Source organism: Desmodus rotundus, chromosome 8 (genome assembly GCF_022682495.2).
Source record: "Desmodus rotundus isolate HL8 chromosome 8, HLdesRot8A.1, whole genome shotgun sequence".
Taxonomy (NCBI): Eukaryota; Metazoa; Chordata; class Mammalia; order Chiroptera; family Phyllostomidae; genus Desmodus; species Desmodus rotundus.
This window is the reverse complement of record NC_071394.1, coordinates 1,140,845-1,194,600: the sequence shown is the minus strand read 5'-3', so window position 1 is coordinate 1,194,600 and position 53,756 is coordinate 1,140,845. Positions and strand designations below refer to the sequence as shown.

The window sequence follows — 53,756 nt, the reverse complement described above, 5'->3', positions numbered from 1 at the left end:
CTGCTTCCCGGCCCCGTCCTTGTGGAGGAAAAGCCAGGGCAGCTGGGTGCAGGGCAGGGGTGCCTGCCTCCCACTCTCCCCTGCCCCTCCCCGCCCAGTCTTGGCTTGTGGTCCAGGTGCCCACCCTTCAAGGAACCGCTGCTCAGCCTGCCACCCTGTGGGGCCATCCGAGTCACATGGCCTTATTCCACTCCGACCACGGACCAGGCTGGCCCTGTGCCCGCCACAGGGAGCCCACAGCAGGCCCAGCTCCTGGACCAGCCCTTCCTGGAGGAAGGCCTCTCCCCACCACGGGCCGCTCCTCCCACTGCCGCCACACAGAGGCCCAGGCATTTGCGGGCTCACAGCCAAGGGCTGCAGCCTGCACAGGCCTGTCCCAGAGCAGGCCTTCGGTGGGTCACGAACAGAGGGAGGCCCGGCCCCTCTACATCTGTCTGCTTCTGGTCGGAGACGTTGGGCTCACCCCAGCCTCAATCTCCCCAGAAGACGGGGTGACGGCTGGCGTCCCTGAGGCCAAGGGCCCCTTCTCTTGCCGCCCTCCCCCGCCCCGTTCCCAGCCCAAGCCTCCTGACACAACGTCACTCCTGGGACATGGCAGGTGGACCTGGTGGGCCCCTGCCTGTGGCCTCTCCGCTGCTGCCCCCCTGCTGTCTGTCTCCAAGGCAGTGCTGGGGCGGCAGTGTGGGTGAGCAGCTGGCAGAGGGCCTGCCGACTGAGCCAGGCAGCTGGGAGGGCACCTGCTGGCCCTGCCCCAGTCAGCATGCCCCTCCCCCCCAGGGACACCGTGGCTCAGAGCTGAGACTGGGGGTTGGGGTGGTGAGGACCAAGGAGGAAAGATGGGCTGAGGTGGGGAAGATGGAGGCACAGAGATGCTAGCAAAGGGAGATAAGGATGCGGGGAGTGTGCTGTCCTGTCATTTCTCACGGAGACATCCGCCCCCCGCCCCCTGCCCCCATCATCACAGAGGTTCAGTGAGTGGCAGTGGTGGGGGCCCCGGGCCACCCCAGACTGGTGTCCCCTCTGCAGCAGGGCAGCTTGGGGCAGGATGGGGCAGGGGTCTCAGAGGCCCCTCGGTGCAGGGCACATGCTGACTGGGGGCCAAGGGGCCTGAGACAGGAGGGGACAAGGGCAGGGGCTGGGCGTGGCCCGGGGCTTGGGGAGGCGTCAGGGAGCCGGGGAACATTTTCTTTCCGATCCCCTTCTCCCGTTTGGCAGGGTGCGCGCCGCGTCCTGTCCCCGGAACAGGCCGCCTGTTCCTTCCCAGCCCAGCACAGCAGAGCCCCGCCTCCCTCCTTCCTGCCTCAGCACCTTCCGGCCCAGCCTCCTAGGAAAGTTTGGTATTTTTCCGATGATCCTGGCACAGCGGTGCCTGAGCCAGGTTCTCCTTGTGCCCAGCAGGTGTCCCCTGAACCCAGGACCAGGAGGCTGAGTCCAGGAGCCTGGAGGGGTGGGTCCCCCAGCCTCATCACCTCCCAGCCATTATGGTGGAGGAAACAGGCTGAGAGAGGGCCAGGGACTCATCCAGGCCTTGCCTCAAGGAAGCCAGAGCCAGGGTGGGAGGGTGAGGGGCATGGGGAGAGGCCCGCCAGCTCCCCCGAGCGAGCAGCCTTGCCCTGTCCCATCCTCAGCTTCCTCACGGGTACAGGCCCATGACCATCTGTGCCCTGCTCGGCCGTGCGGTGGGTCAGTTATTCAATTAACAAACAGCTCCCGAGCCCGACTTGGCTGGCACTGCTCCAGGCAGGGTGCAGGGAGGTGCAGATCGCCCCATAAAACGGGCACCAGCACCACCCCACAGGCCCTGGAGGGCGCGGGCAGTGCGGCAGCAGCGGGTCCAGCCCCTGCGCAGAGCCTGGAGCTCGGCACAGCGCCACCCGCAGCTTCCGGGAATCAGTCTGGTCCCACTGGCCCAAGTCCAAGCTGGGTCCCAGGCAGGGAAGAGACCACTGCCACTTTGTGGTGGGGGCCCCACCCAGGTGTGGGCGGGGGATGGGGGGACACAAGACAGGGGTTGGGGGGGCGCCGAGCGCAGCTCCACAGGGGTCTGGGTCTAAAGTGTGCCCTTGGGTCTGCAGCTGCCTCAGGCTGGGTCTGAGGGTCCGCAGGCCACGGAACAGGAGCCGGGCGCCTGCCTTCCCTTCCGCTTCTCCTCGAGGTGCGGTGTGACCGCCCGCAGGTCGCCTCCTGTCGTTGCCCACGTGCAGGGGCAGGCTGCACTAAGGGGGGCTGAGGTCCTTCTCAGCCCAGGTGGCTTGGGGGCCGACAGCGTTGGCGCGTGGTGCGGAGTGGGCTGCATCTGTGGACGTCCCGATCCTCCCCCAGAAATGCCCCGTCCACACCCTCACCTGCCACCCTCACCTGCCCCATTTTAAAACCCAAGCGTGACACCGCAAGTGGCTTTAAGTGCCATTCAAAGCTGGGTCCAGCGTCACTGCCTCCAGGAGGCCTCCCCAGCCTCCCAGGGCAGGGTGAGCAGTCTTCTGGGCGCCTCGTTCTCCCTGAATGTGCCTGCTCCTGGGTGCTCATGTGTATGAGTGTGTGAGTGTGAGTGCGTGTGAGTGTGCACGGTATCTTCCTGAACTCTGTCCAGCTGAGGTGTGCCAGGCCCCGAGCTGGGCAAGACCCACCTGGGTCCTGCCCCAAGGAGACTCCTTCCGTTCAGAAATGCCCCACTCCCCACAGAGTGCTGGGGCCAGCAGCCCAGGGGGCCCTGATGGGCGGGGGCAGCTGGAGGGCGAGCAGGGGTGAGCTGGGTGCAGGGGTGCAGCAGGGCAGGGATGGGGGTGGCTGGGCTCTGTCTGTCTCCAGGGGCAGAGCCTGGAGGGGAGGGGACAGTGGGAAGGGGTCCAGAGATCCCCCTCACAGCAGCTGGGACACTGGCATCCAGCACAGGGCCTGTGGCCTGGAGGGAGGACAGCGGGCTGCAGGTGTGGGCAGGTGGGGTGGTGCTTAGGCCACTGCCCTCCCTGGAGGGCCTGGTGCAGCAGGCGGGGGAAGGGCCCAGCTGAGGGCTATTCAGGGTTCAGGATTGAGGGCATCTCACAGAGGCCCTTGCAGTCAGGCCAGGGAGGAGGTGAGGACCCCCCCCCAGCAGCCGCCGGGAGCCCCCTGGGGGCTTGGAGCCTCAGATACCCCCTCCACTCTACCCCACTGGGCCCCACCCAGGCCGGGTGGCCGGCCCCTCGGCCCGGGTGGGGCTTGCTGCCAGCTGGCCCTGGCCGGACACCCCGGAACTGGGGGTTTGGGACACAGCGCCAGGGAGGAGGCGGCATCTTCCTGCTGTCCCTGCACCTCCGGTGAAATCTCTCCGCAGCGCAGCAGCTGCTTCCGGAGCCATAAATGGAGAGAGGCTGAGAATAGCTCGATGTGACGCGCCAGGAGCTTCCCCACGTCGGCAGCTCTGCGCCCGGGAGGGACCCGCCCAGAGGGACCCTGCCCAGCACCCTCCTGCCAGAAATGGTGGTGACCAGCTTGGCCAGAGGCCCTGGTCCCCCTGCCACGGCTGCTAGCCTACAGCCTGACCTTGGCACAGTGCCACCCTCCCTGTCCTCCGCTCCCAGAGCACTGCGCCCAGAGGGTCCGCTGTGCCGCCTGGGGACGGCCCTCCCAGAGTCAAGCAGCCCTGCCCAGCAGCCCCAGGCTGGTGACCTCCCGCCCAGCCTCCTGGTCGCCTGGGTCTCAGCGCAGGTCTCCACAGCCGGACAGCGGAGCCTCTGTCCCCAGGCTACCAGCACGTCTCCCAGGAACTGGCCAGCGGGAGGGTGGCTGAGCCATGGTTTGCATCCTGACCCCTGGCCCCAAGGCCGTCCTGGTCCTACTGCCCACGGCCGCCGCTGTTGGCAGGCCCAACCCAGCTGCTCCAGACCCTGAGTCTCGGCTTCTTCAGCTGCCGGGGGCCGCTCCTTGGAGGCTCGGGGTGGCTGACCGGCCCCAGGGTGGGCTGTGCTGGCAGGACAGGTGAGTGGCATGTCTGTTCCCAAACCACATCCCTTCTGCGTTCTCAGTCCAAGATCCTTGTCTGGGGTAGGTACCCCCCCCCCCCCCGAGAGGAGCTGGGGGCTGGCGGCAACCCCTGGAAGCGACCGCTGGGGTGGGGGCCCCGCAGGAGCGCAGAGGTGAGGCCCTGGCCTCTCCGACATTCGCCTGCTCTGCTGCGTGCTGGCCCTGTGCCTCCTCTTGGGTTGGGGACACCTGTCTGTCCTCAATAAGCCAGCATGGACTGTGGGGTCTGGGTGGTGGGACAGCTCAGGCCAGTGGGCTTCTCCCACCATCCCTGCACGTGTCCTGGCCTTCCTCTGTCCCTTCCTCCCTCTCCCTGGCCAAGTGTCCAGGGGGCTGTTGGCCCCTGGACTGCAGAGGAGACCCTGACCCTGAGATCAGGGTCCCTCCCGGGCGCAGAGCTGCCGACGTGGGATCAGAGAGGAACCCAGGCCATGATGGGTGTCAGGGGTCTCCACCCATGGGTTCTTCTAGATGGGAGTTTGCTCGTCCCAGGCCAAGCAGACTGGAGATCCGGCCAAGGGGTGCCTCTAAGGGAGGTGGGCATGCAGGCAGGGGTCTGGGGGTTCAGGCTGGGTCAGGACCCAGAGACAGGAGGGGCGGAGGCCGGTGCTGCCCAATGGCTCTGGGAGGTGGGCCAAGCGGACCCTCCGGCCAAAGTTGGCAAACCCCAGCCTATGACTGTCCTGTAGACAGGGGTCCCCGGAGGTGAGGATGCTCTGGGACCCCTTAGGTCTTGGGTGAATGTAGAGGTGGGCCCCACAGCCACCCCTGCCCTCTGTTCTCCCTCCGGCCTCGGTCGGTCCATGACCACCCAGGAGCCTCCAAGGCCCCAGCAACACCTGCCAGCCACGTGCCCACACCTGCCCCCTGCCCTGCCCCGCCCCCCAGGTGTCTCTCTGCCTTCTGTCTCTGCCCTGCCCAAGCTCTCTGTTTCTTGGCCTGATGCCCACAGGTCTGACCCCTCCTCCCGCCCCCTCCCTCCCACCACAGATGGTGCTCGCTGGTGCTGCCGTCCTCACCACCCCCAGGAAGCTGGGGAGGCCAGGCTGTGCTGGGGTGCGTCTGGGGCTGGGGTCAGGGTAAGGGTGCAGGGACCTGCGGGCCACCCAGTCCCACAAACATACCCCGTCTGAGCTGAGAAACAGGACCCCCAGACCTACTCTGATAAGGGCCAGCCCCCTGCCTGGATGCTCTTCCCCCTTCCTCCCCCAAACCTCCGGGACTGAAGCCCCGCAGCCCTCACGCCTGGTCCCTATGCCCCTGGGGGTAGGGGGCACTGGGGTCCAGAGAGGCAGGAACCAGACCCCCCTCCACTGGGGGCGCCCCCACCCTTTGCACTGATGGTACACCTCTCAGCCATCTCAGAATCCTCAGGCTGTGCCCAGGGCCCCCTGTGTGGGGCTTAGGGTCTTAGCTCCCTCAGACAGGAGACGCCCCACGATGGGGTCTAGGCAGGCCCATGGATCCAGGGGGCCTCAGGGAGGAGGCCAGGCACCCGCAACACTGGCCGTGGCCGTGGGGCCTCAGGTCCCCCCGCCCAAGACCAAGAGACCGAAACCTGCCCTGGGAGCTGGGCTGGGGACAGTTCCGCTGCCACCCGCCCACCCAGGACCTGTGGAGGGGCCCCCGCAGGTGGCTGAGGTGGGTGTGTCACCAGAGCACCTTCATCACCTGAGTGACCTGCAGCGGCAGCAGCAGCTTAGAGAGCCATCCACCCTGTGGACAATACCTCAGCCCCGGCCAGGGAGCCAAGCAGAGACGGGCCCTCGGTCCACAACCCACCCTGCCACACAGTGCAGCCACATCCCCTGGTCCCCGCAGAGTGGCCTCATTCTCAACACAAAGGAAAGGCCACGTCAGGAGTCCACAGGAGCCCAATGTCTCCACTGATGATGGGGCCAGGAGCTGGGGGATGCAGGAGGCGGGCCTACAGCTCCCCTGCTCCTACCCCCACCCCCACCCATGCGGGAGCCGAGGGTCCCTAACCCATCGCACGCCCAGCAGGAGGCACTGACACGAGACTTTCGGTCCACGGTTCTGACTCTGACCTGAATTCCAAGTGTCCCTCGGGCAAGCTGGGACTGCGGCAGGCTGGGACCCCCACTCCTGACCAGAGAAGACCTGGCAGCTTTGAAGGCATCACACCGCCACCTGGCCCTCCGGGGACAGAGTCCGCCCAGGTGGTCCCGTCCCCACGCTCAGCCCTTCGGGGGAGCTCTAAGGAGTGTGAGCCTCATGGGTGACAGCCTGGCTGACCCAGTGGGCAGGACAACCCCCTGTCCTTCAGTCTCTAGAAGATTCCACTTCATTGGAACCATCAGACACCACCGCAGCCGGTGAGCAGCTTGTAGACCCCAAGGCTGGGTGGGGGTGGGGGGGTGCCATGTCACTGGGTAGGAGCCTGGCTTCCTGCCAAGACATTTCTGTCACTAAAAAGGAAGTTTCTGTTCCTGGGAGGACCGGTGGTGGGGGGCTGATGAAATTGGAGGCACTTGCTGAAGGGCCCGTTTTGTGCTCCGACGCCCTGCCTTCCGCCCTCTCAGTGTGACGCCACCGAGCAGCGGCCGTGGAGTGGCCTCAATGACAGTGGCGCCGGCCTGATAGGTGGCAGCAGGGGCTGTACCCACAGACCCGGCATGAGGGTGCTTGAGAAGCAGCTGCTCTGACAGATTATCACAGGTGGGTGCGCTGGCCCGGGACTGGGGCCCCTGTGGAGAACGGGCAGGCTGGCAAAGGGCGAAGGGCACTGGGGGACAATTAGGGACGCTGTGGACCACACCTACCCCCAAGCCACTCCCACCACTTCCTGCCCACCCAGGGTGGCCCCAGTCCCAGGACACCGTCCGACTCCAAGAGATGCCCCCTCCCCTGGGCTCGCTGGGATGCCCATCATGCCAGGTGTTCTTGTCTGTCCTCGAAGCTGCTCCCATCTGGCTGCCCCGGGGGCAGAGACCCTGGGCGGAGCCTCCTGGAGAACATGGAAGTAGCCACCACAGTCCCCTCCCCAGGCGGTATGGGGTCATGTGGCCCCACCTCTGTCCAGGTGTAGCAGCAGCTGGCCCCCCACCCCAGCTGCCCTGACCACCTCATGCCAGCAGTGTCTCCGGGGGACCCAGGACAGCTGGCCTGAGCCACGGCACTGAAGTTGCCCACACCCCCTGGCAGGACCCCCTCCAGGGTGGTAGACGGCAGCCACCCAGGGCTGGCACACTCCACCTGTGGGCTTTCCCAGGACATGGGGCTCTTCTCCTAATCACAGAGAACAGTCTCTGGTCTGAGGGCCCTGCCTCTCCCCCCACGCCATTCACACAGTCACCAGCCCCAGAGCTCGGCAGGCCACAGACCTCCGCAGTGTGGCTCAGGGACCTGAGGACCTGAGGTTGGTCCTGGGGACCTTGCCCAGCTCTCCCCTCACGCCCCCTCTCCTCTGACTCCCCCTCTCCCCCTCAGAACGGGCTGCCCAGAGTGGCAGAGGTGACCACCTGCGCAGTTACCCATCACACTGCTCATTACTGCTGCTCACCGTTCACTTGCCACTTGCTGGGGGCCTCTGACTCACCTCCCAGGTACCCGCCAAGCCTCCTCCGCAGCGGAAAGAGGCCTTTGTGTCTCTGCGAGAAGCACGTCACTGCTGGCACCGCAGCCCTGACGCACCTGCCCAGCGGCAGCCAGGGGTGCAGCCCCCACTCCAAGCTCTGGGACAAGCATCTCGCGGTGGGAACTTGGAACACACACAAGGAGGGGAAGGGCCCCCGCTGTTCCCGGCAGCCCCTCCCCCCGGAACAATGAACACCAGCCCCGCACAGGCGTCTGTCACCTGGACAGATGGGTGGCCCGTCTGTGAGTCAGAGGCTTTGGAAAATGGGACCACACACCCTCCTCACTCCAGCAGCATCTTCGCGATGTCCCTGATGGGAGCCACGGCCCAACCGGGTTCCGTCTTCCCAAGTGACTAGAAACCATCCTTGTACCCTCGTGGGGGTGTGTGTGTTTTAGCCATTTGTTTTTTCAAATCAAGGGTGAACGAGGCCCCCACTGCCTGGCTGATCCCAGCAGGCCGGCCCCGGAGGCCCTTGGTGCCGGCAGCACTCAGTGACACAGGACACCTGTCACCAGCAGGTGGCCGTGAGCACACTGGAGTCAACAAGCCGCTGGCCTGGGGTGCGACAGCCCTGGACCTCCACGGTGAGGTGGCCAAGGAGGCGCCTGAGGAGGGGCCTCAATACATGTGGCAAGAGGGACAAGGAGGGAGGGTGGTGGGGTCTGAGGTGGACCCAGCCTGGATGGCTTCCCCGAACCTGGGGGGCTGCATGCCAGGCTCCCCGCCCACCCCCCACCCCCCCCCCCGCCGGCAGAGGCCTGGGCCAGCTTCATCGGGATCTGACCAGCCTGAGTGTGCCGTGGCCTGGGCAGGGGGTCCAGAGATGCCTGGCCCCAGCAGGCGCTCAGGAAAATCTGCCCAGTGGCGGAGCTGAGCCCTTGCCCCCTCCCCGCCCTGCTGGCCCTTCCTCCTTGAATTTCCCAGGCAGCTGGGTCTGCCGGGGCCAATGTCGGGGGGTGGGGAGGTGGGTGCACACAGGCCAGCGTGACATTGCCCCTTCTGTTCCTCCTGCTGGAGCTGGTCTCCAGGGAGCCCCACTGTCCTCTGAGGCTCTGCTGTCCTCAGCCCTGTCCCCACGTCCCGATCATCCAGCCCTGGGGGTTTGTGTGGGCAGTAAATCGCCCGTAACATAAAACTCACCATGTCCTCCACCTCGTGTGGACAGCTCAGTGGCACTGAGCACATGCACAGTGTCACCGTCACCCGATTCCAGAACTTGTCTTCACTCCAGACAGGGCTCTGAGTCAGCGCCCCACCCCCAGCCCTGCAGCGAAGCCCAGATCAGCCTTGGGCAGGGCCACAGTGCCCCCATCACACACCTGCCCCCCGCACAGGCACAGAACCCCAGCTCAGCACCTGCAGGCAGCCCTGTCCTAGGCTCTGTCCCTGACAGGGACACAGGCCGTGAACGGGCTGCAGGGGCCACAGTGCCGCCATGCCTGGCAGGCGCAGGTTGGAGGTAGCAACTCTGCTAACTCTGGGTTCCGTCACCAGACAGACGGCTGTTGTGTTGACTCGGCTGTTCAGCTGCAGGACGGTGTACGGTGTTGATTTCGAACTTCTGTCCTTTAAGGGAGGGGTCCACAGCATCCCCCCCTGTGGCAAGACCCTCAGTGAGTGGGCAGCTTTGTAGCAGTGCCAGTGGCCACAGATGGATAGGACACCTGGGAGCGTGCTTCGGAGACTCCCTGGGTGAGGAAGGGGTGCAGGGGTCTCTTCCTTCTCAGGAGTAAAACGAGCCAAGGCTGGTGCCCGAGGCGGGGTGGGCTGAGCAGTGTGAGGCCCCGCCCAGGGTCGGCAGTGGGGGCGGGGCCCAGTATGTCCCCCCTCTCCCCATTGCAGGGGACAGGCCACAGCCTCCCAGTCCCTGCCCCTCCGTCCACAAGCAGCCACAGCCCTGACCTGGAGCCCTGCCGGGACCCCCCACCCGCACTGTTTTAAGTGGCTGTTTAGTGAGATGATAAGGTGCAATGAGCGCCAGCGGCCTGCTTTTAGAGCCACAAAGGAGAGGTTTTCAGGGTCCTCACTAGAGCAGCTGGCAACAGCTGGCTATTACTACAATTTACCGCCCCTAACACGGGCGGGATGACTGACTCAGAGGGGAGAACGGAGTGCAGCCTGGCAGGGGGCCCGGCCTGGTCCTGCCACAGGCTCAGGCTGAGACCCCGGAGGGGCAGCCACAGAGGGGGGAGGGAGGGAGGGGCCCGTGGGAACAGTCAGGAAGGGCCCCCTCCTCCGGGAGAAGCCCCCCGGGGTGGCGCCCACTGGCCGCACCAGATGCTGTGGTCTGCTGACCTCCGTCCTCCTTCACGCTGTGACCATCTGGGCTACTGAGAGGTTGTGTGAGTGGGGGCGGCCCCTCCATGCTGGCCAGTCCCAGTCCAGACACCCTCAGACCCAGGAGGGTGCCTGATGGAGCTCTCTTCCTTGGGGTGCCAGCAGACACTGCTCCCCAACCAGCACGGGCTCCAGCAGCCCCTCCCAGGTCTCGTCACCATCTGGCTGGCAGGGTGACCAGGGGGCCCAGACCCACACCTCTTGGTGTCAGGTCCGGTCCAGTGGGCCTGACCTGAGACTGCTGGGGAAAAGAGTCTGAGGCTGCAACACCCCTGAGACACCCCCAAGACACGGGCAGCAGTGGGCAGAGCCCGGGGGATGGACACCCAGAGGCTGCAGTGCTCTCCAGAAGAAGTTCCGGGAGGCCAGCCACTCGGGGGGGAGGCACGCCCCAGGGCTCACGGGACGGCCTTGCCAGGCCAGCCCGCTGGCGCCTACACCCCAAGAACCTCCCTCCACCTGGGAGCTCCAGTGGTGAGCCCTTCACCCTGAAGCACCCCAGCAGCAGCAGCCAGGTTCGAGCCAGAGCCACGCACTGCAGCCGGTCCTGGAAGCAGCCCCAAGGACAGACCCTGCTCAGCCGGTCCATAGACAGCATTTATTGGTCGGCCACCACACGCCAGGATGGGGGCAGTTCGTGAGGGCATGATGCATGCCCTCGGCCTGGGGTCCAGGCTGGGCCCCCCCCCCACTGCCTGCCTCGCCCAGAGAGAGAAGAGCCACTGGGCGTATCCGTCAGCCTCCCTGCAGCCACCACCACCGGCACGGGCAGCTTGCCCGACCCCACTTCTAACTTCCCGTCACATCGCAAACTGCGATTCAGTGGGACAGGGGCACAAGTCTGGAAGTGACACAGGATGACACAGAAGTGTGGGGGGGGCATGGCACCCGGCACACGAAGGAAGCGCCGACAGCAGGTAGCGGCGAGGACACTCAGGCCGTGCTCCAGTCCCGTGCAGGCCGCACGGCCACGGCCACACAGCCCCGTGCCCGCATCTGGAAAGCTGTGAAATGCTGGTGTTCCCTCGGGTCTCACAGAACCACTGTGTCCCAGAGGGACGGACAGCAAACAATGACAACGGAGGGTCCCTTCAGCTGCCACAGCACAACTTCAAGGAGGGGGTGGAGTTCCAGGGCTGAGCCTCGAAGAGGCACAGAACAGCAGCGCCACATGCGAGGAGCCGTTTGGCCAGGACATGCAGGAGGAGCCGCCTCACTGGCAGCCAGGATGCCAACTGCCCCCCAAGTCTTCTGGGCGTGAGCGGCCCAAACAGAAGCTCAGTTGCTGCCAGAGTTCAGAGCAGTATGTCTCCCTGTCTCTGACGTGGGCGCAAGCCTCGGACCCATTTCTGAAGGCCTCGTCAGGTTCTTCATGTGAAGGCCGTGCAATGTGGAATTCCGGGCAACACAGGGATTTGGGCTCCGGACCCGGAGCCGAGACGCTGGGGACGGCACAGGGCCCGAGGTCCTCTGTTGGCGACCCGCAGGCTGGCCCCACGCTCTAGGGGAAGCAGCTCAACCAGGTCACCAGCGTGTCGCCCACATCCTGGTCTGAACCCAAGGGTAGGTGGGGCGCTGGAAACACGGAGGCGCTTTCAGGAAAATCTCATGCCGCTAAGAGATCACACCAAAAGTGGGGACATGTAAACAGGCTGGTGACAAGTTGCCTACACAGACACAAGCAGGGACTCTGCTGACTCGAGATCACCCACCGAGTCCCCTGGGACCTGCCCTTGGGGCCCACCTGACACAGGCAGAGCCACCAGACCAGGAGCCCGAACCCCGTGTGGTGGGAGAGGGGGGCTTGGGCCAGCCAGCCGATCAAGTGGCAGCAGCTATGCCATTGGCTGGCTGGAGTGCTGGCTTTTGTCCTCGGGACAGAGAGACACCTGTGTGCTCGGTCAGGGCAGGGTTCGGCCAGCAACCACCAGACCACCATCTGCCCGCCAGTCCCAGGCTCCGGCTGGGAGGCTCTGGGATGTTTTCGGCTGGGCAGCCCTTCCAGAGCATCCCCCACATTCACATGACAGGAAAGGTAACACAGGTCAACCGGTGCTGGGTGCACATCTCCCCGGGGCAGCTCCCACCAGCCGGCACCACCCGGCCACCCTGCTGCGTGCCATCAGTCCTCGCCCACGGTGGCACAGCCCCCCCCACGCTCCTGGGGGGCTTCGAGCTTGACCGCGGCCCTCAGGGCAGGCCGCTGCTGCCGCCCCTGCCACTGCTGCACAAACACAGCACGCAGCGCGCGCAGCTGCCCCAGCTCCTGTGCCGTGAAGCACGGCTGTCCCTCGGCAAAGCAGAGCACCGTGTGGAAGGCCACGGCCGCCTGCTCCCAGGCCACCTCCTCACCCTCCCTGGTGGCTTTGGCCTGGCCGCTCTTCTCAGCCTGCTCCAGCTGGCCCTGGGCCAGGCACACCCCTCCGGTCCCCTGCCCCGGCCCAGCCCGCTCGACGGCCACGCTCCCGTGGAGCCTGCTGCTGGGCCGGGACCGGGCCTCTCTTCCAAGCTCCAGGACGTGCGCAAAGGTCTGGTCATGTGGCCTGGCTCCCAGGCGCTCGGGCTCCTCCTCAGAAGATGAGCCTTCGGCCAGCATGGCCTCGGGCCACAGCTTCCTCCAGGCCCGGCTGAAGACGGCACTGGACACGGCGTCCCAGGCACAGGCCACACTGCAGAGGGCGTCGTTCACAGTGTGGCGTGGGTGGGAGCCCTGCAGCGCAGCGGGGGAGCTGATGAAATTCCTCATGAAGTCCCGGCGAATGCCCTGGTCCATGGGCTGGATTAAGGAGGCAGCGCTGGCAGGCAGAAAGATGGTGCAGATATTCTCAGAGACCAGCTCGGACTCCTGCGGGTGGGCCCGGGAGCTGTCCAGCAGGAGGACGGCTTTGCTGCCTTCGGGCAGACCCAGGGCTTGGAAGTGCTCCCTCACCGAGGGGGCGAAGACGTGATGGAACCAGTCAGAGAACACCGCCCTGTCGGCCCACGCGTTCCCGTGAGCCCGGTAGGCCACGGGCAAGTGCTGGATGCCTTTGGATGCCCGGGGGCCGCCACATTTCCCGATCACCAAGGGCTTGATTCTGTGGGAGCCTGTGGCGTTGGCACACATGAGGACGGTCAGTCTGTCCCTGCTCTGCCTGCCCCCGGGCACCGGCCCGCCCTTGGGGCCGGGCCAGCGCTGCCAGGAGAGGCCGGTCTCGTCGGCGTTATACACCTGCTCCGGCGTCAGGCCGTGCTCCGCAGTCAGACTCCGGAAAAACCCACAGAACTGCTCGGCCGCTTGGTGGTCGGCCGCCTGCTTTTCGCTGGATGCGTCCAGCTTCTTAATGCCGTGTCTGGCCTTGAAGCGCCACAGCCACCCGCCAGAAAACACGCAGGGCTCGGTGAGCTGCATCTGCTCGTAGAAGTCCTTGGCCTTCTCGATGAGCATGGGGCCCGAGACGGGCACGCCCTCGGCGCGCCTGCCCAGGAACCACTCGTACAGCACCCGGTCCAGGTGCTCCAGCTTGGGCGTGTGCAGGGTGCGCCGCCGCTCCAGGGCCTTGTTGGAGTCGGAGCTGGCGAAGAAGCGCAGCAGCTGGGCCTTGTGGGCCTTGATGTCGTACAGCGTGGACATGCCCACGTTGTACTCCTGCGTGAGCGCCTTCCTGCTCTCGCCCTTCTCCAGGCGGGCGCAGATGTCCATCTTCTCCTTCAGCGTGAGCACCACCCTCTTGCGCTTCGCTCCCGGGCCCCGCCCGGCAGCCTGCTTGGAGGCCATGTGGAAGGCAGCTTGACCCGCACAGGCAGGCGGGCGGACAGCGGACACACACCTGCTCTGGGAGCCTCCTGCCTCCCTTTCCCCTCCTCCCGCCCCCCCTTTCCCGTGTCTCCCCTCGGCTTGCTGCTAATCCTTCTCTGTGCCTCTCTCCAGGCCCAGCAACCTCTCGCCTCAGCTGTGTCTTGTCTTCCACTCCTGGCAACGTGGCCAGCTCCTGGACCTCTCTCGAGTCACACCGCCCCCTACACTTCTCCACGCCGTTGAGACCTATGGCCTTCTCTGTGGGATGGGGGCAGCTTCTCCCCTAAACCAGAGATCAGAGTGGCAGGGCCCCGGGAGCTGGTCCAGCTAGCCGGCTGCACTGTCAGAGCCAGGGTGCTGCTCTCCAGGGCTCGAAGCGCTGCTTCACACGCATCCTGAGTAGCAACTGGAAAGCAGAGGGGACAAAGAACAATGTCACAGAGCATGGCCTGGGCCACCCATGAGCTCGTCCTCGTACCTGCACATGCTGGGGAGCTGTAGCTAAAACAAGTGATGGGAAATGACCTGCACACGAGCTGCCCAGCAGGACTGCCTACCTCTCTGCCTGGCCCCGGGCATGCTGGCCCCGCTGGCTCTTTCCAGCTTTTACCAAGCCACCTGAGCCATCATGGCCCCTTCCAGCTGGACAATTCTATCCTACAACAAGAATCCCCAAACCTCCCACAGCCCTCCCTGCCTGCACCACTGAGAAGGCCACAGGGCGTAGCAGACACATCCTTGCTGGCCCAGGGCAGCCTGACAGTCAGGGCCCCAAAGGCGCCAACACCCTCCAGCCACTGAGGGCTGAAGAGCTGTGGCCCCGACACTGACCATCCAGCTGGGGTGCTCAGGGCAGGGTGCCTGCTGGGACAGTCTTGCCCCTCCTTCCCTCCTTAGCTTGGCCTCGGGCCCTCAATTCTCTCATTAGGAGGGAATCAGCCACCCAGCAGCCTTCCAGCCACCCATCACCACGCCCCCACAGTGAAAGGCGGGCAGGGCTCACAAACGTACTTCTAGCCCAGCTCCCACCCCACCTCCCTTCCAAACCCTCGTTTTGGCTGCTACTTCCAACTTCGAGAAGCTGGTGAGGCCACAGGACAAGTCACATGTGGAGCATGAAAATGGGGGCCCTTTGAGACCACAGCTCAAGAGAAATGAAAAGTTTCTTCAAATGTAGCAGGAGCCCCAAACACAAATCTGGGCCTGTCACCAGCTGGCTCTGAGCATTCACGGGCACCCTTCCGAACCATCTCCGGTCTGCGTGGGGGGGAGGGTGCTGCAGAGGGACGCTGCTTAGCCCCTATCTACCGGGGGTGGCAGTGTGATGCTGTGCCAGGTGGCCCTGTGGGGAACATGGGGAAGTAAAGGTATAATCCACTTTTAGGGAAGTGTTTAATATGAAACTGGCTTAGAAACCAGGGGGACACGGGACCCCAGAAGAAGGGCTGGGACGTCGGGAAGAGGTGTCCTGCAGGCTCAGCACCAGGACTCACGACAGACATTGCCTCACAGTGGACATGCAGGCGTGTGTGGGGCGACACAGGAGAGCCGAAAAAACGGTGATCTGGGTCGTGAGGCAAAGACCTCCTCTAAAGATGAAATTCAGATGTTACTTCTGAAGCCATTTCTTCCGCCTAAAGGCACAACACAGCAAGAGAAACCACGGAGGGCCCAGCCTTGCCGATTTGGGGGAGAGGCACTGACACCCAGGCGGGTGGATACAGCCAGCCATAAACATGTTACCCTCTTGTGCCCAAAGAAGACAAAAAAAACGGAGGAAGGACAAAAGGGGAGAGAGTTGGGGCAGGAGAGGGGGAGGGAGCCCATCCTGCACAGGTAGACCTAGCCAGTCCTTAGAAGAGCCCGCGGGCGTTAGGGGAGGAGCGGTGGTCTGTAGGGGCAGAGGGAACTGCCAGCGAGAAACACTCAAGAAATGTTTTCTGGAGATCGAGGAAGAGATGGTCTTGGGGGCAAGAAGGATGGGGGAGAGGGGCGGTAAGATACCGAGACAATGGGTGCGCATCCTGCAGGGAGGGCGCCTGGAGCTGGGAAGCGACCTCGAGGGGCGGGTGAGTACAAACCCGGGGCCCGTCTCCGCGGAGCAAGGGCGGGGGGTCCCGGGCAGGGCGCGCGCGCGCGGCGGGAGGCTGCTCTGGAAAGCGTTTCTATTCCGGGGCCAGGTCTGGGGCAAGGGCAAACCAATAAGGGAAAACAGAAAGTCAAGTCTGCGGTGTTTTCTCCCCGGGAAGGGTGGTGCCTCGGTGGCTGGTGGCTTCGGCAGGCGGGACCCCGGGTCGGGACCGGGCGCCCGGCTCGGAGCGAGGGCTGCAGGGAAGGCTCCGAGCTGGCGGCTCGGCCCGAGTCCCTGCGGGGCGGTAGGCGGAGAGCTCGGCCCTGCTCCCGGAGTGCGGCTCCCGGCAGCACTGCCCGCCCGAAGGGACCGAAGACCGTCTGACTCTCGCGCGTTCCCCAGGCCCGGCCCCCACTCACCTGCGGGCCCGGAGCCACCACCGCCACCGGAAGTCCCAGCGCCCAGCCCTCCGCCGGGCCACGCCCCTCCAGCATCCCATCACTTCCGGGACGCTCTAGGCATCCCGGAGCTCTCTCTTCTCGGTGACATATCAGGAGGCAGCGGGGATGCGGGTTGGAGAAAGCGGCGCGGCCAGGCGTGGGTCCCGACTGTCTTGGCCCCGTGTGCCTCGACTTGTCTGTCTGTAGCATGGGCGCGGGTGGCTGGCATCTCGGCTTTTGTGATGGGGGCGCCCCGTGTCGAAGCAGTTGGGACCCTGGCAGTCCCGGGCAGGGGGCTGCAGGAGGACGGCCTTGGCTGTGGAATCTCCGAGCCCCCGCCCGCCCGTAGGGACATCCAGCATCCGCACTGTTGTCGTCTCATCCAGCCCCCTCCTTAGCAGGAGCCTCGCCCGCACCTAATTTTGGCTATTTCCGTGATGAGATTTGATAAGTCTGAGCTTCTGAGACTGGGAAGAGATTTGGACTTGAGTTGATGCTGTAATGAGTTGAGACCTTGGGCGACCTCTAATTGGGGTGAATCTTTGGCACGTGGGACAAATGGGAAGGTGGGAACGAGAGGAGACGGCAGTGGGCTGAATAATGCCCCCACCCCCCACTGTCCTGCGGCCTAATCCCCAGACGCTGTGAATGTGTCACCTCATGTGGCAACCGGAACTTTGCACATACTATTAAGTTAAGGCTCTGGATGGGGGACAGTACCCTGATAATCAGGGAAGGCCCCAGGTCGCCCCAGGGCCCTATAAGAGGAAGGACAGACGGCGAGTCAGACAACACGATGGGACAGCAGAAGCTGAGGGAGGGAAGCAGATGGGACAGCAGCCTAGCAGTGCAGCGGGCGCTTCGTGGTGGAGGGCGCGGCCACGAGCCAAGGCTGGAAAATGCAAAATGCAGGGAGCAGAGTTGCCCTGGAGCCTCCAGGAGGAATGAGCCCAGCTGACACCTTGGTTTTAGCTTATCTCAGACTGCGAGCCCCCGGAACTGCAAGTCCATAAATGTCTCTTGTTTGAACCCACCAAGTTCATGGTCATTTGTCACAGCAGCAGCAGCAGGGAACTAAGACGGCTTCCATCCCTCCCTCCTCCTTCGTTTCCTCCCCTGGCCCCCACCCCCTGGTCCTCCGTCCTCACTCTCTCCTGCTGATTCCTGACTGGCCGGGTTCAGGCCTTGGCTCTTTCCTGTGTGTCTACACCCACTCCCTGGGCGGCCCTCCACTCTCCTCCTGGCTTTACACACCAGCGAGGGCTGACTGCTCCGGGATTCATGTCTCCTGCCAGCGCCTCTGCCACGAACTCTGACCCCTAGGTTTCATGCCCACCTCCAGGGAGCTTTCGAAAGACACGGCACGGCATTTCTAAGCCTGAGCACTCATACTGCCGCCCAGGCTTTCCACTCACTCAGAGGTGTCAAAACCTCACAGGGAGGTTTCCACACAGGGAGGTGGTAAAAGCTCTGAGTCACCCTTGTCCTCTGTGTCCCTTACCCCCCACCAGGAACTGGGCTGGGCTCTGCCCTCCACAGCTGTGCAATGGCCGTCCTGTCCTCACTCCTGTTCCCGCTCCATCTCACAGTTGCCTCGTCCCTGATCTTTGCTTCTGCCTCAAGCCCCCCTATCAGCCAGGGTCGCTGTGTGCCAACGCACTCCAAAACTTAGTGGCTTGGAACAGCACCCACCTGGCTGCTCACGCTTCCATGTGTCCGGGTCCAGGTATGCTACAGTTAGACGTGCTTGGCAGACAGGAAACAGGCACGTGAGCGGGACTGGAGCCCAGGACCATTCCTCAGCGGGTCTCCTGGGACAGTCAGTCTGCTGGTGCCCCATGAACATGGGACCACATGCACTGACCCCCAAGATGCATGGGGCACCCCCAGAATCCCCCACCAACCTCTGGGACCCTCTGGCCTTGCCTAAAGGACTGGGTCCACTTAGGCAGAGAGGGAGGGGTCAGAAAGAGAGGAGGACAAGGAAGAGCACCCACTGGTGTCCTCTGGAGCCGGGCACTGTTGTCCCTTGCCTGCAGCCCTTGGCCTGGAGGCGGCGCTGGACCTAGCCAAGCGCCTCCCCCAGGCTCTGGAGGCCTAGGGTGGGGACACCTCACCAGCTAGGCCCTGCAGGGGAGGGCCTTTGGATTATGAGTTTCTCACATCAAAGAAGGGGCTCAGGCTGAGAGAGCTCGGGAAGCCCACACCCAGCTGGCAGAGCGGGACATCGTTCAAGTGTGGGACCGTGTGGCAGCCCCTGGATGCTGCAGTTCTCTGATGGCCAGGGCCTCCTGGGGGTGTGCGGGGCCCCCCGCAGAGCCCGCGCCCCAGGGCCTGGCCCCTCTGCTGGAAGGAGCAGGGAAGCCAGAGCTCTGTGAGCTTCCCTGGCCAGCTCCCCAGCTGGTTTGGACCCCAGGGGACTGGCAGGCAGGTGGAGGGCCAAGAGAGACCAGGAAAACCTGGAGTCCCAGGAGGTGACCGTGGAACAGCGGGAAGGAGGGGTTCAGAGTGAGTTGCACTGAAGCCTGAGCCACATACCATCTCTGTGAGATGTGGGCAGACTCCTGCCTTAGGCTGGCTCACCGCCGGCCATGAGCCTGGTGCCTAGGAAGCCTGTGAGTTTACTTGAGCCAAACTGACTGCCGGGAAGCAAAATCTCAATAGATTGAGAAAATGCTCTGGAGAATGGCAGTTTTGCAGCTTATTTTCTACATTAGAATCAAAGGAGGAGACATGAGTGGGGGTCACATTTAATCCATGGGTGACAGATTAGGGGGGCGGGAGAAAGCAAAGTGCGAAACCCTGGGATTGGATGAAGACTCAAGCGGAGAGCCGAGTGCTCCCACTCCATTGGTGGGGCAGGACAGCCAACGTCTAACAGCAACAGCTCACAGAGAGGCGGTATGCAGAGAACCAGAAGAGGGAGGGGCACCGAGGTCTCCCGCTCCAGGTGGTGGCTGTGTCCTGGCCTTTGCCAACTGCCCGCCAGGCTCCACTCTGAGTGAGGACGGTGTGTGTTCAGCCGTCCCGCTGGGGCTGCCTCAGGCTCCAAGTGTGTAGGGCCCACCACGCTGGCCTCCCCTGGGCCTGCCAGGGTCAGTCTGTGGCCCCTTGTTCGCCCACTCTGTGAGAGCAGACAAGCTATGAGCTTCCAAATACAGAGGGGTACGGTCACCCCCATGCCACAAGGGAGACATTGGAAGAAGGAAGGGGTGGCGGGTCCCAAGGCCAGCAGGCAGCATTCACCCAGTGCTCAGGCTCCAGAGGCAGCCTGTTGGGCTTCATGCTCTGCCCTCCACGCCCACCAACCACAGCCGTGTCCTCCCATGGCTCCCGCCCTGCAGTTCGGCCTGACCCTGGGGTGGATGATCCCCTGTCGTTGGGCATCCTGGGCACTGCAGGATGGTAAGCAGCATTCAATTGCACCTCCTGGAAGCCAATAGCGCCCCCAGTGGGGACAACTGAAAATGTCTCCAAGCATTGTCAAACAGCCGCTGGGGCTCAGGCGCACCCCGTTTAAGAACCGCTGCTTAGCGTTCCCACTTCACAGCAAGGTAGCGGGACAGACACACGCCCCTCAGCAGTGAGGGGGACGTCCCAGGCCTGGGGCTGCGCCTAGTAAAGCTCCGGGGGAGGCAGCATCTCTGACCTTCTTGCCCCTCCTCCTTGACTCACCCCTGAAAACAGGCCTGGGGCGTGGTGGGGGCCACGAGGAGGTTGCTGGAAGGCTGAGCCCTGGGCAGTGTGGGGAGGCCAAGGGGCAGGCGGGTCCCTCCTGGTTCGGGGCAGCTCCCACCCTCTCACCTTGAACCCTGGATCAAGGTGACACAGAGCTGTGGGTTGGCAGTGCGGGCTGGGTGAGCTGAGCGCCCCCACCTGCAGCACCCTCTCTGCAGGCCACACCTCAGTTCATGCTGATACGTCTGTGAGGAGACCGACCACCCTGCCACAGACCATGAACCCCAGGAGGGCAGGGCTGCTCCTGCCCAAGGGGGGCTTCCCGTCCCCCTTAACTGCAAGACTCAAGGGGTGGCTGGGTCTCAACATAGTGGTCTCCCCTCCCTGGCCGCTCTGAATGGCTGAAGGTGGAGCTGGGACCCATCCTGGGGTGGCTGACAAGTGGCTGAGGGTGGGGGGAGTGGCCCTTGCCTAGGCTGGCCCTGCCTTCAGGAAGTGGAAAGAAGGACAAAGGAAGTGGAGGGCACAGCCTGGCGGGCCGCTGGAGGTTGGGACCTTCCTGGCCCTCTGGCACCTGCTGGCTGTGGAACTGACCAAGTTGGCCGTGGAGCCTCCCTCTTGCCAGGTGAAGCCTTGGAAAGCTGCCCAGAGGCCTCCTGCACCGCTGCCCACCTGTGACCATGAAGCTTGTCTTCCTCGCCCCGCTGCCCACTGGCTTGGCCCTGAAGCCAGGTGAGACCCCAGCGGGCCACAGGGCAGGGCTGGGGGAGCAAGAATGGGGACGAGGCACTGGAGGGAGGCCAATGTGGGGCTGTGGAGTGGGGCTGCCCAGGAAAGCTGCCCCTTCGAGATGGAGGCTAAGACCCTGCCACCCAAGCACAGGCTGCTGGATGCCTTCTCAGAGCCACGGGCCGCACGGCAGCACCCAGGAACTCCTTAATAACCGCCCCTCCCCACTCCAGGACTTCAGCACCCTGCCAGGCCACTGGCAGACACTGTGGCTTGAGAGCCCTGGGGAGCCAGCCAGCTGGCCTGCCCTGCTCTGGGCTTTCCCTGCTCCCCTTGCAGAGAAGAGGGACAGGCCCGGGAGCATGTTCCACAATCCACTGGGCTGAGTCCCAAGTGCAAGACACCTGTGAGTCCATTGCTGAGTCATTTCCATTCGCTGCCTCCCCTCCCCCCACCCCAGACGTTGCTTGCTGCTGTTTGTAAAGGGGCAAAGGGTGGGAGTGCTCGGGAATAAGCTCGGGATGGTCAGGGTCTTCAGAGGGTGGGGATGGATGTGGGAGGGGAGGAGTAATGGGGCTACAGGCTGGGACTGAAAAGGTGATTGGGGTCAGACTGTGAGGCGCCCTAAATCCGCCGCATACACTTTAAGGGTGTCACCATGCGGAAGTGCAGAGCCCTGGGAGGTTCTGGAGCAGAGGAAGGGTCAGCTTCCAATAGAGTCTCCAATTAGCCTCCCTGGAGACTGGCTGTGATCATTTCTCTTGCAAAGTCCGGCAGACAGGACTGGATGAGTGCTGGGTCCTTTGACTCTGCTCGGATTAGGGGTCGAATCTCTGGGGCCAGTCGTAGTCTCCAAGGGCCCTGAGAGACTCCCAGGCTTGCACTGCTGGCGCGGTAGAGACCCCGCGGCGACCTCGGGCGCTACGGCGCCTGCTACGCGGAGCGCGACCGCCAGATGCCGCTGTGGCGCCCCGCGCGCGGCCCTGCGCTCCGCCCGCCTCTGGAAGGCGCCCGCGGCGGGGCGGATTCGACCACCGAGGCCACGGGGGAGCCTGCGGCGGGAGGGGCGGGGATGAGGCTTGCAATATTGGCGGCCTCAGGCGCGTTCTCCCCTCAGTCGGCTGCGTGAGGTGGTTCGGTCCGGCCGTGCCGCGCTCGCCGGTTCCGGGGCTGGCGGGCTCGGGCAGCTGCGGAGCACTTACGGTTGAGCACCGGCATCGCGGGCTCCGTCGCGATGCTGGGACTGCTCGTGCCGTTGCTGGGCCTGGCGCTCGCCTACTTCGCGCTGCTGGACGGGTGGTACCTGGTGCGTCTGCCGTGCGCTGTGCTATATGCTCGTCTGCTGCAGCCGCGCGTCCGCGACCTGCTGGCGGAGCAGCGCTATGCGGGCCGAGTTCTGCCGTCCGACTTGGACCTGCTGCTGCACATGAACAACGCGCGCTACCTGCGGGAGGCTGATGTGGCGCGTACTGTGCACCTAGTCCGCTGCGGCGTACTCGAGGCGCTGCGTGCACTCGGGGGGCACACCGTGCTGGCTGCTTCGTGCGCGCGCTACCGCCGCTCGCTGCGCTTGCTGGAGCCCTTCGAGGTGCGCACCCGCCTGCTGGGCTGGGACGACCGCGCCTTCTACCTGGAGGCACGCTTCATCAGCCTGCGCGACGGCTTCCTGTGCGCGCTGCTGCGCTCCCGCCAGCACGTGCTGGGCACCTCTCCGGAGCGTATCGTACAGCACCTGTGCAAGCGCAAGGTGAGATACCTCACACTCCGTGCACAACCCTGTGGGGCCCTGAGGGCTCCTAGTCTTTGCCCCTTCCCCTGGTGAAGGCCCAATTCCATGGGGTGCCCCTGCCTTTCTGCATACTGTTCCGGCTCTGGGCTCAGAGCCTCCTTCATGGATGCCGTTGCTCCTGGGGGCTCCCAGGGTCCCCAAATCAACTATTTGTAACTGATCTGTGCTTGCTCCCCTCCTGCCACTTCTTAACTCAGTCCCTCAAGGCTCCATGCCCATTCGCCACCTTTCCCAGACCAGGGAAGCACAGAACAGCCCTCTCCCAGCAGAGTGAGTGCTGTGTGTCTTGGACTGTAGAACCACCTGCTCTGGTCCTTGGTTCTAAGCACAGTGTGTGTGGGGGGGGGGGTTGCCAGTGAGAGGAAGTTGCTGGGAGTTCTCAAGGGAATGAGGCCCCCTTTCACACAGCTTAGAGCTGAGAGGCTGGGTCACTGTCACCTGGACTTGGCATTGGGGGTGGGGAGACTGAGCCCTGAAGAGCTGCAGGCCCTTCTGCTCTTTCCAGTTGCAGATAGAAGCTGAAGAGCTGCCTGGGGCTCAAGGCCCCTCCCCAGGGCCTGCTCCTCCCAGCACAGCACAGTGGCTGCTGCAGCATGGAGCCAGGCCCTGGGGACAGCCCAGTGCCACCGAAGTGGTGATGGTAAGGGCAGGCTCCTGCTGCAGGCGCTTCCTGAAAACTGGCATGGAGCCTCTGTGTCCAGGCCAGGGCCGTCCTGACTGCTGGGTGCCCTCGGGCAGGACGCTGCCCTCTCTGGGAAGAGGAAGGACACAGAACCCCTCATCTGGGGGAGGCCCACCCTTCCCACATCAGAGGAGTGGACAGGCTCAGAGAGGGATGGGGCCGCTCGAGGCCACACATGGGCTGCCACGCAGCTCCTGGGTGTTTGGTTTCTGCTGAGCCTAGGACGCACCCAAAGGGGACAGAGATGTTCTGTGTGTCCCTCTCTATGTGCCAGGAGGCTGGGAGGGAGTGGCCATCGAGGCTGTAAGTCGATGGGCTGAGAGCTGCGAGGAGAGGCGGCTTTCCTGCACAGGGGGCTGCGGTGCAGTCAGGCGGGGCTGCAGGGTCCCTTGGGCTGATGGGTGAGGTCCATGTGAGTGAGTGGTGAGGGGCTGAAAGCACAGCAGGGCAGGGACACTGCGGACACCCAGCCAGGGACAGGAGGGCCAAGGGGTACGCAGGAGTTGCCTGGTTTCCATCCAGAGCCCTGGGGAGTCCCATATGGAGTCTCAGGCTTAGTGTCGGGCAGGCTCAGCCCAGTGCCCAGGGTTCCTGCATGCTGAAAGGCTGGCGTGGCCTTTGGGGGGACAGCTGGGCTGGGAGGGGAGTGCTCCCAAGAGCCAGGCTGGGACCTGGAGCAGAGCCCCAGCCAAGACTTGCCCTGTCTGCAGGGGAGGCAGGGGCAGCATCTCCGAGCCCCTCCGCCCAGCCTCCTGGATGCACTGAGATGGGCAGGCATTGGCCTGGGGGGCTGTCGCCTTATTCCTGACACCACCCCCTTGACCTGGCCCAGCACCTCACCTGACACCCCATCACACAATGGTGGCCAAGCCCTCCCCCACTCCCCATTCCCTCTCTGTCTGACTCCGAAGCCTCTGGCTCCTCTTCGCTTCCTGGCTCCTGTCACCCTCTCTAGCCAGTGGGCCTCAGAGGGTTCTCTCTGAGTTCTGGGGACACATGGGGGCTCCAGCATGGATCTGGGAGAGATATGGGCCTGATAAAGGAAAGCTAGGATGAGGGCAGTTCAAACACTGAAGGCCCGGGAGGATAGGGGTGCCTGGGAGGGGGGAGGCTGGGTACAGAGGCACAGAGGTTCGAAGGCAGCAGCCTGGCCTCGCCCCTGCTCGTTGCCACGGCAGCCAGCAGGCGCCTCACTCTCCTTCCTGCCGAAGGTGGAGCCTCCTGAGCTGCCAGAAGACCTGCGGCACTGGATCGCCTACAACCAGGCCAGCAGCCAGCAGCTCCGGGCCGAGAGCGGGCTCAGCGATGTTGTCAAGGACCAGTGACTGCCACTCCTCACCGCCCCCACCCCGCCCCGTCCCCCACCAGCCTCTGCCTGGGGCAGGTGCCCGCTCATCCCCGCCTGCCAGGGGGCAGAGAGTGCAGGGTGGGCTGGCCAGGATGGGCTCTCTCTCTGAGCTGGGGTAGCCTTGCGACCAACCCAGGTCCCCTGCCCCTCCCCCATTAGTGACCCCCTCTGTGACCCACCCTGTGCTGAGCGTGGGATGGGGTGACTTAAATGCCCTGACCCATCTCTGCCCTCTGGGTGGAGACGAGGTGGAAGGCCTGAGGCCCTTGGCAGGCAGGCTTTCAGGGGCCCAAGTCCAGAGACTACTTGGAGCACAGGGACCATCCACAGCTGCCTTGAGCACCTGCATCTCAGGGCGCTCCTTCTGGCCGCACGTGGGGGTGGGGCGGAGCCCACAGGACAGGTCAGAGGCCAGGGAGGCTGACTGAAGGGTGCTTGGCGGGGGAGGGCCAGAGGGCACTAGGCTCTGTGGGAGTGGTGAGCCTCCTGTAGCTGCAGGGTGACCCAGTTGGGACCTGCTGCCCAGGAGAGAACAAAGCAGGGTGTGGGGTTCTGCCTGGGTGCCCTTGGCACCCTGCCCTCCTCTGTCTGCATACCCACGGGGGTGTGCTGTGTGACCCCTGGTGGGCCCGGCCCTCTCTGGCCCCCCCGCTGGGCTGCGCTTGCCTCACATCCTGTCCTGCTGCTGATTTGGGGGGGGTCTTCTTGGCCTTGTTCCAGCGGCCCATCCTGGCAGCTGCTCTCAGGGCTGGGACACTGGCCAAGGCCACCCACTCCAGCCTGGCACCTCACCTGTCAGCCGGGAACAAGGAGGCCTGGAAAGAGGCAGGAACTGAGAGCCTAAGCGGCACCGAGCAGGGAAGCCCTAGCTCGGGCTCTGCCTCACAGCTGCAGCTCCCTGGGTGGCCGGCTGGCAACATGGGTCAGGGCCCTGGGTGTGCGACTGCTGCTCCCAGAACTGCCTCCGTGCCGCCTCGTCCAGGAAGCCCTCTGCTAGCTAGAGCCAGGAGCACAGCGACACCTGACTCCTCACCTGCCCCCACGCTGCCTGCCTTACAGCCGCCACCCGAAAGCTGCACTGTCTGTTTTATTTACAGAAAGCCCACGATTAAAGGGCCTGAACTGTGAGCGTGCTGGGGGGTCCTCATTCGGAAGCCCTGACCCCCAGTGATGCAGGAGACGCTCACTGGGGTGTGTTCTGCTGTGGAGTGCTATCCAGGCTTGGGGGCTCCTGTGAACCCAGGGGCCACTGGCAAGTCAGGGCTTGTCCCCATCGCCCAGAACATGAGACCAAGGCCAGGAAGGCATTGCCCCAGCCCCCAGCCAGCTGCTGGCCTTTGTGTCCCCAACCCTGGGGCCTTGTGGTCCCATCTGGGGATGCCTGGGCCAGGTTTCCAGTGTGTTCCCAGGGTCAAGTCCCAGGGGGCTTGGGAGGTCATCCCCCAGACCTGGCCTGCGGTCCCAGGCTCCTGGTGGGGGCGGGGGGCCGTAATGAGGAGGAGGGCTGCTCTGCAGGCCCCTGGGAGAGGGCAGGGAAGTGGGACCCCCAGGGTGTGAAGCAGGTGAGTGGTGGGGGTGTGGGTGGCATCCCTGCTCCAACCACCTCCCCAGGCTCCACGGACCGGGGCAGGACAGGCACCTGGGGACGGTCAGACTGGCAACAGGCATTCAGCAGCGGGGGGGCGGGCCAGTGGCGGTTTGCGGCCTGGCCTTGTGGGCTGGGGCCGGCTGTGTGGGGCCGAGGGAGGGTTAGAGGAGACCAGAGGGAGGTGGTGTTTGCAAGGGGAGAGACGGGGCAGGCAGCCAGGAGTGGGGTGCACCTCTGTGTGTGTGCGAGTGCCAAGTCTCCATCCAGACTCAGGGCCAGACTGCCCTCTGGGGGCAAGGGGCCTGTCAGGCAGGGGGGATGGTCTGGAGGGTCTGTGCTGGCCCAAGTCAGGGTGGATTGAGGGTCCCTGCACTCTGGAGCTTGGGTTTCCCCAGACATCTAGGGAGTGGGGCGCAGGTGGTGGGTGCTCAGGGACTCCCCCGCCAGCCACCTTCTCTCTGCACCCTCTGTTACATGATGCAGGGGACCTGGCACCACAGGCCGCACTGCGGCCGGAGGGGCAGGCAGTGGGGTGCTCTGCGGAGCTGCCCGTGGAGACCCACTACCCAGTCAGGCCTCTACAACCCGAGGGCAGAGTCCCGCCTGGTCTGTGTGCCTGTCCCAAGCCCAGTGACTGTCCTCACTGCCACAGGGAGGTAGGTGGGGACAGTGATGTGGGGTAGGAGAGACAGCTGTGGAGGCATGGGGGGGGGGACACAGGCCTAATGGCCCCAGAGACGCAGGTGGAGACCCTCCCGCCCCAGCAGGCAGTCCAAGCCCAGAAAGGAGACCCAGGAGCCTGGTGCAGGTGGGTGGGCTTCTTCAAGGCACTTGGGGCTGGGAAGGGCTCTAGAGTCGCAGGCTCAGGAGGGCGGGGAGGGCGAGGGCCAGGCCCGCCCGGCGGCCCAGGGCAGGCGCCACATTGCACAGCTGCGTGTTACAGCATGACACGGGTCGCGTCAGGCCGATGCCATCCACATCCGAGGGCACGCACTTGCTGGCGCAGGACTTGGTCACGGTGGAGTCCCCCAGGAAGGGGTACACTGTGGGCACAGAGCGCCAGCATCAGGCTGGCCTCTGTGCCCCTGCAGGGCCCACTGTGGGGCCACCACCCCATCTCAATCCCTCTGTGACCCAGCCCCCTTTCCTTCCCCTAACACCAGCTGAATGCCTACTACGCGCCAGGGCACGTGGGCGACCAGCACAGGGGTTCCTCACAGGAGGAGGTGGGGGAGAGGGCGCCAAGCTGACCCCTGGTGACTCCTAGAGGCGGCCCTGCCCGCCCAGTGCCCACTGACCCAGCTCCAGGGAGTAGAGAGTGGTCTTGCACACGGTTTCATTGGCACTGCAGGTGGCGATGGTGACACAACTGGACACACCTGTGGGCTCCGGGCAGCTGTAGCACTGCAGGGCGGCCGCTGGGTGGGAGGTGACAAGGAACAAGTCAGACGGGCCCCACCCCTCCTGAGCCCTCTGTCCTGGAGGCCCAGGTTTGAGGGGACAACACCCCCCCAGGGCCCAGGTGCCCACCAGACAAAACCCTGGGTGTCCCCGGGCAGTGTTGCCCGAGGTGGGAACGAAGCGGCTTTGGAAGTGTGGCGGGCCGGGCGGCCGTACCTGCAGGGCCTGTCCTAACAAGGCTAGGGACACGGCGGGCAGGCATCTGCTGTGGTGCCAGCCCCCACAGGGTGCCCGGTGGCCCTCTGGGACCCAACTCACCCACACAGTGAGGCCAGGGGCTCCTCCACCCCCCTCCCCCAGTGTCTCTGGGTCTCTGGCCAACCTCAGCTCCCCTCTTACCTGGCCGGGCCCAGCTTCTGGTGTGGTTGGGTGAGGGGCTGGGGTTTCTCCCCACTTGTTTTCTCAGACCCTCGCCCCTGCACACGTCTGCGTTTGCTTCCCTCTGCCCGTCCCCTGCCACCCCGAGCCCTGGCAACTCCCTGGCGGCACCAGCCCTGCACCATGGCCCTCGCGGCACAGCCCCCAGCTCGCCCTCAGGCCCCTCCGTGCTTTCCCGCCCCCTCCTTCTCTTCCCTCTCCTTGGGCCAGGTAGACCCCACTACTCCGGCCTCCCTGCTTTCTTCCTGTCCCTGTCCCACCCGCTGTCCCCTGCCCACCACCCCTCCTCCTCACCAGGCTCACTGCAGGAAGCCAGCAGCAGCACCAGCAGCACTAGCCTCGTCCCCCGCATGGCCCGATCCCTGCACTGCCGCTTCGTGCCCATCCTTGGCCTGCCCGACAGGTAGTGGATGCCCAGCACAGCCACCAGACCGTTCAGCCAAGCAGATTATCGCGATCTGGTTTCCTGTGGGTGGCAGAGCTATGGAGAGCCTGCCCCCACCCCCGCCCACTGGGCCCCTCCCGCCTCCACCTGGACTTCCCACTCCTCTTGGGGACTTCTCCACCCCCTTCTGATTCCTCCCCCTCCCTGCCCCTCTCGTGACCCCCCTCTTAGCGTCTGGGAGTTCTCATTCCCTCAGAAACTTCCCCTGGGGCCCTTCACCTTCCTCCCCTCACCTTACACAGCCTGTACCTGGAAGCCCGCCCCCTAGGCTGCCTGGGAGAGCGGCAGGGGTGGGGGCTCTCCCACCCCCTGATTCCTGCCTTGGGTCCCCACTTCTATCTCCAGGGCAGATTCCTGGTCCCGTGGCTCTGGGTCCAAGTTCCCCCAGGGACCGGCCGCCTCCCGTCTCCTTTGCGGTGGTTGAAGGGAGCGCTTTGCAGTGATGGGGCCTGGACAACCAGCGCTCAGAGGCTTAAGGAGACAAAGGAAAAGCGCTGAGTCAATAGAAAGGTCCAGGAGGGGTGGGGAGGGGCCAGGGGCCCCTTGGGGACGCTAACCCTGTCAGCCTGGGCTCAGCTGGCCCCCCTGCAGGTGGGGAAGTTGCTGGGGAGGCCCTTGGCCAGACTCGGTCAGAAGAGAGCGAATCTGAGTCGAGAGTTGGGTGTTGCTCCAGCCACTGCTTCCCCACCCCCTAGGGTGCCTGCACTGCATCGTCCCCAAACTGCCTGCGTGCGGCCCGGGGCCCCGAGCAGAGTGGTCAAGGCCATGGTCTCGCTGGGCCGGGCCTGCTCACATGGGGTCCCTCCGCACCCAAGACTGGGAGGCCTGTGTCTCCTGGGCACTGGTGGGGAGTCTAGGTTTCACCCTCCCACCAGCTTGGGGCCCAGCCCTGACTGCACTGTGGTCGGGGACTGAGGCTCCGGGCAGCTGCTGACAGGCAGGTCACTGAGGGCGCTGGGTGACCAGGGGGCAGCCGGCCTGCCCAATTTCACACTTCCCCTTGCTGGCGGCGGGCGGACACTGATGCAGGCGAACTAACTGGATTAGACACCAGCCACACACACCCTAGGTCCCTCCCGCAGTCGGCCCACTCCTTTGGACTCCTTAGTCCTGGCCCAGCCCAACCCAGCCCAGGCTCGCAGGGCCTCTCCCCTGCTTTCCACCCAGAGCACGCCCCTGGGCTGACCCTTTCTGCAAAGTTCAGCGGTCTCTGGGGGGCAGGGAGTTGTGGCCCAGCCAGGGCCTGGGCAGGCTCTGTCTAGGGGGTACCTGTGTGCTGAGAGCTGCCCCCCCCCACCCCGTCCTGCCCTCCCTCACCTCAGTGTTCAGCTTGCAACCAGGGCTGGGTCTCCATGAGTGACCGGGGTCAGGGCTCCTGGGCGTCAACGTAAAAGACATTTGATCCCGTGGAGAATTTTCCGTGAATTTATTTGAGCCAAACTGATCACAATGGCCGGGAAGCAACATCCCGGCTTCTGCCGGGAAGCAGAAGACTGAGAAATGCTGCGGAGAATGTCAGCTTTGCACTTTACTTTCCACATTTTCTGTTCTTTTACCACCTTATTTTCTACATCACAAAGGAGGAGACGAGGGGTTACATGAAACCCACTGGTGACACACTGGGGAGGCGGGAGAGGGCAAGGTGGGGGGGCTCTGGGATTGGGCGAAAGGTAAGACACTTAGTTCTTTGATGTACGTGGGCGGAGGGTAGTTACCAGTCAACAGTTAACATGATACCGCCCTGACTGGCATGGCTCAGTGGGTTGGGCACTGGCCTACAGACCAAAAGATACCCGGTTCGATTCCGGGTCAGGGCACACGCCTGGGTTGCGGTCCAGGTGCCCTGTTGGGGGCAACCGATTGATGTTTCTCTCTTCTCTTTCCCTTCCCCTCGCTCTAGATATAAATAAATAAAATCTTAAAAAACAGTGTGATAATAACGAGGGGGTCTGTGGTCTCAACCCTGGTGCGGCGGCTGTGCCCACCCCGAAGGCGCGTTGGCGCAGATGCACAGGGAGATAGCAGATGGGTCCCCCGAGGTAAAGATGGAGGCGAGATGACAGCGTGGGACGTGACTACCTGCCCTGAACTGCTTCCAGTTAATGCGTTTTAACTTCAGACCGTGCTGTGAGGTTACTTTCGGGCTCAGTGTGTAAGGTCACACTAAGAATGGGGCCAGGGCCAGGGGTCTGCCTGTGTGGCTCCATCCGCCCAGCAGGGCCTCCAGCCTGCCTGAGGGGTGGTCTCTGGCAGTCTCTGGGGAACACCAGTAGGCTTTAGGCGCCCGGCCTGGGCCTGCTCACTGTCGTCCTCTGGCGGGGGACCGGGCAGAATGGGTCTTATGCCAATGTTTGCCGTGGTGAAGGGAACCCCTTTCTTCCCAGTTAGGCTGTGCCCACGGGGACGAGCCCCTCTGGACTGCTGCTGACGGTTTGTGCTGAAATCGTGCTGCCTGAGGGTCCAGTCTGCACACGCTCCACCACAAGAGGGAGAGGGCGCGCTGCGGGGCCCTTGCTCCCATTCTCAGGGCTTCTGCCCGAGCCCCTTGCCCCTGCGCTCCACCCCACTGGTTACCTGGAGCATGCCGGGGCAAAGAATACCTTGCAGGCAGGAACTTCACATGACACCCAGCGGCTCTTCAACGGGAGCCATCCGGGACAGTTTACCCCACAACTCAGAACCCTAAACTACTTGATCAGGGTCCTTCCCCAGTCCTCACCAAGGCCCGCAGTGGGAAACCGGATCTCCACCCTCCGGAGCAAGGACTTTCTCACTCCAGCTGGGGGCGGAGTCGGGAATCCCACGGGATTCTCCGGATGGCCAGGGTGGGCAGCCTTCGGGGCCACAGCTGACTGACCGCGCCCTTGTCCTGCGGCATCGTGCAGTGAGCCAGCGTGGACGGCGGTCACCCCCAGCGAGGGTGCAGAGGTGCAGTCTGAGCAGCGCCCCGCTGGCGGGGACTCGACCCTCGGGGACTCCTCCCCTTTGACAGGCCCCCACCCACAGGACGCTCGCCAGCTGCCCGAGGCTCTCTAAACACATCCGCTCTGGGGCAGGGTCGCAGTCTAGCCGTCCCCCGCCGGGGCTCCCTCTCCCCCGTCGCTGACTGCGCTCCACGTGGCTGGGCGGGGCTTGGAAACCAGACCTGGGGTGGCCCATCGCCCTGCTCCCCTCCCTCCCGGCCCAAAATAGTCCTGGTATCAGTTCTCAGGCCCAAGCAAATATAGTCCCGCAGGCCTGCCCGACCCCACCTCTGCGACAGCAGAGCCCCTGGGGGGCGGAGTGGGGCAGCTCCAGGGTTTGGATGAGCAGATCCGGACAGATCCCTCCCCAGACCAGGACATAGCCTACTGGGCTGGAGGGCCGGCAGACGGAGGACCCCGCCCCCTGGTTAGGGAACTCGAAGCACCGCCTGGGAGCCCTGTTCCAGCAGAGACCTGGTTGTCTATGTGGTTTTATTTACTTACAAGTAAAGGAGATGTGCTTCACATCCACAGCCGGGCTCCCTAAGGGAGGCTTAGCCACGGCCTGTCCACTCTGTCTGGTTAATGACACGCTGATTTCCTCTGTGGGTGGGCCGCACTACTCCCATGGCGCTGGGCTATGTCCCCCACTGAGCAGGAACAGCATTCAGGAAGAACCCCCAGAGCTCGAGACACTCGTCCTATGTGACACCAAGTCTGGTACTCCTCCCTGGAACCACTGGGGACAAAGGCCTCCCTCACCTGGCCCTCATGTCACACCTGCTCCCAGGGCTGCCGGGGAGGTGGGAGCCGGTGCTCCTTGGCTGACTGATAACCCCCACAAATAGCACACTTCCCTGCTGGGTGGGACAGAGGAGGACCGAACTCTCCCACCAAGACCAGCCACCTGCGAGAGGCCCAGTCCCGTGTCAGCCTTTTGAAATGGAAAGGTCACGGCCTGGGACAGAGGCCCCTTGGTGGCTAAGAGAGGTCAAGGTCCTCTTGCAGATAGTTCTGGCTGTGGCGGAGGGAGTCTCAGCAGGGCAGAGGGTGGGCAGGGTGAGAGGGTGGGGATGTGCCTCTCAGAGCTTTGTTTTGGGGTGCGTCCTGGAGGGAAGGAGGGCAGGCAGGGCTTCAGAGCAGGCCCCAGAAGGTGGCCAGGAGTATGGGGGCCAGGGCCAGGCTCCCGGGGGTAGCCAGGCCAGCCACATTGCACAGGTCGTACTGGCAGCAGGAGGTGGTGGAGGCGTGTTTGGAGTAGCCGTCGTACACGGTCTCGAAGCAGCGGGTCACACAGGACTTGCTCACCTTCAGCCTGGTCGGCGTGTAGTCTGCAGAGAGCAGGGGGCTGGCTAGGACCGCCAGGGGCCACCACCCAGCCCCAGGATGGCCCAACCCCAGCATGCAGGGCCATTAGGACAGCTCCCCCTCAGCTGGGGGCTCCCAGAAAGGATCCTGGGGCAGGTGGGAGCCTCCCCCTCGGCCTCCCCAGGAAGGCCCGTGAGGCCACCCCATCGACTCACAGGTGCGAGTGGTCATGCAGTAGCTGACCATGGACGGGCAGCGCATGGGGTTGAAGCAGTTCTCCCCGTTGTAGGTGCACACGTGACAGTCCAGAGCCTGGGCTGGGCGTCCGGGAGGGGGTGAGGGGGGCACAGGGGTCACAGGACAGGGAGAGGCCTGTCCTGAGACCCGTCGGCCCCCCTGGTGCCATCACCTTCCGCAGGGCAGAAGAGCAGAAGGAGAGGTGGTCAGTGGGAATTCTGGCCTCCTGCCCACTGTCAGCCCTCCTGCCTGCAAACTCGGTCTGTCCATCCCTCCCTTCTCCATCCATCTCACCCAGAGGTAGGCCCACCAGGGCCACCAGGACCAGGGCGAGCAGGGGCGCCATGGCTAGAGGCCAGAGAACACAGTGGGTGTAGGGAGCGGGCAGCAGCTGGTCCTCACTTCAACGCAGGTGAGGCTGGAGCAGGGCACAGACCACCTGCCGTCCGGGAACCCCTGGTCTCCTGGTGGCCCTGCAGACCTGCACAGAGGGGGACAAGGAGAGGGGCCTGTGCTGGGGTGCCAGCAGGCAAAGGAGGCACCCACTCTGCGGGGGCGCCAGGGGAGGTCTCCTGGGGGAGGAGTCTCCAAGAAGAGAAGGGAGCAGGGCTGGGACGGGGGACCAGGGAGCCCCGTGCCTGCAGCGCAGAGTGGCACAGACTGAGGGGCAGGCAGGGCAAGGGGAGGCTGGAGGGGCGCTGGGCGCCCCTCACTTACCCGGCACCTGTTCGTGTGGGGGTCCCACGGGGGCTGGGAACACAGCCCGCTCCTGCCCAGGGCCTGTGGGTGGGTTTTTCCTCAGTGCTCCCCATTCTCCCTTGCTACGGGGCTGCCCTTGCATGGGGCCCCCACTTCCTGCTACTTTGGGGGCCCAACAGGGGTCCCTTTGCCCCAAAGACCTCCGGAGCCCTGTGCTGCCTCTCAGGTCTGAGAACCGGCCACTGCGGGAGCTTCCAGCGGCGGTGAACTGCATGCAGCCTGAAGGATGCATTTTGAATGCGTTCCAGGAGGGCACTTGACAAGAGAGCAGAATGAACCGCCCAGTCTGGGTGTGCTGCTGAGGACGGAGCAGATGTCCCCCTTCTGGGTTGGGGAGGGGCGTCTGTACTACGAGTCCCCGACCCCGCGGGGATATTCCGGCCCCAGGTGCCAGCCCTGGGGACTCAATCAGAGTCCCCTTCCCGAGAACAACAACTCCAGCTTCCATGACCCATTTCCCGGGTGTCGGCTGGGATGCCTAAGGCCTGAGTAAGACCCGGCTTGCACTCCGCGCTTCCCGCCCCTCCCGAGGACCCCTCCCCGAAGACTGAGGTGCCAAGCGGGTGGGTGTCCGGGTGACCTCCACCGTGACCTTCAGCGCGCGGAGGCCCCTCTGCGCCCGGGACTCACCCGCGGCCGCTCGCGGGCCCCTCCGTGGGTCTGATAGTGCGGGCGTCCTTGCGCCCGGAGAAGTCCGCTCCCGCCCCAGACCGCCCCAGACCGCCCCCGCACCGCAGCAGCCGGCCTGCAGCAGCAGCTGGCCTGCCGCGCGTGAGCTCCCACAGGCCCCGCCCCGGACCCGCCCCGCTTCTGGGCCCGCCCCCGGGCGGGACCCTGCTCAGGCTTAGCTTCAGCCGCGCCCGCCCCACCCTCAGTCCCGCCCTCAGCCCCAGCCCCGCCTCCGGCTCTGCGGGATCCACCGCCCCCGCCCGCCTGCGGGCTCTTCTGTCCCACCGGGGCTCGGACCCCAGCCCTGGCGTCAGGACGCTGCGACATCGCGGACAGCCAGTCCCTGCTAGGCCTGTACGCGGCGCCGCAGGGACACCCACTCGACCCTCGGGCGCACTTGCAGCGCCCCGACGCGTCCCAGGCCATCTCCACGGGGTCTGGCCCCGCCCTCTGCTTGCCTGGGAGCTGCCGCGGGCGCCTCACCCACTCACCCACGCCGCAGCCCTGAGTGGACCCCACGCTCACCAGCCTCCCCGCCCGTCATCCCTCCATCCCAGCTCACCGCGCCGCGGTGGGGCGCTGTGACTCCTGCAGCGGGCTCCTCATTCAGCCTTCCAGGCCCCCCACCGCGCCCCTCCTTACCAGCTGTGCGACCTCGGCAAGTCACCCAGCAACTCGGGGCCTCAGTCCCCACACCCGTTCAGAGCTGACAGAGCGCCAAAGCAAGCCTTGGACCCCCCTCCCACCATGGCAATATCAATATCAAATAATTTTTTACATAGCTGCACTAACATTTAGTTTTTGTTATGTTTTAGGCAAGATTTAAGATTTTCACGGGCCCTAAAAGTTTCTCTTTATTTATTTATATATTTTTTAAGATTTTATTTATTTATTTTTAGAGAGAGGAGAGGGAGAGAGAAAGAAAGGAAGCGAAACATCAATATGTGGTTCCCTCTCGCACCCTCTACTGGGAACCAGCCCACAACCCGGGCATGTGCCTTGACTGGGAATCCAACCTGGGACCCTTTGGTTCACAGGCCAGCGCTCAATCCACTGAGCCACACCAGCCAGGGCAAATAAGGTGCCTTTTAGTCATTTTCAGTCTCAACAACTTCCACAACGAGAACAAAAAAGGCAAATCAAACCCAAAGTGAGCTAAATAAAGAAAATAAAACAGGGCCAAAAAAAATCAGTGAAATAAAAACAATAGAGAAGGTCATTCAAACCCGAAGCTGATTCTCTGAGAATACCATGATTTTGAAACCCCTCGCCAGGATGATGGGAAAGAAGAGAGATGAGACTCGTCGCCAGCATTAGAAGGAGAAAGAGGGCATTCCGACGGGTCTTCACAAAGTTACACGGATAACGAGGGGGGAAACAGCAAAAGAAAAAGGAAGCATGGCCAGGGAACATTGTCAACATCAGGCCAGTCGATGCTGTAGACGACATGGGCGAACTCCTGCAGAGACACAGGTACCAATAACGGGTGGGGCCAAAGTAGGTTTTATTAACAATTATTGTGTTATTTTTCGTACAGACCACTGCAAACTTACTTTCCCCCCACCCTGATTCTAAGCTGATTATCCCTCCGTCTTTTGAAGTACTTGAAATCATAGTTCACAATCTTCCCACACAGAGTGTTCCAGTGAATTCTACAAAGCACTTAAAGAAAGAGCGTACCGATGCCGTGCGACCTCGCCCAGCAGCTACGGCCTGTGGCCCATTCAGCTGGGACGCCGGCCACCCTGTCCCCGACCCAGGCTCAGACATCCCAGGGGAGCAACTACAGACCAGCATCCCTCATAAACACAGATGGAAACATTCCAAACAAAGTGACCTGCTTTGGCCAGCCCTGCCCCCTGCTGTCCAGCCGAGGGGTCGGGTAGCCCACCCTTTATCCTCGCACACCCAGTCCCAACCTGCTGCCCCAGGTGGGGGCCCAGTAGGCACCCTGGGTGCACTTGCTGCGCCATCTGCTGGACGGGCACGGAGTGCCCTCTCCTCCCCTGAGGTGCCGTCCCTGCCCTCCCCCCGCTGGCAGAAATGAGGATGGTCTGTGGCCTGTGGGTCCCTGGGTCCCCTGCCGCTCAGACCCACCTGTGGGCAGTGGGCCCAGAGAGCTCAGAGGGTGCTCCGAGAGGGCAGCCATTCCCCGTTGGCGGGCTCCTCCCAATGGCTGGCTCTGCAGGGGCCACAGAGGGGTGTGCTGACCCCAGGCCCTGCCCCTCAGAGTGTTCCTGTGGCAATGTGGGTGTGGGGCAGGAGCTCACAACCCCTGGGAGCACCAAGGGGAGAGACTGGCTGTCCTGCAGAGGGCTCCAGGGCACCAAATTCAGGCACAGCTGACACTGAGGGGCGCTGGTTTCCAGGGGGGTGCCAAAGGCACAGGCAGGAACCAGAGGCTCTGGGAGTGTAGTGCCGTGTTCAGTGTCGCCGGTAAGAACAAGGTGGGAGCCAGGCAACCCTGGACAGGTGGAACTCAGAGGTAGAGCAGTGGGGGAGGGGCATGCAGGGCTGGGGTGGGCCGCCCTCCGGGAAGGGGTTTCGAGGTGGCAGCGAAGGCCTCACATCACCACTATGCTCACAAACATCCAGAGCTGCAGGTCGTCCCACTGGGACTGTGCGGAGTGACTCAGCTCACCAAGTGTGGGAACTAAGAGGTGAGCGCTTGTCCCAGGGTCAGCAAAGGCCGCTGACCCCTCCGTACCAGCTGCCACCCCTCCCCTGTCCACAGGCTTCTCAGGCCAAGGGTGACAGCGGGTAGGAGGGAGTCGGGGCTCTGACCACAGAGGGGGGGAGTGGTAGCTGCTCAGAAAGTGGGGCTGCCGCCCACCCAGAGTCCTTCCAGGAGAGAAAGGCCACTTTCTTGGGCATCTGTGGGACACGGGGTGCTCACAGAGGCACAATGATTCGCGTTGCTCAGAACCCAGGCAGAGGGCTCAGATCTTGGTCCTTAGAGGCTGGGCTCTTGCTCGGCTCCCAGCCCAAATGGTCTCACACTCACTGACACTCAACTCACTCACACTCACACTCGCACACAGACACACCCCTCTCTCCTCTGGGGTTAAGGTGGTCAAGGGGACTGCTGGGCATGCTGGTGGGGATGACCCAAGGTACCCGGACCCACCCTGGCCATGCTGGGCAGTGTCTGTGTGGTTCCAAGACGCAGCTGAGCCTGGGGTGTCCCAAGGCAGCCTCTCTGGAGACTTGTAGACCAAGGTCTGGAGGATGTTTGGGGGCAGAGGGGTAGCTTGTCCTCCCTGACCACTCCGTGTGGGAGGGGCCTGACCTCCGGGAAGGGCCTCGGAGCTCCTCCACCCTGTGCTCCTTCTCAGGCCTCCCCCAGGAGTGCCCTCCTCCTCCTCCTCCTCCGGACGTGGGAGGCGGTGCCTGGGGAGGGCCATGTCCCCTCTGAGGGAAGCCGTGACAGTGGCAATTCAGGCATGATTGGCACTGGGATTTGGGGTCCCCACCCCTGGAACAGCACAGACACGACCACACTGGTTCTTCATCATTTATTCCTCTGGAGTTTCGAGTAAAAAAAATAGGAAACCAAACAGAATGGATATGAAACCGGAAGGGGTCAGAATGCCTGTCCCCACCCTCCCTCTGCCCCGGGAGCCGTGTTCCCCCCTCCCGGGAGAGATGGGAGGGGGGCTCTCCAGCTATCGGTGCCCGCGGGATCTGGCCCAGACCTCCCGAGGAAGCTGCCAGCCCAGGGTCTCTGGGCCCCCATCTCGGCTGGGGAGGCCGTGGAAGTCCCAGGAAAGGACCTCCCCTGGGCTCACAGGCCGGGGGCCCAGAGGAGGGCAAGGAGGCCCAGGGCCAGTGCCAGGGGCAGGGCACTGCCGGAGAGCAGGGCGCGGGCGGGCGCGTGGCTGGGCAGGCGGCCGGCCGGCCTGGGGCTGTTGCACAGGTCCTCCTCACAGCACAGCGTGGTGGAGGAGCCGCTGCTGACCTGGCCGGACTGGTGGGTGTCGGGCGTGCACCACTCCACGCACTCCTTCTCCACCAGGTTCCCTTTCAGAAGGTCCACTGCGGGCGGTGAGCTAGGTCAGGCTGGGCCGCCGCTGGGCCCCACGCCCCACCCCGCTGGCACCCACGGCTCCCGTCCCAGCTCCCGGCCCTTATTGCCACCGTGACAGAACCATCACTGACATCACTGCCCCCATGTCCCCAGGACGGCCCCCCAACCCCGGGGACGCCCCAGGCCACGCACCCTTGAGCTGGGTCTTGCAGTAGCGCGAGGAGGTCGGGCAGGTCTGAGGCTTCTGACAGTTGGTGGCACTGGAGCACACGTGACACCGGAGGGCCCGGGCTGGGGGGCAGGGGGGCACGTCAGGGGCTCAGCCAGTCCCAGGGAGGCCTGGGTCCCCAGCTGGACAAGAGCCGTCTGCCGCCCATCCCTTAGGCCGGTGCCCACAGAGGTCCCCTGGGGTCTGCCAGGGCACCTGTCCTGCACAGCCTCAGCAGGAGGGAGGACAGGGACAGGCCCTGTCCACTGGGTCCCTGGGGCCAGAGCAAGGCGCGGCTAGAGGACGGGTGAGGAAGTGGCCCATAGGGGGCGCCTTGGAGACCCTTCTCCACAGGCATCCCAGAGAGGAGATGGAGAGCGCTGAGGGTTCCCCGAGGCCCCCACCCCAGGGGCCAGGCTCCTCGGAGGACCTGAGAGTGAGCCAGGGCCCCGGGGGATGCTTGCTTGGCCATGCTGAGCCTGTGGAGAGAATGGCTGTCCCCTGGGGGCCTGAGGACTGGGAGGGGCAGGGGCCATTTCCCTGGGGGGCATCTCGAGACGGCTGCCTCACAGAGTGCTGAGTCCATGGGGCGGTCTGGGGTCCTCTGGTTCTAAACACTGGGGTCTGGTTCCACTGAGTTAGGGTGCGGGGTGGTTTTAAGTTCTTCATCTAGCACCCTGCAGTCCCAGGGTTCTCTGTGTCTCAGGGCCCCCAACTCCAGGCTCCCAGTGCCACCCACACCCCAGCCACTCGGCCAGCCCTCACCTGGGCCAGTGGCCACGGCCAGCAGGAACAGGAGCAGCAGGGCTGTCTTCATGTCGCTACCGCCAGGAGTTTGGGAGCAGAGCCCCTCCTCCCTGGAGACCTTATAGCTTCAGCGGAGGCTGGTGGGAGGGGCCGGCTGGGTGGGCAGCCAGCCAGGCAGGGACATTCCAGCGGGACTTACCCCATGCCCACTGGCCCATCTCCCCAGGCGGGGGTCTGCCAGGCCACCTCGGGCTGGCCCTGTGGTTCCCAGCCAGAGCTCCCCCTTCTAGCCCTCTGTCTGTCCCTGGGTCACTTTGTCCTTGTCTTCCACTAGCTCCCTGGCCTTCCCCACCCTCAGACAGGGTGAGGAGTAGGGTCTGGGCAGGTGCCTTGGGGGTGCCCAGGGCTGTGCCCACCCACAGATGGGCAGCAGGAAGCTGCTGGCCTTGCCTTCCGGGGCTCTGGGCTCAGAGTCACTGGGTCAAGTCTGGCAAAGGACCCCAGGGAAGCCCTGTGTCCTGCTGAGGTGCCAGAACTCGGGGTGGTGAGGGGCAGGTGGGCAAGGTGTGGCTGCTGGATGGGCCCGCAGAGAGGTGAGCCAGGGGGATCTGGCATTGGTGGGGGAGTCAGGGGGACGGAGGTGGCAGGATGGGGGCACAGAGTTGACCCCTCAGTGTAGGGAAAGCAGCTGGCCCTCCTGTCTCCACCACCTTGCCTCCCACCAGGGCCGGGGACCCTCCTCTCAGGGCTACCTCTGCCCTGCTCAGGGGCCCTGGCCTTCATGAGCAGCTGCCTTTGCCAGCCTTGGGGCAATTGCTCTCTGGTCTCTGCTCTGGTCCCCACAAGACAGTAGCCCCTCCAGGCTGGCACCGGATACCCGGTGTGGGCCCTGGCTCGGGACTGGTCCTCTGAAACCGCAGGACAGAACAGGAGGCCCGGCCTCTGAACACCAGCCCCCTGCCCTGGCCCCTGTCACTCCCTCCCCTCGGGTTTCCTTCCTGCCGCTGGGCCTGGGATCACAGCGCTGCTCTGCTGCAAGGATCGGGGCCATGGGGGGCCATCCAGGCCGCATGGCAGTGCAGGACGGGAGGGTGCCACCCGAATGCTTTCTGCTGTCCTCCCAGAAGGGGTTACTAGAGGCTCAGGGTGGTGTGGGAGTGCCTTTCGGGACCCTGGGGGGGAGCTGGAAGGGTGCAGGCAGGAACCTGGGAAGGCCCCAGACTCCTGGAGGCTTGTTTAAGGCAGCTGGGGTCTCGCTTAATAAGGCAGATATTGCGGGGGTCCCCATGTCCTCACCCAGACAGAGAAAGTCTCCCCAAGTTCTGAGGCCTCCTGCGTTCATCAGGCATAGCTGCGCAGGGGCGGGGCAGAAGCTCGCCTGAGTCTGGGAAAGGCTCAGGGCTCAGGGCTCAGTGATGGGGTGCTGACTGGCCTGGGTGGGGGGTGCAGGTGGGGAGGGTGACTCACTGGGGCCGAGGGGAAGGGAAGCTGCTGAAATAACAGGTTTGGGGGACAGTGGAGCCGCAGGGCCCAGGGGTGCCAGGCAGGAGTAGAGATCTGGGCAGGAGGCACTGGAGCGGAGGTGGCAGCTGGGCTCAGGCTCAGAGAGAGGAGGTCTTTGTCCCTGGCAGAGCTGCCCTGGGGGCGTGACTGGGGGTTTCCTAGCAGGAACGTCAACAACAGCCTCAGATACAGTTTACTTGTGGGATAAAGTGGGCGAATCCAGCGTCGGCAGGCACTCTCAAAGATCTGGAGTACAGCCAGGAGGGCTTCCTGCAGGTGGTGACCTGACTACGGTCCTGGAGGCAGGATTTAGAGGATTTAGGGTTCAGGGGACAGAGGAGCTGTCGTGACCCACTTCCAACACTTTTTACTAGTCCGGGACCGAGGGCCAGAGAGGGCCAGGCTGGTGCCAGGTCCCTGGGGAGTGGGGCCGAACCCAGCACTTCTCTGTTGCCACTGGCCCCTCCACCACTTCTCCCTAGAGATAGTTACCACTTTCCAGAACCCAAGCTCTCTCCCCCAGCCCTGGAGCCAGCCCTGTCCTCAGGCCGGAGTGTACCCGCAGACCGCTGGTATCAGGAACAATGTGGCAGAGGCCAGGGCGTGCGCACTCCTTCCCCACCCCGCCCTCTTCTCCCAGCAGGGCAAGGGGCTGCCGGTGAGTCAGGCGGCACTGAGTTCTCCCTCTGTCCCGCTCTGTCCCTTTCCGTCACACGCCTGCACACACAGATGGGCCTCCCTGGAAGGTACACAGAGGGCAGGGCCTTGCCCAGGGTCACCCAGCCAGTGAATGGGAGCCATAGCTGGGGCTCTTCCCACCCAGGGCTCCCCTCCTCCCTCCTGGCTGGAGGGGCACCTTCATACACAGGCCCATGGGCCTAGACACTCCCTCTCACCTGCTTCCAGGGCCTGCCAAGGTCCCAGATCACCCCCTGTGACCCTGGCCACCCGCAGCTCTTCTCTAGAGACACCCTGCCCCTACTCTTGGGGGCTGCAGGTGCAGTTCAGTCCTTGGGCCGGGTTAGGGCTGGGACTCAAGGCTGGCGCTGCCCCTGCGCTGGCCCCTCAGCCAGGCAGGGCCCCTCTTCCTGCCCTGCCAGCCAGAGTGCACAGCACAGGGTGGCCCACGCAGCCCTTCCCTGCCTAAGGCGCAGCCCGTTCCCAGGCTTGGCTGGACAGGAGCCTTAAGTTCCCGAGAGCCAAGAGAGACACACCAGTCCTCGGGCCTGGCAGGACACACCCTGAGCTGGCCCCCCCGGACCCCTGCCCACGCTGGCACCCAGGACCAGCACTGGGGTGTCCTCCACAGAGCCCAGCACGGGCCCAGGTGGTCATCTCCTCTGGCCGTGTCCCTGAGAGGCCCTGGGACTCAGGGGGCTGGAGGATGAGGAAAAGACCCTCAGGGTGTGAGCTGCGCCCTATGAAAAGGGGGGCAGCCTGCAGAAGGGCTGGGGCACAGAGCCACCGGACCGCTGGGCTGCACTCCTCAGCAGTGCGGGCCGCAGAACGGGCGACCCCCTGACCACCAGGAGGCCGGAGGCTCGTGCTTCCTGTGCCAGGGCACAGGCTCTCCCTCCAGGAAAGGACGGAGGGAGTGTGCTCATGCTCCGCCCCTGGTTCTCCTTTGCTCTGCCCCTCCTCCAGAGACCTGTAGCCTACAGCTTGTGGCTGTAAACCCGTGAGCTCCACGGTGCTGCAGCTGTGGGTTCCAGGGCAGTGAACGCGGTCCTTCTCTCTTTCCTTCCTCACTCCCCCGCCTCATTTGCTCCAACACCTGTTCACCCACCCTCCCACCCATCTACCCATCACCCACCCACCCATCCACCCACCCATCCATCATCCATCCACCCATCTTTCCTCCCTCCCTCCAGCTATCAATTCATTGACCTGTCTGTGCAGTCATCCTCCCACCCACCTATGCACCCACTCACACCACCTGCGTGTTCTCTAGCGGGCAGCTACAGGGATGTCTCGGTCTCTCCACCCTCTTCCCTTTCTCGTCTACACACCGGCCTCCGACGAGAGAACACAATCGTTCTCAGTGAGCCCAGTCGGGACTCTGGGAGCGCAGGCCTGCAGGTGGCTGGTGGGCAGCTCTGGGGCTTGCAGCACCCGGCATGCAGTCACTTAAGGTTACCTGATAACTGCGGGCGTGGGGAGGGGCTCTGGGGGACGCTACTGATCCTAACCCTTAAGAGGGAAATAAATAAATATCTTACATATGAGGTCTGTCTGGAAAAAGCCCAGCCATTGTTAACATAACAAGAACAGTTTGCGTGGCATCAATGTGACCTGGTAGCCAAAGAGAGTGGACTAGAATGCACATGTGTGAACAATGACGACGTCACCGTACTGGTCAGTGGGGGTGGTAGACGCCATTGAGTGAGCATGTGCGCTGTGTGGTCGTCACATTCAAAATGACTGAGCGAGTAGAGAGATAAATCTGCATCCAATTTTGTGTGAAGCTTGAACATTCCTCTGGGGAAGCTATTTGGATGACTCAGAAGGCTGAAGCTATGAACTGGTGATTGGCAGCTTCATCACGACAACATGCCCTCTCCTGCATCATGTCTCGTGCAGAGTTTTTTGGCAAAACATCAAGCCACCCAGGTGACTCAGCCCCCTATAGCCCAGATTTGGCACCCTGTGACTTCTGGTTTTTCCTAAACCAAAATCACTTTTGAAAGGGAAAAGATTTCACACTGTCAATGAGATTCAGGAAAATACGATGGGACAGCTGATGGTGATTGGGAGAACTGTGTGAGGTCCCAAGGTGCCTACCTTAAAGGGGACTGAGGCACCATTGGCCTGTGTACAATGTTTCTTGTATCTTCTTCAGCAAATGTCTCTACTTTTCATTTTATCTGGCTGGACACCTGCTGGACAGACCTCGTATGTAAGTGCTCTGTCGGTCTGTCCGTCCGTCTTTGGCTGCAGTACCTCTTACACAGAGAGTGTGAATTCCTTTCCTGGAAAACCTGCCGCCCCGTCACTTTGCCCTCTGTCCCTTGGGAACAGGACATGGCCCCTTGCTGGGTTCTGTCACCCTTTAAACCCCACCAAAACGGCGCCAGGGCGACATGGAATTTTTAAAACGATTTCCAGAAACAACTGGTGGCGTGCTAGGGCGGGACCACTGCTCTCTGAAGCCTGTGCGTGGCCCCAGCTTCAGGCGTGGGCAGCCTCTGCCTGAACGCTGGGTCTTGCAGGCACCGGTCCTGAGGCTTGTTCAGGGGCAGGACGAGGGAGCCCACAGGGCCGCCCCTGCACTGGCCGGGGGCCGAAAACACTGTCCTCGTGTGGCCCGGGACCTGAGCAGGCTCCGACTCAGCGCTTCCAGGGCCCAGGCAGCTGCGGAGCCTCGAGCCTGGGGTGGCCACAGTCTGCCATGCTTGGCTCAGCCTGGTGGAGCCAGGCCCGGCTTTGGCAGCCATTCCTGGTCCGGGGTTTGCGTGTTGTTGCAGCTCTGGGTGTGGGACGGGCCCCCAGGGCAGGGTGGTGGGCCCCACGCTGGGCCTGCCAGGGAGCTTGTCACCACAATCCCAGGGCTTAAGGGAGTATGTGTTCCTGTCATCTGAGCCTGGGACGTTACGTAAGCTGGAACGAGGGTGGAGCCGTGGGCAGCGGGGGACTCTGGGTGGAGGGACGGTCACCCATGGAGGCCCTGGACAGAGTAGCCGGCCCGATGGCCAACCTTGGGTCCCGCGAAGACAGGGGGTGGGGGGCGGCAGTGGGGAAGGCCTCTCAACCCCAGGCCTCTGAGCCCCGTCCACCCGGGCCTCCGTCGGGCAGTTCAGGAGTGCCCAGTTGCAGCCTGAGTCCCACATGCGACCTATACCACGCACCCCCAAATCTGCCTACAGCAGCACAGTACCGGGGGCTCTTAGGGCTGGAGCCAGACTCCCTGTCCTGCTGCCGCCCTCACTGCTGCTGCCGTTCTGGGGGTGCTCCTCTCCGTGCCTCTGGCCCTGCAACCTCCGGACCTCCAAGATCAGGCAGCAGCCACACCCTCCACTTCCCAGAGGCCGGGACCCTCCACCCACCTTCCCCCACAGCCCCATCAGGAGCTGGGTCTCACTCAGTTGGTCGGTTTGCTGACCGTGGCCCCTGTCTGTTCTGTCCCTGTGGCGTCCCCGTGAGCACCCAGAGGAGCCTGGGATGTGGTGGGTGCCCTCTGAATGCCTGTGGACTTCAGGAGTGGGAGGGAGTGGCCTGTGGACTTCAGGAGTGGGAGGGAGTGGAGGGAAATCAGACTTCATCGCAGACCCCTCTGCCCACCCCAGCAGGCCCAGCAGGCTCTGTGCCTCGGTTCCCTCGCCTGCAGGGAGGGGGGCCACTGTCTTCCTGTGGAAAGCGTCTCCGTGCCCGCCCCGCCCTAACTCCTGAGACCGCCGCTGGGAGGAGGCCGTCCTGAGCTGTCGTAGGGCGGCCCGGGTGGTTTTCCGTTGAGACTTGCAGGGGTGGGGCCTGCCCCAGAGCGAAGGAGTCAGGAGACAAAGTTCCCACCACAAGGCTGGGCAGGGAGGCCCAACCCTGGGCCCCAGATTTTCTCCTGGGATGGTGGCCCTGCCCAGACCGGATGCCAACCTCTCCCTGGGTCCCCAGATCCCACAGCCTGTCTGTGCAGGGAGATTGTGCCAGAGTGTTGGGGACCCTAGGGGAATCTGGACATTCGGTTTCAAGGCAGGGCCCCCCAGCCCTTCTTGTCCTCAGAAAGCCCAAGGCACCTGCATGGTGGCAGAACCCACCGGAAGCCAGGCCCTCTTGCTGGCCGGGGCCCTCTGCCTCCCTGCGGCCTCGGGAGCCCTGTGTCCCCCAACATAAGGGTCACCGCAGCTCTGCCATGGGCACAAGGGACCAAGAGCTAGGGGTACAGTGACCCTGCAAGGCCAGAGAGGTGGCTGCTGGGAGCAGGAAGGGCCTCTGTCTCTTAGAGGGGTGTTCGGGGGCAGCCCGAATGCTGCCACCAGGCTGGGCTTTGGGAGGAGGGGAGGGTGAGGGGAGGGCCGTGGGGGAGGCTGGGCCTTGGGCGCTGGGACTGAGGCACAGGCCCCGCTGGGTAGGCTCCTGGCCATCATGACTCCCCGCTTTCCTTGCCCTGGGCTGCGGGAGCCAGTCAGTGGGGAGGCAGGGTCCGGGCGCCTGGCCTGGAAGCCTGTTGCCCAGGGAAGGTTGTGCAGGACACAGAAGCAGGGCAGGGAGGGGACCCGGGCCTGTGGGGGGGCAGGCAGGCCTGAATGGGGTCCCTCAGGCTGGCAACAGGGACACTCAAGGGACCATAGGTGCCAGGCCCTGGGTGGACTCCTAAGGAAGGGTGCTGGACAGAGGTATGGGAACCAAACTCCTGGAGAGCCAGGGAACTCTGCCCTGGGAGGGGCCTCGGAGCCCGTGGGGCCTGGCTGTGCCCTGACCAGGGCTGCGGGGCAGCCAGGACCGACCCTGATGCTGGGGAACACAGCTCAAAGAGCCCCCCCAGAGAACCCATGTGAGCCCCCAACCTGGGATTTGTTGAAAGTGTGTTTCTGCCACGTGGTCACAGGGTCAGCAGGGACGCTGGCTTCTCAGGCGATGAGGAAAGTGGGCTTCTTCCCCCACCCCTGAGCCTGTGCATCAAGAATTCTACCCACCCCTCCATCAGGTACCCCCACCTGCCTCTGAGGTGGAGGAGGCTCCCCCCAAGACCAAAGACAAATTCGACACCACCGAGAAGGAGGACAGAGCAGGGCTGGCGGCTTTATTCTCCTCTCACGAGACCCTGGTGCCTCTGGGGCAGAGGGCAGCCCCCGTGCCCAGGGAGGAGGGATCCTGAGCCCGACCCTGGTCCCCTCAGTGACCTGGCCCAGACCCGCAGCAGGCAGCCCCGGGACCATGCAGAGAGCCCTGCCTTCACGCGGCTGGGCTGGCGGGACTGTGAGTCCCTGAGATAGAGCCCAGGAGGTGGGTCCCCAGAGGGCTGTCCTGGGGTGCCTGGCTCCCAGGAGACCCCAGTGGGTTTGTCAAGATTGGACACACTGGCTGGAATGGGGGCGCCTACGTGGATGAGCCAATGCCTGGAGGCTGAATGCGTGAATGGATGACTGAGCACAGGAGTGGGAAGAGAGCCCAAGGGACCCAGCACCCAGCCTCCAATCCGCCCGCCCCTGCCTGGGCAGCTCTGGGCACAGGAGGAGCAGGAGAGCCTGGTGGTCCCAGAGCACAGGAGCCTCTTTAGGGCAGCCTTGTGCCAGGGTGGAGGATAGCGAGGCGAGTAGAGGTGCTCTGCCCACCCTCCGGAAGAACCGGAAGGACCCCTCGAGGTGCAGGCCAGAGGCGCAGGCCTGGGCTTCCCACGTTGGTGGGTTCCCTGGGGCAGGGGCAGTGTCCCTCCCTAGGGCAGAAAACTGGGGAAGCAGGGATGAGGGACAGGCCACGGGGGGCTCTTCCTGCCAGGGTGTGCTGGGAGCTGGGCAGGCCGAGTCCAGGCTGGGAGGGGACTCACGCGCCCCCAGGCCGGCCCGGGGGGCTGGGCTCACCAGGCCGCCCAGAGCAGCGCCCACAGCAGGCTGGCCCAGGCGCAGGCCCCCAGGGCCCCCCGGCCACCCGCCAGGCCTGGGGCCGCGCTGCGGTTGCAGTGGCTGCTCTGGCAGCAGGAGACGGAGAGGGCTCGGCCATCCGAGGACACAGTGCTGTTGGGGCAGGTCGGCGCGCAGGACTTCATCACCAGGATGCCGCCGGGGCTAGCTGTGGAGAAAGGGGCGAGGCCCATGGGTGTCCGGCCCAGTGCCCGCCCACTCACCCGGCCAGCCCGGGAGCCCATCAGTGCCCCAGATGCATCCTGCTCCTGGGGCTCCTGGGAGCTTGCATGGGAGTCCCAGTGAGCCTGCCACTGTGCGTGTGAGCGAGGTCCTCCCCAGTGCCTGTGGGCCGGGGGGCCTGTCCCCCCTCAGACCAACTCCTCCATGACATCTGGGGCCAGGCAGGGCCTTAGGGGCTCCGACAGCCAGTCTCTCTGCCCCTTTCCCTCTGACCAGTGTCTGGGAGGGCCTCTGTGCTCTGGAATCAGGGTCCGGACTGGAAATCAGGACACGATGGGCAGGGGATATGAGGACACAGCAGCCACCATAGCTCTTTGAGTCCACAAGGGACACAGAGGCTGGCTGGGCATGGGGCTGCTGTCCCAGGAAGCAGAGGCCTTGGGGCATGGGTCCAAGCCTCAGCCACCGCCTTCATCTGCCCCAGCCCTGCAGCTGTGCAGCGGGGCAGCTGGGAGGGGTGTGGGGGTGATGGGGCAGGGGGCAGGCAGTGCCCGGAGGCTGCTGAGAACTGCTGAGAAGGGGCGGAGCTGTGGCCCAGGCACAGGGGCTGACTCTCGAGGCAGCTGGCCCAGAAGCCAGGGGCAGGCTAGAGGCTGTACATCATGGTGCCTGAATTCTGTGCCTCGACTCCCTCGCCTGGAAAACGTGGGGGAATAAGAGAGCCAACCTCTGCGGTTGTTTGGGCCACATGAGAGCCGTGGGACACACAGGGGTGTCCAGTCATGTGCAGTGCAGAGGTGGCCGCGCCCAAGGCAGAGCAGAGGGGCAGACAGAGCCACCGGCTCCCTCCCGACAGATGAGAGGCCAGGGCCCAGCTGAAGGGCCTGGAGCAAACGCCAACTGGGGCAGGGGAGGGCAGGTGGCAGTCCCCACCCCCTCAGGAAGCCATTTCCAGGGACAGAGCCTCCTTCCTGAGCCTGGGGCGGCACCCGGCAGGACACCTGACATCTCCAGCGACATTTGTCCCCATGTCACCTCCTGCCGGGCTCAGACCTCCAGGAAGCCCCTCCCACACTCGGACCCTGCCTGTCTGTCACTGTCACCTTCAGGCCCTCAGGAACGCGGGCTCCCTCCAATTTCAGCCACAAAGCCCACTCTGGGGCTTCGGGGTGCCGGTGGAGCTCTGACCCTCACACCAACACAGGGCGGGACTGGGAAAGGGGCTGCACAGCAGCGGACGTCTGCTGGTGGCGTCCCCGAGGACCTGGCCTGGGGTGGGTGCGCTGGGCGGGCGGGGGTACTCACTGGCCCGCGTGATCACGCAGTACTTGTCCGTCGGGGCGCACTCCACCAGAGACTCACAGTTGGCGTGGCCGCAGCACACGTGGCAGAGCAGGGCCCGGGCTGCGGGGGAGCAGCACAGGCCCGTCAGTGCGGGCCAAGAGCTGGGCTGGCCCCTCTGAGCCTTCCCCTGCCCTCCAGAGGAGGTTCTGGTCCCCTGGGATGGGCCAAGGGGCCCAGGACTTGGAGGCAGCGGCTGGCCCCGTGTGTGAGTACAGGAGTGAGGGTGCTGGTGGGGGTTGGGTGTCTGTAGGCCGCCCCGGGATGCGGGGTGGGCTTCAGAGGTCAGCAGGGTCGCCTTTCACTGTCCCTGTCCCTCTCTGAGCCACAGTATTGTCCCCTATAAGATGGGCCCAGCTGCAGCTTGCGGGGTCCCGTCTTGCCCAGGATGAAATGACGCAATGCGAGCAGCCCCGGGCTCGGCAGCCCCGGGCTCGGCACCCCCAACCCACTGCCTGGCCCAGAGAAGGGCTGGGCGCACAGGAGGGTCACAGGAAGGAATGCCCTGCCCCTCACTGCCTGGGGCCCGTCCCCAGGGCAGGGACGGGGGCGGGTGGGGGGGGACCTGCAACAAAACGCTCTGGTCCTGAGCAGCCACCGGTCCCAGCAACAGGGAGCCCGGGACAAGTCTCCTGGGCTGCAGCCCCCACAGGCTGCAATGGGGTGGCTGATCCAGGCACAGCAGGTACCCTGAGGAGGGTGGGGGGAGGGCGTGGCGACAGTGTGGGACACCTGCCCAGGAGGGAGCATGGTCTTGATAGAGGGCAGGGCATTTGGGAAGGCCTCCTGGGGTGGGTGGCCCTGGAGCTGGGCCGATGGGTGGGTTTCTACTTCTCGTCCGGGGAAAGGACCCTCAGGCAGAAGGTGTGGCATGGCGGAGGCCAGGCGCCGGGACCAGGCTGCGAGCGTCAGGGCTGTGACAGGGCAGGGGAACAGGTGGGAAAGCCGGGGTTCCCTGCCCAGCGTGGGCCTGGTGCCACAGGGAAGAGCCCTCTGTGCCAGGGCTCTGGGGGGGCCAGGTGCCCTGAGAGGGTTTCTTGAGAGGGGTGCCCTGCGGGGCTGTCCTGGAGGACAAGGCCCACCCACGCTCACCTGGGAGCCGGCACCTATGGAATGGGGGAACGACACCTTCCCCACATGGGCCGGCGGAGGTCAGAGACATTTTCCCTGTGTGGAGTCGGGCACTTGTGGCTGAACCACGGGCAAGCAGGAAGTCAAGTTCAGCCCCGGACCCCCAGCTCAGAGGCCATGGTCCCAGGTCTGGGTTCTAGAATCCCCAAGAAGAGGCCTCTCTGTCTGAGGTGACCTAGGATCTATGCCCATGGGAGCAGGGAGGCACTCCTAAGTCCCTCTGAACAAGAACCTGGCCCTGGCTGGTGTGGCCCAGAGGACTGAGCACTGGCCTATGGGCCCAAAGGTCACTGGTTCAATTCCCCATCAGGGTACATGCCTGGGTTTGGGGCCAGGGCCCCACCCGGGAGCATGCACAAGGCAACCAATTCATGTCTCTCTTTCTAAAAAAAAAAAAAAAAAGAACCTGACTGTGCCTCAGTTTACCCCCCACAGGGGTTTGGGCTATGCTGTTAAGCCCTGTAGGTCCCCAGAGCTGTGGCCCTTCCAGCAGCTGCTGTCCCAGCATCGGCCTCCCAGGCAGGCACCTGGTGCCCTTGAGCAAAAGTGCCCTCCATCCGCCTTCCCAGCTTCCCCAAGCCTCCACCTCCGGGTCCCTCCTCCGCCCCCCACCCCCAGCACCTCCCCAGACAGCACAGCAGGAGGCTCACCGCCCACACCCCACTCTCAGGGGGATCGAAGGGGGTCATTACCCCTGGATGGTAATTACTTGGTTGATAATCACAGGCCCCACTTCCAGAGCCTCCCCTGCCTCAGGTGCCCTCATTTAAGGTCTCACGGCCAGGCCATCAAGTAGGGGCAGAGCTGGGTGGGAAGGGGGCCACCAAGTCGCTTTCCTGGCTGTAGCACTGACAGCCCCACCCCCCAGAACTCCCTGTGTCCCAGAAAACAGGGCCACTGCAGGGGGCCACTGGGGCCAACGCTGAAACCCAGGTCCCGCTGCCCTGCCCCGAGCTCTGCGGCCCTGCCTGTCACCAGGCCTCTCACCCACACACCAGAGCCAGGTGCACCAGAAAGGGGGCCCAAAGGGGCACGACGGCCCCACGTGTGGTTGGTCAGGGAGCACCTGTGGGGCCTCCCCTTCACTCCCTGCAGAGCACAATCACGGACCCCACAGACCCCACGGACTGAAGCCAGCCCTGCCCCCCGGGTCAGTGGCCCTTACCCAGGTCCATGCACAGAGCAGCCAGGAGCAGAAACACCAGGAGCAGCCTCATCATGGGGTGTCCGCTGTGAGACTGGGCGCAGCCGTGCGGGAGCCTTTATATGTCGGCCGGCTGGGACCTGGTAATTTGGCTGGAGACGAGCACAGCGGGGGAGCAGGGCCAGCCTGACCAGGTGGCCGACTTCCCCTTGCCCCGCCCTCAGGTCACCTGTGCCCCTTACTGACTGTCCCTCCGTCCTGAGCCTTGGCCTCCTTGTCCCTTCAGTTGTCACGAGGCCCCAGGCTGGGCTGGGAAGCAAGAAGGAGGCACAGGTACGGTGGCCTAGGGGTGGCAGACCATTCTGGGGACCAGGAGACACAGTTGTGCCCTGAGCTCTGGTCTGGAGGATACAGCCCGCCCAGAGCTCTTCCAAGTAGGTGCCACCATCTCCTCTGGGCCAGGGCAGGCAGGGAGGGTCCGAACCCACTTTATGGGGAAACTGAGGCACTACGGACTGAAAGCTGGCTTTGGACCCAGGACTGAACTTTCACTGTGCACTCGGGTTCCCCGGGGCCCTGGTGACTGACTGCTGACTGTGATCCGGAGGCCTGGGTGAGACCTGAGACTGCACTCCAGCAAACTCCTAGGGTCGCTGGAGCTGCTGGTCTGAGGAGCCAACCCAGCAGGGGGTGGGGACGGCAGGACAGAGTCCGAGAGGCCCTGGCATCCCAGTGACACTCAGTCACTGCCATCCGGCCTCCAGGCCAGGCTCTGGGGACCACAGGTGACAAGGGTGCCCTGTGGGGCACAAGAAAGGGCCTGCCCACAGTGGCTGTTTTGGGGTGTGGCTCAGGTTCCAGAACCTGAGGGGTAACAGCTCACACCTCCTGGTGTCTCTACCCCATCTCCTCCAGCGCCACGGGCCTCCTCTGGGGGCTGCAGTCCCCTCCCCAGTGACCACAGCCACCATTCTGGACGAGGCTCCAGAGTTCTGTGAGCCCAAGGCTCCCACTCGGCATCGCTTGCCTCCGCTGGCATCCTCACCCCCTGGGCCTCCAGTGGACCCTTGAATCCTGGACACGCCTCCCGCCTCGCCTCTCCCGCAGAGCCATCTTTGTCCAGAACACTCTGAGAGCCTCTGTCCCGGCCTGTGCCCTCCTGGAGCCTCTTCCCCACCCGTCTGCAGAAGCGGGGCTGAGCTGCTAGGTGCCCATCCCCAGGCTCCAGGGTGGCCAAGGTGGTTGGGCGGGGGTGGGAGGCAGGGCTGGAGCCCGGGCTGGGCCACCCGCATGCGTGTGGGGACCTTGCAGTGCAGGGCGGGTCAGGCTCAGGAGCTCCTGTCCCTCCAGCACAAGCGGCAAGGAGCTGGGGACCAAGGGTCACACCAGACTGGCTAGTTCGTTTTGATGGGATATTTGTCAATATTTTATTTTAATGGGTTTTTAGCTTCTTCTAGAACTTACACATGTGTTTAGGCAAATGCTATGTGGGTCCCTATTTGCCTCCCCCCAAAGAAAGAGGGGGGCACCTGTCAGGAGCCCAGGTGCAGGCTCCGGGAAGGGCAGCAGGGCGCTAGGGGCTGGCCACTCGCTGGGCGTCAGTCTGTGCTGAGGGGGGCGCCCAGGGCCCTCCGTGCCCCCCACCCCACCCCAACACTGACTCCGCCCACCCCGCCCACCCCGCCCACTCTGCCCTGTATTTCAGCCACTGCGTCCAATCCAGGCACTCGCGGCCATTCCATCTTCCCAGGCCGTGCGCCCCTCCCACTCCAGTTCCCCTGGGAGCTCGGGACCTCCTGTGGCCATGGTCCCTGATAATGAGTGGGGCTCTGCTCAGCAGCCCCTGGCTTCCCTGTGCCAAAGCCCAGCCCTGCCTCGAGCACCCTAGGACAGGGACGCGGCTCAGGCCTAGATGTCTTCCCAGACTCCGCCTCAGTCCTCTGCCCAGGCCCCACAAAGCTCCTGGCCCTGCTACGAGGGGCGTGTGGCTGGGAAGGGTAGGCTGGCCCAGACCCCTGCTATGAGACTGGGTCCATGTGGGGAGGGCCGGGCGGGCTGGCCCCAGACCCAGCTCAGAGGCTATAAGGGAGAGGCCAGTGACTGCCCGGGGCCTGGAGCACTCTCCAGCTCTCTGGGCAGGGCCCCGACTGGGTTCCTGGGAAGGGGAGCCCCCACCCCGCACACCAAGCTGCTCTTACCATCTTGGGTGGTTCTGAGTGCCCAACCCTCCTCACTGAACCCACAGCCAGTGGCCAGGTGACCGGGCCAAGCGTCTGTGAGCGTGCAGACAGGCTGGGGGAGGGGGTCGGTCATGAACAAGCTGTCTTTGTCCAGGCGTTACTGACCCCTACTCAGCGCCTGGCTTGGGCCCTTGGTGCTAGGGTACAGGGAGGATGGGCTGAGGGGGGGGTGGGAGAACCCACATTTACAGAGACTGGTCTGGTAACACCCCGGGGCCCTGTGTGCAGCCAGCGACTCTGCCTGGAGAACCTGCCGGGCGGGCTGCATTTTGGTAGGGGTGAGGAAGGGAGGCCCTTGAGGACAGGGGAGCAGCGGAGGGAAAGGAGTAGGCTGAGCGAAGCCGAAGCAGAGCGATGGGTTCCCCAAAGTGTCCCGCAGGCAAAGTCGGCTGGGTTGTTTCTCAAATTGCAGTCTGTA

The 53,756-nt window shown here is 64.2% G+C and overlaps 6 protein-coding genes and 1 long non-coding RNA gene across 7 annotated transcripts; 2 read left to right on the top strand and 5 right to left on the bottom strand.

Annotated features, from left to right (window-relative positions):
- The first annotated feature begins 4,970 nt into the window (after window positions 1-4,970).
- LOC123477853 (uncharacterized) lies at window positions 4,971-8,284 on the top strand. Its single transcript, XR_006652867.3, has 4 exons — window positions 4,971-5,058; window positions 6,007-6,338; window positions 6,546-6,681; window positions 7,453-8,284. It is a non-coding gene; the product is annotated as an uncharacterized lncRNA (long non-coding RNA).
- Window positions 8,285-10,519: 2,235 nt separating this feature from the next.
- JRK (Jrk helix-turn-helix protein) lies at window positions 10,520-16,842 on the bottom strand. The gene is made up of 2 exons (XM_024572216.3): window positions 16,209-16,842; window positions 10,520-14,124 (listed from the first exon to the last, which is right to left on the bottom strand). The coding sequence occupies exon 2, from the start codon at window positions 13,695-13,697 to the stop codon at window positions 12,063-12,065; it is 1,635 nt and encodes a 544-aa protein (XP_024427984.2). The 5' UTR covers window positions 13,698-14,124; window positions 16,209-16,842; the 3' UTR covers window positions 10,520-12,062.
- A 3,135-nt stretch (window positions 16,843-19,977) lies between these two features.
- On the top strand, window positions 19,978-25,583 carry THEM6 (thioesterase superfamily member 6). Its single transcript, XM_024572479.4, has 3 exons — window positions 19,978-20,639; window positions 20,870-22,383; window positions 24,319-25,583. Exons 2-3 carry the CDS (start codon window positions 21,871-21,873, stop codon window positions 24,430-24,432), a joined length of 627 nt encoding a protein of 208 aa, XP_024428247.1. The 5' UTR covers window positions 19,978-20,639; window positions 20,870-21,870; the 3' UTR covers window positions 24,433-25,583.
- A 1,263-nt stretch (window positions 25,584-26,846) lies between these two features.
- LOC112315579 (ly6/PLAUR domain-containing protein 2-like) lies at window positions 26,847-28,355 on the bottom strand. The gene is made up of 3 exons (XM_024572321.3): window positions 28,177-28,355; window positions 27,342-27,461; window positions 26,847-27,086 (listed from the first exon to the last, which is right to left on the bottom strand). The coding sequence occupies exons 1-3, from the start codon at window positions 28,265-28,267 to the stop codon at window positions 26,893-26,895; spliced, it is 405 nt and encodes a 134-aa protein (XP_024428089.2). The 5' UTR covers window positions 28,268-28,355; the 3' UTR covers window positions 26,847-26,892.
- A 3,413-nt stretch (window positions 28,356-31,768) lies between these two features.
- On the bottom strand, window positions 31,769-34,375 carry LOC112315578 (ly-6/neurotoxin-like protein 1). Its single transcript, XM_024572319.3, has 4 exons — window positions 34,225-34,375; window positions 33,130-33,316; window positions 32,814-32,915; window positions 31,769-32,621 (listed from the first exon to the last, which is right to left on the bottom strand). The coding sequence occupies exons 2-4, from the start codon at window positions 33,179-33,181 to the stop codon at window positions 32,425-32,427; spliced, it is 351 nt and encodes a 116-aa protein (XP_024428087.1). The 5' UTR covers window positions 33,182-33,316; window positions 34,225-34,375; the 3' UTR covers window positions 31,769-32,424.
- Window positions 34,376-37,769: 3,394 nt separating this feature from the next.
- Window positions 37,770-39,403, bottom strand: LOC123477867 (lymphocyte antigen 6D). Its single transcript, XM_053930004.1, has 3 exons — window positions 39,264-39,403; window positions 38,483-38,581; window positions 37,770-38,298 (listed from the first exon to the last, which is right to left on the bottom strand). The coding sequence occupies exons 1-3, from the start codon at window positions 39,313-39,315 to the stop codon at window positions 38,048-38,050; spliced, it is 402 nt and encodes a 133-aa protein (XP_053785979.1). The 5' UTR covers window positions 39,316-39,403; the 3' UTR covers window positions 37,770-38,047.
- A 7,706-nt stretch (window positions 39,404-47,109) lies between these two features.
- LOC123480918 (secreted Ly-6/uPAR domain-containing protein 2-like) lies at window positions 47,110-51,205 on the bottom strand. The gene is made up of 3 exons (XM_045204940.3): window positions 51,120-51,205; window positions 48,788-48,886; window positions 47,110-47,468 (listed from the first exon to the last, which is right to left on the bottom strand). Exons 1-3 carry the CDS (start codon window positions 51,172-51,174, stop codon window positions 47,257-47,259), a joined length of 366 nt encoding a protein of 121 aa, XP_045060875.1. The 5' UTR covers window positions 51,175-51,205; the 3' UTR covers window positions 47,110-47,256.
- Window positions 51,206-53,756: the final 2,551 nt, after the last annotated feature.

Excerpts from the sequence above, each read along its gene's own strand:
- JRK (XM_024572216.3), bottom strand. The coding sequence starts at position 13,697 with ATGGCCTCCAAGCAGGCTGCCGGGCGGGGCCCGGGAGCGAAGCGCAAG.
- THEM6 (XM_024572479.4), top strand. The coding sequence starts at position 21,871 with ATGCTGGGACTGCTCGTGCCGTTGCTGGGCCTGGCGCTCGCCTACTTC. Across the intron at positions 22,384-24,318 it reads AGCACCTGTGCAAGCGCAAG|GTGGAGCCTCCTGAGCTGCC; the intron begins GTGAGATACCTC and ends TTCCTGCCGAAG.
- LOC112315579 (XM_024572321.3), bottom strand. The coding sequence starts at position 28,267 with ATGGGCACGAAGCGGCAGTGCAGGGATCGGGCCATGCGGGGGACGAGG. Across the intron at positions 27,462-28,176 it reads GGCTTCCTGCAGTGAGCCTG|CGGCCGCCCTGCAGTGCTAC; the intron begins GTGAGGAGGAGG and ends CCTCCCACCCAG. Across the intron at positions 27,087-27,341 it reads TCTCTACTCCCTGGAGCTGG|TGTACCCCTTCCTGGGGGAC; the intron begins GTCAGTGGGCAC and ends CTGTGCCCACAG.
- LOC112315578 (XM_024572319.3), bottom strand. The coding sequence starts at position 33,181 with ATGGCGCCCCTGCTCGCCCTGGTCCTGGTGGCCCTGGTGGGCCTACCT. Across the intron at positions 32,916-33,129 it reads CCTGGTGGGCCTACCTCTGG|CCCAGGCTCTGGACTGTCAC; the intron begins GTGAGATGGATG and ends CCGGACGCCCAG. Across the intron at positions 32,622-32,813 it reads CTGCATGACCACTCGCACCT|ACTACACGCCGACCAGGCTG; the intron begins GTGAGTCGATGG and ends TGCTCTCTGCAG.
- LOC123477867 (XM_053930004.1), bottom strand. The coding sequence starts at position 39,315 with ATGAAGACAGCCCTGCTGCTCCTGTTCCTGCTGGCCGTGGCCACTGGC. Across the intron at positions 38,582-39,263 it reads GGCCGTGGCCACTGGCCCAG|CCCGGGCCCTCCGGTGTCAC; the intron begins GTGAGGGCTGGC and ends CCTGCCCCCCAG. Across the intron at positions 38,299-38,482 it reads CTGCAAGACCCAGCTCAAGG|TGGACCTTCTGAAAGGGAAC; the intron begins GTGCGTGGCCTG and ends CACCGCCCGCAG.
- LOC123480918 (XM_045204940.3), bottom strand. The coding sequence starts at position 51,174 with ATGATGAGGCTGCTCCTGGTGTTTCTGCTCCTGGCTGCTCTGTGCATG. Across the intron at positions 48,887-51,119 it reads TGCTCTGTGCATGGACCTGG|CCCGGGCCCTGCTCTGCCAC; the intron begins GTAAGGGCCACT and ends GCTCCCCCGCAG. Across the intron at positions 47,469-48,787 it reads CTGCGTGATCACGCGGGCCA|CTAGCCCCGGCGGCATCCTG; the intron begins GTGAGTACCCCC and ends CTTTCTCCACAG.